This window comes from Balaenoptera borealis (genome assembly GCF_965194805.1).
Source record: "Balaenoptera borealis genome assembly, chromosome: 5".
NCBI classification, from domain to species: Eukaryota; Metazoa; Chordata; class Mammalia; order Artiodactyla; family Balaenopteridae; genus Balaenoptera; species Balaenoptera borealis.
This window is the reverse complement of record NC_138862.1, coordinates 17,061,616-17,133,704: the sequence shown is the minus strand read 5'-3', so window position 1 is coordinate 17,133,704 and position 72,089 is coordinate 17,061,616. Positions and strand designations below refer to the sequence as shown.

The 72,089-nt window shown below is 35.5% G+C and overlaps 1 long non-coding RNA gene across 1 annotated transcript; it reads right to left on the bottom strand.

The window, feature by feature from the left end:
• Positions 1–28,635: 28,635 nt before the first annotated feature.
• On the bottom strand, positions 28,636–63,212 carry LOC309628738. Its single transcript, XR_014244686.1, has 2 exons — positions 48,388–63,212; positions 28,636–48,087 (listed from the first exon to the last, which is right to left on the bottom strand). It is a non-coding gene; the product is annotated as an uncharacterized lncRNA (long non-coding RNA).
• Positions 63,213–72,089: the final 8,877 nt, after the last annotated feature.

Sequence of the window (72,089 nt, the reverse complement as noted above, 5' to 3'; positions counted from 1 at the left end):
TTCCACAAGTGCTATGTAATCATCCATAAAACCTTTCCCCAATCAGATGGATTAGAAATTCACCTCTAGGATATATTTACTTTTGTGTTAAAAATCGTTGCAACAACTCATTTATCCATAGAGGAAGAACTTTCATGCTTTGTTGAATATAAATGTAGTCAAAGTTTGTATTTATATTGGGCCTTACCATATAGGTAAAGAATTCATACTCACCACCTAATTTCCTTCTCTCAATCATCCTGTGAGGCAGTAATAGTGTGTAATATTTTTGTTTTCAAAATTAAAAAAAAACAAACAGTCTCATAGTAGTTTAATGATTTATCACAAACTATCTGGTTAAACTTTGGAGGGTCAAGAAGGAGGGAAGATTGTTGGACTGTCTTCTCTGAGATCTCTATCCTGTCCTTTAGTTTTGCTGCATTTTACAGGAAACCCCCAATCTTTTTTTTTTTTTTTTTCTTTTTCTTTTTCTGTCTTTATTTTTATTTTGGAGCCCTTGCTCTCTAGCTTCCAGGTGGGATCTGCAATGAGTGTCTGGAACCTATGACTGGGGTGCTAGAAGAATGAGAAGCCAGGATCTTTCCCCTTCTCTCTGCTCCTGTGGTGTCTCTGGTTGTAGTTGGTTCCTCCTTGTCCCCCACTCCTGACCACAGCCCATCCATTACGATTCCAGCAGCTGTGAGGCAGCCGTGATTTCTGGACTCTGGTAACACCACTTGTTCCCATTGCCCTTCTAGTCCTAGGATGATAACAGCTTCCTGCTGTTGCTAATTTCTGGGTGACCTCACTCTCAGCTCTTCTGACCATTTCCTTGTATCCATTAACCTATCATGGTTTGATTTTTTTGCCTAGATCCCAATTGTTATTTGAGAGATACCATCAATGTTTCCATGTGTAAAAGTACTAATCCCAATACTATTTTTCTGTTTCATGAAAAAATATTCTTCTATTCTTTGCTTAAAATAAGAAATAACGCGGGGGTTTCGCGGGGGCTTCGCGGGGGCTTCGCGGGGGCTTCGCGGGGGCTTCCCTGGTGGCGCAGTGGTTGAGAGTCTGCCTGCCAATGCAGGGGACACGGGTTCGAGCCCTGGGCTGGGAAGATCCCACATGCCGCAGAGCAGCTGGGCCCGTGAGCCACAATTACTGAGCCTGCGCGTCTGGAGCCCGTGTTCCGCAATGGGAGAGGCTGCGACAGTGAGAGGCCCGCGCACCACGATGAAGAGTGGCCCCCGCTCGCCGCAACTAGAGAAAGCCCTCGCACAGAAACGAAGACCCAACACAGCCAAAAATAAATTAATTAATTAATTAAAAAGGAAAAAGAAATAACTCTATTTTATTGTTCATTATGTATTATTGATGTAAACTATAGGAGCTTATTGCTCTTATATTTGAGTTCCTAAAAACATTTTCCATTGAATGCCTTTGATTAGGATAAGACAGTTAATGTAAAAAAAAAAAAAAAAAAAAAGAGCCTGTGTAGTGATTAGGATCAAAGAATTAATGTAATTCTTGCCCAGCCTTTCAGAAGCGTATGACCTCGAGCTACTTTGTCCGTGAACCTGGGTTTAGTAGAAATAAGAATTCATAGGACTTAGGATTCTTGTGAGGAATGAATGAGTTAGTATGTGGGAAGGACACAGTGTATTGCTTGATTCATAAACACTAATAAAAAGTAGCCATTTTAAAGTGCTTTTGAGAATTCAGATTAAGCACAAATTATTGTGATTTATATAATTATAGATTTAAAACTATTTATTTGGGTTGTGAGAACTTTTAAATCATTTATGTATGTGTGTGTGTGTATATCTTGTGTGTATATAGCTGTATATAATATATATGCACATATATACCATTGTATAGATCAATTTAAATATGCTTTTCTAAAATCTTTAGATTTTAAATTTCAGAAACTTAAGAAAAAATAATATTCTAGAATTTTAATGTTTTAAAAAGATATATTTCTTGATTATAACAAAATTAGTATTAAAGTGTTTGCAAAGAAGCATTTTGCAAATGCAAAATGTGTTCCTGAAGAAAATATATATATATATATTCCAGCAAAAGATTTAACTACCTTGGATCTACATAAAAGAATGCTAGGGCTTCCCTGGTGGCGCAGTGGTTGAGAGTCTGCCTGCCAATGCAGGGGACACGGGTTCGAGCCCTGGTCTGGGAAGATCCTACATGCCGCGAAGCGACTGGGCCCGTGAGCCACAATTGCTGAGCCTGCGCGTCTGGAGCCTGTGCTCCGCAACAAGAGAGGCCGCGATAGTGAGAGGCCCGCGCACCACGATAAAGAGTGGCCCCCACTTGCCGCAACTAGAGAAAGCCGTCGCACAGAAACGAAGACCCAACACAGCCATAAATAAATAAATAAATAAAATTTAAAAAAAACGAGAATGCTAAGGTCTTCAGATATGCAGAAAGTCTTTGGGAGATATAACATAAATTAGATAATTTTCTTTTTATATAACTACTTTTGGAGATGAGCTAAAGTATTGCATAATAGTCCTGATTTGGTTAACTCTGAAATCCTTATTTATTTATCTGTTCTAGTATCGTGTCTTTATGGATCCTCTTAGGAACACCTGCAGAAGAAAGAAAGGAAAAAGAAAGAAAGAAAGAAGGAAGGAAAGAAAGAAAGAGAGAGAGAGAGAGAGAGAAAGGAAGGAAGGAAGGAAGGAAGGAAGGAAGGAAGGAAGAAAGGAAGGAAGGAAGGACAGATGGAAGGAAGGAAGGAAGGAAGGAGATGGTACCTGAAGAATAGTACATTTTGTCTAAGGCTGAAGGGGAAGAAAAGTTCCAAAACAAAAAGCAGAGCAAAACAGAAGCTGGGGACAAGTCTACAGATAGAATTGAACAGAAACAAATTCTACTATTCCTACGTCAAACATAAAAGAAAGTAAAAGTCATAAAGACGAGGATCTAGTAACTATAAAAATTCATAGTAATTTCAGGAACCATTACAAAAAACAAGTTTCAAGTTCTGAATTACAAAAAATTAGCAGTCAGTTGGGACCCTAAATTAATGAAAGATTGATTTATTCCAACTACATCTGACTTCCATATTGTAGAAGTATACTCTTCTGACTCCATTCCAAATATATGCTATTCTAAAATCAGATTTCAAAATTTGGCCAAAATGGAACTCAAAAGAACATTATGTAAATATCACTTCTTGTTTCAATTCTCTTAAAAATCTCTAGGATCTGTAGCAGTAAAGTTTACATATGTGGAACATGGTTTTGAATATATATATATATTACAAACATTCACTGCAACAATAGTCATCCTTGATTTGCCCTTTTATAATGTACCCACTACGTGTATGCAGAGCTATAATGGGGCTTTGTAAATCATCCAACAAACTCCAAGCATAGGAGTCTTTCTGTGGAATTCAAGATGTTAATATTTCCTTTCTAACCAAATTAGCTCCACATGTTTTCTGCTGCAACTAATCTCCTTCCTGTGGAATGAGGCATGGGCTGACTCATTCTTTATTTTTTGAACATGACAATTTATTCCAGAGTAACCCTCGTTTCACATAGGCTCAGTCTCCTAGCCATTGCTGTGTACCCAGCATTCTTGCTGACCTTTGGAGCAAAGGTGTGGAATTATGGAAGAAAATCCTTATACCACTCGTGTACAGGCTAAGGAGACTTGGATGGTCATCTCACAAGTGGCAGATTTTAGATAGCTTGTGTGGCAGAAAAATAATTTCTTAGGTGTCTACAGAAAGTTTAGGATGGATAAAGTGTCCCCAAACATACATATCTGAGAATAAGAACAAGAATAAGAATTATATTATTGATAATGTCCTAAATGTCAGGCCTTGATCCCTATTTATAATATTGCTAATACTTACAGAGATAAAGTGGCTAATATAGCCCCATTTTGAACATGAGAAGACAGTCACACAGCTAATAATTAGTAGAGCAGAAATTCAAACCCAACTCTCACGGTTCTAAAACCAATGGCTTTGAAATGCATCCTCTCCATCATTTGCGTCTCAAAGTGGCCTCTGCAGAGGTGGAGTAGAGATCACAATGACTACTTAGATCTGTGAACTAATTAATAATACTCAGAAAGGTGAAGTGACTGTTAAGGCCTCAAGGCTTAGAGATAGAGTCTGAACCACATTCTGGCTCTAAGGATGCCCAATTCTGTGCTACTTTTCTTCCATCACTCAATTCACTTAGAGTATTTAGCTGAAGACCCATCTAACAGTGTCTCCTTAGGTAGAGGGAAGGAAAAACTGAAGGAGAAGAGAAAGGAGAGAGGTAAGAGCTGAAGCGTGAATACTTGGAGGGCAGAATCTATATGCTATTTGTTGTTGCATTCATAACACCTAGCATGGTGTCTTGAACATAGTGATATTTGGTATTTGATAATATTTAATAAATGAATAAACAAAGAATAGATAGATGATAGATGATGATAGATAGATAGAAAAAATAATATAAAAACCTTTGGTGGTTGGGGTTTGTTTTCTTTTTTTTGGTTTGTTTGCATAGTAAAAATCTCACTATATTATTATAAAGAATATCTGACTGGGTATCTGGACAGTTTGATTTAGTTCTGTCCCACCTCTCATTTCAGCTGTTATTTTAGGAAATTTTCCCCATCTCCCTGGGCTTGATTTCTCTCATGTATGTAATAAAAGGGTTAGGTTAATTAAGTTTTAAAATGTTGTCAAACTAGAGGGCACTGTCTATAGGTAACCTGTTTTTCAGAAGACGTTCCATTGTAGGACAATGATCTGGTCATAGAATTTTTTGGTCACATGAGGGTATCGATTATATTATGTGTATGATCGCAAAGGTTTCAGTAGCCTGGTGGAAGACAGCAATATGACATTCCTGGTCCTTAATGTTTGCTAAGCACCTATTTGTTCCTCTCTCATTCTTTCAGCAAGGAATTAATAAAGCATCTCTATTTGAAAGTCTTGAATTAGTAAGAAGTTCAAAACAATTATAACTGGCATTCTAAAAGGGTTACACATAAGGAACCAGAAAGAGAAAAAGGAATACCTAATGGTATTTCTTGGTAAATTGGCAAAGTTAACATTTAAAATTGAAGGGAGAGCAGAAGTTCACCGAACGGCAAGAAGAAAGATCTGCCCCTGCCAAGGAAGCATCATGACACAATGTCTTTGGGGGGGTGCCAACCTTCTTAGCACAGCAAACGCAGAGAGAATCAAGGGAGTAGCAACAGATGAAGCTGAGAGTAGGCAGAGCCCATGGCCTAAAGGGCCCAGTAAGCCAATCTAAAGTTTTCTATTATCTTTTAGGTTATAAGCAATCACTTGAAAACTTTTTGAAGAAGAGTGACATGAGTACACAGGCATACCTGGGAGACATTGCAAGTTTGGTTCCAGACCATCGCAATAAAGCAAATATTGAAATAAAGTGAGTCACCTGAATTTTTTGGTTTCCCCGTGCATACAAAGCTTATATTTACACTATTCTGTAATCTATTAAGTGTGCAATGGCATTATGTCTAATAAACAAGGTACATACCTTAATTTAAAAATACTGGTGTTAGAAAAATGGCACCAATAGCTTTGCTTGTTGCAGGGTTGCCACAAAACTTCAATTTGTAAAAAACACAATGTCTGCAAAGTAAAATAAAGTGAAACACAATAAAATGAGGCTTGCCTGTATTTACATTTTGAAAAATCCATATGGCAACCTGTGGAGTGGGGGTGACTGGATGGAAAAGAGCCCAGTTAGTGGAATGGACAAGGCAAGAGATACTGAAGATCCAAACCCAGACTGTGGCTCAGAGATGGAGTACTGCATGACACTGTGCTGCATTTTACAGGGTTCAAGTTTCTTGTCAGTTGCCATTCACAGAATAACTTGGTTTGTTTTATATTGAAAAAAATTTTATGAAACAAAATCAAATGTGAGAAAAGCCAAATATGTGAGTAAGTAACAATGAAGACAATTACACCAACACTTTAAGAAAATATTTTATATAGTACTTCCCCCCTTATCTGCAGGGATACCTTCCAAGACCCCCAGTGGATACCTGAAACCACAGACAGTACCAAACCCTATATATACTATGTTTTTTCCTATATGTTCAAACCTATGATAAAGTTTAATTTATAAATTAGGCACAATAAGAGATTAACAATAATAACCGATAATAAAATAGAACAATTATAACAATATACTGTAATAAAAGTTATGTGAATGTGGTCTCTCTTTTTCAAAATATCTTATAAATTGAATGCCTTTTCCATCTTAACTATGTACTCACCACACACTGTGGCTATAACTTTTGAAGTTTGAATTTCGACAGCAAAATTAGCACAGTTTTTTCCTCTTTATAATTTCACAGATAGAAGATTCATTCTTACCATAGAGCTTAGCAACCTTAGTACATGACTTTTTTTTTTTTTCTTTTTTTATTAAGTTGAGAAAGTTCACATTTTCACTTAAAGAAGCACTTTACGGCTTCTCTTTGGCATATCTGAATTGCCAACATCCCTACTCTTGCGCTTTGGAGCAATTATTAAGTAAAATAAGGGTTTCCTGAACACAAGCACTGTGATATCAAGACAGTAGATCTGATAACCCAGGCAACTATTTAGTGACTGAATAGCAGGATATACTGGACAAAGGGATGATTCACATCTTGGGTAGGACGGATCAGGAGAGTGCAAGATTTCATCACGCTACTCAGAATGGCATGCAGTTTAAAACATATGAATTGTTTAAATAAGGAATTTTTTATTTAGTATTTTCAGACCATGGTTGACCATGAGTAACTGAAACCGAGGAAAGCAAAACTGCAGATAAGGGGGACTACTGTACTGTCTTCTTGATGACCTGGAGTGTGTGATTGCAGATGTCTTAAACTAGAATGAAATGTTATAGAACCCTGTATTGGCAAGGTCCAGTGGAACCTATGGACAAATTCAGTGGAAATATACTTTTCTAAAACTAGGCTTTTGTGTCATCCTTTATTTGTTGGCCCTTTAAAGTACTACAGTTGACCCTTGAACAACGTGGGGGTTAGGGGCACTGACCCCCTGTACAGTCAAAAAATTTGCATATAATGTTTGACTCCGCAAAAACCTAAGTACTAATAGCTAACTGTTGATCAGAAGCCTTACCAATAACAAAACAATTGATTAATACATATTAAATGTATTATATACTGTATTTGTAAAATACAGTAAGCCAGAGAAAAGAAAATGTTATTAAGAAGATCATAAGAGAAAATAATTTATAGTACTATGCTGTATTTATTGATGCCATAAATTTTCATTGTCTGTTAACAAAGTGTAGTTCTGTCAATACCTACACCAGTAGTGTCCTACATGATACAAAACACTGTAGATTTTATATTTATTACTAACACTAGACATCGAAAATGAAAAGATGATGTGAAAAAGAAATTCATATTTATTTACCAGTGTAATAATTCATGCATTGACAACAAAGAAGCAGCAATTTGATTGGTTGTGGTAGCGTAGCATAACCAATACAGTTGCTTCACAGTATTCTAGCCTATACACTCATGAATGAATCATTATAAATTTTTTATGGCATTCAGTATTACAGTCATACTCATCATACAATATTGGAGATGTTACATTGTTTAAAAACCACTCACCTGTGATGACAAGCTAATATGCAGTTTCTCCAATTACGAGAGAGAGGCATACTGTATGGTAATGTAATTCCTTGAAAGCAAAATTATTAAATAGTAAGAAAACTAATACACTATTTTTTTTTCTTTTTTCTTTTCTTTTCTTTTTTTTTTTTTTTTGGCTGCATCGGGTCTTAGTAGCAGCATGCAGGATCTTTCATTGCGGTGTGGGATTTTCGCTGTGGCACGGGCTTCTCTCTAGTTGCGGCGTGCGGGTTTTCTCTCTTTAGTTGTGGCACGCAGGCTCCAGGGCGCGTGGGCTCTGTGGTTTGCAGCGGCATGTGGGCTCTCTCATTGAAGTTCGCGAGCTCAGTAGTTGTGGCATTTGGGCTTAGTTGCCTCGCAGCATGTGGGATCTTAGTTCCCCAACCAGGGATCAAACCCCTGTCCCCTGCATTGGAAGGCGGATTCTTTACCACTGGACCTCCAGGGAAGTCCCAATACACTATTAACTTTATTTTAAATATCACATCCCTTCTCCCTATGTAAAGATAGACTATCTACTTCAATACAAGTCTTATGCACGATGTTCTACACAATGAATACTTAAGCAATAATGATGATTATGACACAAAAAATTCTCATACAGTTCTTGCTGTACAGGTATTAGTTTTTTGCAAGAAGAAACATACATATACAAGAGATAAGTTTACCAACTTGATGGCATGGTGATTCTTTACTATTCATTAAGTGGAAGTGGATCAGCATAAAAGTCTTCATTCTCATTGTCTTCATGTTGAGTAGGCTGAGGAGGAGGAGGGAGAGCAAGGGTTGTTCTTGCTGTCTGAGGGGTGGCAGAGGTGGAAGAGGTGGAGGAGGTGGAAGGGGAGATGGGAGAGAGGCAGGCACACTCAGTGCAACTTTACAGAAATACATCGTCTGTTATGTCTGACATTTTTGCTTTATCATTTCTGTATAAGTGTTTCTATATGGTACCAATCCTTCTTCCAGTTTCAGTGCCCATATCATAGAAGGTTCCATGTTGTTAAAGAAGTCAAAAGCAGTCTTGAATAATCAGAACCGTTCTGCCTGACTGTCTGATGCCAATTTGTTTCCTGTACTGTTACTTCTACATCTTCCTCATCATCTGGCACTGGTTCAGAAGCTGTCATCTCCACTAAGTCATCTTCTGTTAATTCCTCTGGTGTGGTGTCTATTAGCTCTTGAATTGCTCCAAGATACTTATCTTGAAACACTTCACCTCTCACTTTTTTTTTTTTTTTTTTTTTTGCCATCTCCAGGATCTCTCATGATTTCTTTGATTGCCTCTGTCCTAAAACTGGTGAAGTCATGCACAACATCTGGATGTAGTTTTCTCCAGCAGAAATTTGTTGTTTCAGGCTTAATGGCTTTCAAGGCTTTTTCTGCAACAATGATGGCATCTTCAATCGTGTAATCCTTTCATACTTTCATGATTTTCTATCAGGTTTCTTTTCTACTGCAGTGACCATCCTTTCCATCGAGTACCATATGTAATGAGCCATAAAGCTCCTTATGACCCCCTGACATAGATGCTGAATTAGAGATGCTGTGTTTGGGGGCAAGTAGACAAGTTTGACGTCTTCCATGTTGAGCTCGTGGGTTTCTGGGTAGCCAAGGGCATTGTCCAATATCAAAGGAACTTTAATAGACAATCTCTTACTGGCAAAATAGTTCCTGACTTCAGGGACAAAGCATCAATGAAACCAATCCAGAAAAGGGGTTCTCTTTGTCCAAGCCTTTTTGTTGTACAACAAAAAGACTGGCAGCTGGTGTTTATTTTTCCCTTCAAGGCTAGGGGATTAGTGGCTTTATAGATAAAGGGCAGTCTTAATCATAAGTCCAACTGCATGTGTACAGTGGAGCTAGCCTCTCCTTTAAATCCTGGTGCTCACTTCTCTTCCTTATTACTAAGTGTCCTTTGTGCCATTATTTTTCCAGAATATGACACATTTGTCTGCCTTAAAAATCTGTTCAGGCAGATATTCTTTCTCCTCAATGATTTTCCTAATGGCATCTGTGAACTCATCTGCTGCTTCTTGGTCAACAGAAGCTGCTTCTCCTGTTATCTTGACATATTTTTCAAGCCAAATCTCTTTCTAAAATTATCAAACCATTCTTTGCCAGCATTTAATTCTCCAGTTTTAGATCCTTCACTTTCCTTTTGTTATAAATTGTGATATGATGACTTCACTTTTTCTCAAATCATATTAGAGTCTATAGGTATGCCTTTCTCATAGCAATCCTACGCCCAAATAAAGCTGTATTTCTGATATAAGATAAAAAAGTATTTTTCAAAAAGTACAAAGTTTTTACAACTGCTGGAGTAGCTGCAGCAACAGCTTCACAGATTTCCTTTTCTTTTTTTACAGTGGTTCTTATGCTGGATTCATTTATCTTTAAATAGTGGGCAACCTCAACTGTGGACCTCAATCTATGGCACATGTCAAGCAATTCAGCTTTTTCTTGTCATGTTGAGACTTTTCTCTGCTTCTTGGGAGCACTTCCAACATGACTAGTGGCACTTCATATGGGTCCCAGAGTGTTATTCAAGGTTTACGGTATGACACTAAACATGATGAAAAATACGCAAGAACCACAAAAGATCACTTTTTACTGAGCTATACAATTTACTGGAGAAACAAACTGTACATGTAGATACAATTAGCATCACACGATGTTTTAAGTGGATACTCACAACACCTGAGCTCACTGCAACAGCAACAGGAGTGGCTACAAAATTATTACAGTGGTACAGTAGGAACTACAGTTACTTTTATGTAGTTATGATTTAATAGTGTATCTTTACATTTGTTTACATTTCTCTTGACTGTGAATGGTGCCATGGACTATAAATATTTGTGTGTGTAAGGTTGGATAAACCATAATGTTTTATAATAGATTTGTGTATATTTTATGGTTGTAAATGATAAAATAGACTAGTACCTACATATATTTTATGCATGCATAATATACCTATTTTTTTCTTAATTTTTTCAATATTTCTAGGCTATGAAGTTCATCTGTGAGATTTTCCAAATTGTTTCAAACTTCCAAACAATTTTCCAATATATTTATTGAAATAAAATCTGTGTATAAGTGGACCCACACAATTCAAATCCATGTTGTTCAAGGGTCAACTGTACTTGTGCTTGACTTGGAAAAAAACAAATAGGTATTCAGCATATCATTACAGAAGTTTGTTTTAAAGTAAATATTTTCCAGTTAAATTTACCAAATTATAAGATAAATTTTGCTCAAAATTAGATGAAAGTTTTTTTTATCAATACTTCAAATTCAAAATTCTGTTGTTTTCCAATTTGTGCTTAAACATCATCCACTGGAGCTCACTCTCTCTCTCTCCCTCTCTCTCTCTCTCACACACACACACACTCTCTCTTTCTCTTACTCTCTCTCTTTCTTCATCAGGGCCAAGGTTTGTATTTCACTGCTTTTCAGCCCATGGATCAGGATCTCCAAAACAAGTACGTAAATCATAAATCTAGACCCTGCTTTACCTCTGATTTTCCCCACCTCCTAATACCCTTAGTGGTTATACCAGAAGCTGCCATTAGGACTCCAAAGAATCCAAGTCACTTTCCTTTTATGAGCTACCTTATGATCATCCATGTCTCATCAGAAATTTCATCAGAAATACAAGAAAGAATAATACAAAGTGAAAGAAAATGCAGGAAAACAAAATTCAAGAAATGATCACATCTATCATGAAAAAGTAGTTGTGTCAAAAAAAAACAAACAAAACAAAACACAATTCTAGTTCTCTAGTTTGCCCACAATGTGAACATTTTTGTAATATTTGTTTTGACATATTTAATTCAACTGTATATAATGGATTAGGAGGAAAATGAGTAGTTTTTTAAATACAAAGTGGCAACCATGATTTCCCTAAATAGAGAGTACATTTGAAAAAAAAAAAAAGTTCTAATACTAAAAAAAGTGCTGTGGTGTATAATTAATATGTTATGAAATTTCTCATATTCTAAAATATTTCCAGTTTTAAGAAGTTGAGACAGAGCATGATTTAAAATATGTATATTATACTTTTAAAAGGTATTTTATCAATAATTTTTTTTTTATCTAGTTAATTTTCCTCTAGTATCTTCATAGCCAAATCTCTTACCTATTTTATTCATATCTCTCTTTGACTGGGGTTAACATTTCAGATGTTTTTGATGAATTTTTCCCCAAAATATTCATATTTTTCTACAAGTTTTTCAAGTTCTATATCATCTTTTTGAATCTCTCATAAATGCCCTTCGGTCTACTTTCAAACTTTGACTAATGAGATTCACAGACTTTGAAAGACTTTCCAGTTGGTATTAAAACAAACTTAAATAAAGAGATATCCCTTCCATTATTTCTTCATATAATGACTCCAAAATTATATATTTCTCTTTTACTATCATTTTACATGGAAATGTTTAGATGATTTGGGTTTTATTTCCTGTCACAGGTAGACCTCTGATGGTATAACTGTATTTTAGCTTCTACCATCATTTGAAGTTGGTTATTTTCATCAGGCAGTATCAATGTAATAGTTTTGAAGTCAAGGTAATGGATGAGTTTACTGAAAACCCAACTCTTTCTCTCATTCTGCTAGCCAAAGTATACTTCATGATCATAAACACAGAACTTCAGACCTCAACCTGATTCTGGGAAGGCAAAATGAATGTGCCCTTGGGAGTTGGACACTCAGAGATGTGGTAAATTATCTTGTCCAAGCACTGACCCAGTGGCACTGTAGGAAAACTCCTGGAGCATATGAGTTACATGAGCTAATTTTTTTTTTTTAACATCTTTATTGGAGTATAATTGCTTTACAATGGTGTGTTAGTTTCTGCTTTATAACAAAGTGAATCAGTTATACACATACATATGTTCCTATCTCTCTTCCCTCTTGTATCTCCCTCCCTCCCACCCTCCCTATCCTACCCCTCTAGGTGGTCACAAAGCACCGAGCTGATCTCCCTGTGCTCTGCAGCTGCTTCCCACTAGCTATCTATTTTATGTTTGGTAGTGTATATGTGTCCATGCCACTCTCTCACTTTGTCTACATGAGCTAATTTGTCTCCCATGGGCTTGTCTATCAATGGCTTAGCTGTGGGCCCACTAAAGGAAAAAAGAAACTCTGTCAAAATTACACACCATTTGCACTTCTGAAACTTTGTTTTATTTCCAATAGGTGGTTATCAAAAATTATTAACAAAAGCCAGATGACTGTATTATTTACTGTTAAAGCCTGTGTTTAATTTGTATTTATAATGACATATAATACCATAATTTTCTATATTACACAGGCAACATACACATGATTAAATCTTTGGGTGAAATGTATTTTGTGTGTGAACTATCAATAATCAGCCATCTTCCATATTAGATAGAATTTTCATATAATACAGATTGTTATTAAAGAACATGGAAAAGACTTATGGAAGCCTAACCTTATTTTGAGTTTAGAAAAAAGAACATACTATGTATAACTCACTATACTTATTAGATGTCCCTGACCAGAGAGCTAGAAGAAGTCATTTTCAGATCAAGTAAAATGAATGTAACATAACATTATTTTTAAGTTTTTATTTATTTTTTGAGGAAAAGATTTATAGTGTATCTTTTTTAGGAAAGTAACCTTTGACTTAAGGTCAATAATATAGGTAAGACACTCCACCATTTATTTCATCGATTGATGTCTACATCTAGTTAAAAATAAAAACTAAATAGATTTTTATAAGGACATCTAGAAATGCTTAGGGATGGTCCAAAATTTCCAAATTTGTTTATAAGACAAGGCTTACAAGAGTGCAGGAAGTAATTACAGCAGTTTTCATTATTCATACATCTGACATTGAATTAGATACTAATCTGATCCCTGGCTTAGTTGTCCTATAATTAAGGGTTCAACTCTTATGCAATAAACTGGATTTGAAACCCTCTTTTTCCAGCTTCTTTCCATCCAAAATATATTTAATGTGTCATTTGTTCCTCATTATACCCAAGATATTCCCTGAGCAAGTTCTCTGGCTTGAGAGGAATCTTCAACATAGTCACGCTAAGGTGTTAGTGATTAGAAGACCAATGAGATATCAACTGAATGAAAAGAATTGAACCCTCAGCTATTGAGAACTATTTTAGAATTTAAAGAATTTAAAGGCAGCGGGGTTGGTGGGAGGGGGGGGTTTGGTTCCTGATGCCCTGGAATTCCTATAATCTAACGACCCATCTGTAAATAAGGATATCTTTCTCTTTGGCACGTGTTTTCCTCTCCTCTTCCTACTCCCCCAGGAAAATGTAGTATATTCTAGGACCAGTTTATTTCCTTTTGCTATGTTTTCTAGCTCTAGAGAGATTTCAAATATGAATGTTCTCTCAAAGGAACAGAAATACCATCACTTCAAAGTCATGCATGCATGCATTTGAAGATGAAATTAATAGGTAGGACTTCATCACATTGTAATTCCAGCAAAAAAGGGGGGAAATTATAGCTTATACTTATTTAGAATTCCAGGAGAAAAGGTACAGAAACAGAAAGTATGGAGACAAAGAACAATCTTTGTCTGTTCTGTTATCACTGGATAAATAGTTTCTGTGGAACATGATCTCAAATGGGACATGGTGACTTTGACCTGTTTGTGCTGTGTTCCGTGGTACCCAGAGGTGTGAACATTTGTTGCAGGGCAAATATCATAGAAGAGGGAAATAAAGCCCTGGGGGAGACACATGAGTACAACTGGCTGCAGATTACACGTCATAAGCATTCATTGAGAAAACTTTAAGTATCTGCACAAACAATAGGGCTTGGATATGGTTGTCTTGTTAACAACTAGATGAATGTTCTCCCTGAACAACATAACATTTCTTCTTTGGCTGCCAGAAACCTCAGAGCTAAATCTGTAGACCTAATTTCAGTAACTATCTAGGAAATTATGATGTTTATCCTTACACAAACTTTTCTTGATCCATTCTTTGTACTTCTAACTCTATTTTCCATGGTCCTGGATTATGTTTTTAAACTTTTAATTTATTGTTTGCAATCAAATAAATTGTTTCAATCTCTTTGTAGACTTGAAACAAAAGTATTCAAACTTATCTCAATGATTAACAAAATAAAAGCATAACAACATTCTGCTACTCCCTTGCTTTTCTGCTTCTTTAGAATGACTCCGAGAAGTTAAACTAAGAAGACTTGTTCAAATTAACAGTAAAAACCAATCCTCTATATTTCATTAGTTGGTCTTAACTATAGAGCGGTATATCCTAAAGTTGCTAAATCCAGTTGTGATTAAGACTACACAAGAGAAAGCATAGGTTAAAACTGGCTTTTATTCTCTTCTTTGAATATTCTAATCAGCCTTCCATAGTCATTCCTTCTAGAGACACTCAGCCTTTGTCCTCTCTCATATAGAAATGGCCAGTCTGAGACCAAAGATTTCCTTTTTATTATGTATAATAATATAATACAATATTTTATTATACTTTATAATACATTATATTATAGTATATGTATTTAATATAATGTATTCAATAAGTGTTTAATATAATACATTTAATACATACTTAATATAATATATATTTTTAAATATATTCTTAATAAACAGCTGGAATTCAGTTTTTTCCTCCCAGGTGTTCCTGCCTTGCCTCCTCTGGTTTTCTTCATTTCCTGACAGTGCCCCCGCCCCCCTCATCTTACTCCAAATCTTTTGTAAATAAACAACATGATGAAAGAGACAATTATTATTCATAAGGCTATTTTTTAGTTAACTATGCCTTCATGACAGTCACTGAACCAAAAATATCTCATCACCAAGACTAGCCAAGTTGCTGCCCAGAGCCAGAAAAACTGATAGTCACATGAGATAATGTTGTCTGACCAAGGATAAGTGGAACTTTCCCCCTCCCCCACTCCGGACCCTTGAGCTTTCTCAGAGGCAGTGGTGCAGGCCAGGAGCTGGCTCTGGAGTTGCACATACCTTTGTTGGAATCTCAACTCTGCCACTTCTTCAGCATGGACACTTGGACAAACTCCATAACCTCCTGGAACCTCAATTTCCTCATCTTTAAATGAGCATAATGCTTTTTAGGGTATATAGTACATGCTCAATTAAATGCTTCCTTAAAAGAAGCTCCAAATATCTGAAAATATGTTTTTGAAATGACACACTTAAAATTATGTTATCATTCATTGAAAAAAATTAACTTCTGTATGTAACATCATACCACCTGCCTGAGAAATTAAATGCATTTTTTATCCTCATATAGCAGAAGCTAACATAGACATAGGCCTATAAATAACTGATTACAGAACTTGTCATTAAATATTCTAAGGTATCTTAGAGGTCAGGGATAAATTTTGATGGTATTATAATTATTTTGGAGTCAGGAAGTGTGATGACTAATTTTATGTGTCAACTTGATTGATCACAGAGTATCCAGATTAAACATTATTTCTGGGTGTGTCTGTGAAGGTATTTCCAAAAGAGATTAGCATTTGAATGAGTGAACTCAGTAGAGTAGATTACCCTCACCAATGTGAGGAGATATCAATTAATCCACTGGGAATTAAATAGAACAAAAAATGGAGCGAAGAGGAATTTGCCTCCTTCCTTTTTTCCTACCAAACTGATTGAGCTGTGACATCTCGTCTTATCTTCTCCTGCTCTCAGACTGGGATTTATATCAATCAGCTCCCTTGATTCTCAGGCCTTCAGACTCAGATTAAATTACAACACTGGCTTTCTTGGGTCTTCAGCTTGCAGACAAAAGATCATAGGATTTCTCAGCCTCCATAGTTGCAACAGCTAATTTTTCATAATAAATCTACTATGATTGCGTTTCTCTGAAGAACCTTGACAAATACAAGAGGCTAGGAAAGCTTATCCTACATCACAGCCAAGAATCCCTCCCACAGGGTTATTAAGTAGGATATCCAAGGGTCAAAACAGGACAGGAATGACAGGAATAAAAAAGTGTCATTTTGTTGGTTGCTGTATCCTAATACAACGAATAGCCTTGGTCAAAAGATAAATTGAAGCTCCCAGCTTAGGCTTTAGGTCTAAAAGGAACATCCTAAACATTTCTTTCACCCTAAGACCTCCACAGTTTAAATCAGCAGGCATGAAACAGAAAGATACAGGAGTCCATTCATCCACCCAGACACAGAATGAGAGTCAGAGGAAGACCACCAAAATTGAAGAGGAATCCCCGACTTTGCTTACCAATTCTGCTACACAATACAAAAAAAGGAAATGACAATGAGAAATCCTGGAGCCTGAACTCCTCACTTTATAGCTATATCCAGTGATCGTACACCCAGTGTCAATGCCCACTAATAATTGTGTGCAATCAGAATCTCTGAATTTGAATAATCAGGTTAATCTCTTTCCTTGGATAGGAGATGGGCGATAAGGAGATAGAGCTGCTAAGAAATAGGCCAGCATAGGTGGAGCATGTATGGGAAAAAGTGGCTAAAAGTCTTTCCTCCAATAAGATACAATCCTGGCATAATTAATTATCATCCTGCATTATTGCATTGGAATTATAAAACGTTATCAAGGAAGGTATCTACAGAACTCAAAACATTTCATTTGAGTTTCATTACCTGGCAGTATTTTCTTCTTCAAATGAATAATTACTCAAACTAGACTAAACATTTATTATATTGATAGTTCAATGCAGACTTCAGGAAAAGTCCTAGGTGGTATCAGGAGCAGCTGGAGTACTGATGGAACTAATCTTTACTCTCACAGTGATTAAAGTCCTTCTAATATAACTGGAAAATATGTCCACAAGAAACTGTAGAAAACACGGAGTTTCAGTGCTGGAGACTGTGGGGAAAGTACCAGAAGAGGTCTTATCCAAAGCTTTGTTGAAATGAAGGCACACTGTGTCTGTGGCATTTTACTATCAGAATAAGAAATGATATTGGTGCCATTTTATTTTGGAGGCAAAGATGGTGAGAAGGAACAGATTTCAGCAGCAGAGAAACAGTAAGGAACTAGATAACTAAGAATTTGGGGGCTGGGGGAAGGGCCAGAAACCTGAAAGGAGACCAGAAAAACATGAATAAACTTTGGCCAATGGGCATATATCTGGAGAAAACCATAATTCAAAAAGATATATGCACCCCAATGTTCACTGCGGCACTATTTACAATAGCCAAGACATGGAAGCAACCTAAATGTCCATCAACAGAGGAATGGAAAAAGAAGATGTGGTATATATACACAATGGAATATTACACAGCCATAAAAAAAGAATGAAATAATGCCATTTACAGCAACATGGGTGTACCTGCAGATTATCATACTAAGTGAAGTAAGTCAGACAGAGAAAGACAAATAGATGATATCACTTATACGTGGAATCAAAAAAATGATACAATTGAATTTATTTACAAACAGAAACAGACTCACAGACTCCAAAAGCAAACTTACGTTTACCAAAGGGAAAAGATGAGGGGAAAGGGATAAATTAGGAGTTTGGGATTAACATATACACAGTACTATATATAAAATAGATAATCAACAAGGACCTACTGTATAGCACAGGGAACTCTACTCAATATTCTGTAATAACCTATATAGGAAAAGAATCTTAAAAAGAATGGATATACATTCATTATGGTTATGAATTATGGTCATGGTTATTATACATGAACCATTTTGTTGTACCCCAGACACTAACACAATATTGTAAATCAACTATATCCCAATATAAAATAAAAATTAAATTAAATAAAAAAAGAAACATGAAAAGAGACCAGAAAAACATGAATAAACTTTGACCGATGGACTCACTCCTTCAGCAGGTAGGACCAATTTTCCCCATCCATGAGATCTGAAAGCTGCTTCAGAGCACCCATGAAAGGCGCCCTGTAAGGACCAGTTGACATGCTTCCCCTCTGCCATCAGATCCCTTTGGCCCTGCCTGACCCCTAGGGCCTCCATGGCTTGTTCTGTTTTCCAGCTACGGAGAACTCAGTCATGACAAGTTCTTGTTATGCTGTTATAAATCCCTTGCCTCCACTTCTATCAGTTTATCTGTCAACAGTGCCAGAAGCCCCTCTTCCTGAGGGCTGCCTGTAGACCAGATCTTGATTGTGCCTGAGTAGTATGAGCTCCTTATCTTCTTGGATATTGATTCCTTATCAGTTATATGATTTGCAAATATTTTCTCCCATTCCGTAGGTTGCCCTTTCATTTTGTTGATTGTTTCCTTTTTGTGTAGAAATGTTGTGGTTTGATGTGGTCCCATTCATTTACTTTTGCTTTTGTTGCCATACTTTCGTTGTCAAATCCAAAAAATCATTGCCAAGACCAGTGTCAAAGAGACTGTTATTTTTATGAGAATCTATTTATTAGGTTATTGTGGCCAATACTGCTAATATCTTGCCTAATGTCCATTCTCAATTTCTTTTTTTACTCAGAATTTGGCTTTTCTGTGAGATGGCAACATACCCATTTTAAAATACTTAGCTTTGTAGAATTTGATGCCACTAGGGCAGCCATATGCCATGCATCTGGCCAGTAAGATTTAGAGGGAAGTCTTTGAGAGTGATTTCCTATAATGCTAGTGAGAAAGGCAGTCAGTTGGCAGTTACTATTTGGACTTTGCCCATTTGCCCTTTTCTCTTCCTGTGGAACATAGTCACAATGTGCTGAAGTAGAGAAGCTTGTGGGTACAGGACACACAAAGTAGGGTTGACCAGAAAACTGGACAGAGCAAAGGTATCTGACAGCATAGGACAGTTCCCTTGCTGGTCCTGGATGCCCCACCTCTGGGCTTTTATTATCTGTGAAAAATAAGTTCTTTCCAGTTCAGTTCCTGCTTATCAAGTTTCCCTTATCACATGTCAAATGTGATCTTGACAGAAAATTTTATATTGGCTTCTTTAGAATAATTCTGTCATTTAGATTTATCAGTAACATTTATATAAACTTTGAAACCAAGTCTTATTACTTGAATTCAACTTTTCAACATTTAAATTTTGCAGATATTCTATTATAATAGTCCCAATAGAATGAAGTCAAGCTGAAACAAATTATTTTAAAAGTTCAGTTTGAAAAAAAAGAAGATTGTGTGCTATTGAATATGTAATGATGACTATAAATTGTACAAAGAATTTCTGCTTTTCTGACTCAGTTTATTAACATTGGCATTAGTACCTGATGATGTTTCTTTTGGAGGATGAAGGGGATGGGAGTGGATGACATAAAACTTACTCATTGATCCAGTGATCATTGAGTGATGAGGGCAATGTTGTGAAGAGGCTGAGTGATGAGCAAAGAATTCAGTGAAGCACCGTGGAGATATGAAGAGTGTCATTTCTTAATCTTAAAACTTTCTCTTCCTAAGGGATGGTATCTGTGACTCAAAGGCTTAAAAACATAAGCCTTGTTTCCTGACAAAAGACAACTTGAAAAATGTTAGCTATCTAGCAGTAATAGTGACTTGGATGTTCTCACTGCCTTAAATGCTTTCTGGAGAGAGATATTGCCCTGTCCTATTATCCTTACCCATGAAATTCTCCATAATACTATAGACAATTAATAATAAGGATCAATATATGTGAAACTGTGTCCTAATCACATGGATTATAAAAAAAAAAGCAGTTAAATTCTGCACTGTACTAACCTAGTAAAAGTCTCAATGACGAGGAGCAGTGTGATGGTGGTGGTATGCCTCCAACTGGGTGAAATGTATTTCTGTCCTGGTCCTTAATGAGGAAGATACTCTTCCCTCAGCCAGTTTATAGCAGAAAGCCAGTGCAAAACAGTGCAGGGAATTGTGGGACCACAGATCTTCCAGATTAACAAGAAATACATTTTCTAGGGACAACCCTAGCAAAGAGAGGCTCTTGTGCTTTCCTAGACTAATAATAGCTAGTGTCAGGGTAGGGGTACAGTGAATTTCCCCTTTGCAACATAATGAATACAGACTGTGTTACTTTAAAATGAAACTGACAAATAACCGACAGAGAATGAGAAATAGTTCTGTAATTTTTAATAACTCTGATGGGAGGAAGCAACAGCTCAGTGTAGACTGATATAACCCTTGAGAAAGCAAGGCAGTCAGGGAAGCAACAGAATGATTCAGCTGAACCAGAATAGAGACCAGGCAATCTCTTAGCTATTCCATGTTTAGGGGGTTCCCAAGAAGAGATAGAAGAAATTCAAAAATACTCAACACCCCATTATACATTATTTTTGCTTTCTTATATACAATCATCAGTCATTTATTATTCTGAATTTAGTAAACGACATGTGGTTCTCATTCTGTGAAGCATGTGCAGTCATAACCAAAAAAAATCCTTCCATAGTTTTCTTCGAGTTTTATAGAAAGATCCCTTTCAGATATTGGATGGATCCTGACTAACTCAAAATCAAGATTTTGATGTGCTCAATGGGAAAAAATGAAGTAAGCAGTCATACTATCAGTGATTTCCATCAACTAATCTTATTTATCAAAGTGTGCCACTTCTTACCAAAACTCTTTCCATCCATATACTTTATTCTCATGGTCCACATAAGAATTCTGTGAAATAAGTACTATCAATATAACTTTTATTTTACAATGAAGACCCTGAGGTACAGAAACCAAATATCCTAAGGCATATAGAACTTTCTATTATAGGAATTAGAAGAGGACTAAATGTCTGTAAGACCTGATACTTTTAGCAAATTGAGATGGGAGAAAAATTTGGCCATCACTTTGATAAGAAAACCAGAACTTCTGAATCCTTGAACTATAGCCAGATTTTCTCTTGCCTTAACCAATGCCAAGGATTTGTTCCTGAAAGCAACTTTAGAAGCCACATCTTTTTGAAGAATCACAGATTTAGCTCAGTCTGTTCCACCCTGAGTAGTTCCAGTGAAAGACTAGTAAGGACATGATAGGTGAAAAGCTCTGAGACAGATAAATTGCCAAATACATTTATCACAAGTGCCTTTCCCTTGACACCTTAAGGCAGTGCAGCATACTGTTATTGTTGGAAATATGCCAAACAAATACTGAAAGAGAAGGGAATTTCCATTTTACTCTTGGTTAATGCTGAGTCCAATTAACCAAAACATCATGTCTCATGCTTTCCAGTTAACACAATTTTGCCTGTACACAAGCACATTTTTTTTTAGTTAATACTCTATTTTTTTAGAGCAGTTTAAGGTTCACAGCAAAATTGAGGGGAAGAGACAGAGAGTTCCCATATACCCCCTGCAGCCATACATGCATAGCCTCCCCATGATCAACATCCCCCATTAGAGTGTTACATTTGTTGAACGTACATTGTGGGTTTAATTGATGTACCTACATTGACACATCATAATCACCCAAAGTCCATAGTTTACATTAGGGTTTGCTCTTTGTGTCTTTGAATTTGACATTGTATAATGTCTTGTATCCAACATTATGGTATCGTACAAGCAGAGTATTTTCAGTGTCCTAAAAATCTTCTGTGCTTCACCTATCCAAGGTAATATAATAATACAATAATCACAACAATCAACACCTAAAACATTTTAATATATAATATAAAATGTAATATTTCTTGAAGTTTGAACATCACAAAGCTACTGAAGACTTACAAAACAAAAATTTATCTTAAAGTAGAAATTACTTTTTTTTCTGAAACATTTGAAAACAGCCAGTCTGATGTTTCATTACATTCAAATACTTAAATTGTATTTGTGTGTATTTTCTACAAAAAAAAGAAAAGAAGAAGGAAAAGAAAGAAGGAAGGAAGGAAAGAAGGAAGGAAGGAAGGAAGGAAAGGAAGGAAGTTCTTTTTTTATGTCCTCCTAATATAACCATAAAAATCAGAACTTTAACATGGATACATTACTACCAGTGAAACCAAGAAGGACCCTGTGGGGTTCCTGGGCACGGAAGCCTTTCCGTGTCCCCCATTTTTTGTAGGGGACAGACCCCAGTCTCCATGACTTTCCCTGAGCTCCAAAGGGTATATTCAAAAAGTTGCTAATCTGGGAAGGGTAGGGATGCAAATACAAGGGAGGGGCAGCCAAGAAACAATAGTGCAGCCTTGGGGCAGGGTCCTGGTTCCACTTCAAGTGACACACATAAAAATATCTTTAAGCTCTTTATAGAATTAAAACCCAACAATGGAAGATGTAAGCATTCTTTATACCACAGAAGACCATCTGAGATGAGATTAAAGGAACCAGAGAAGCTCATCAAAAAGATTACCTGAGACCAGATTAGAAGAGTGCAGGCCCTGCACACACCCTAATCTTATCAGCAAACCCACCCTTGAAGGCTTGCTATAAAACTCCTCATCAAATCCTCCCAGGTTGGGACACATAGTTTTTTGGGGCAGGAGCCTGCTGTGTCCCCCTTTGCCTGGCAAAGCAATAAAGCTATTCTTTTCTACTTGACCCAAAACTCTTGTCTCCAAGATTTAATTCAGCAACAATGCACAGAGGATGAGCTTTCAGCATCACCAGCTCATTCTTATAACCCAACCAAATTTTACCAATTATCTCAATAACATCCCATATAACAATAAGTCCAATTTAGAGCCACACATTTCATTTTGTTGTCACATCTCTTCATTCCCTTTAGTCTGGGACAGTTTCTCAATCTTTTGTTCACTTTCATGATCTTGAACATTTGAAGATTACAAGCATGTGCCTGTGTAGAATTTCTCTCAGTGTGGGTTTATTTGTTGTCCTCTTGTGATTAAGTTCAGATTATGCATTTCTAGCAGGCATAACACCTAAGTGATGGTGTGTTGTTCTCATTTTATTCTATAAGACTGTGCACAATTTCGGTTTGTCCCATTACTGATGTTCTATTATTTTTACCAATTGCTTAAGGTGATAACCACCAAGCCTTTCCAACATACTCTTCTCCCTTTGTCATTAGTATTTTTGGAGAAGTGAATGTCCTCCTCCACAAATTTTCTGTTTGTTTACACCTTTAATACCTCATGGTTTCCAATTTTTATTCAATCGGTTATAATTCTTTACAATTATTTTTTACTTTGATCTTTAAATTGTTTCCTTTTGGGTCAATAGTTTCAGCTGACACAAGCTTTCAAACTGCCTTCTTATTCTTTTGATGTATTCCCAACATTCCTGGTCCAAAGAGGTATTCCAAGCTCATCTAATATTTTTCCTGCCCCAGTCCTGGAATCAGTCATTTCTCTAAGGATCCTTGGTTCCTTTTAGTGGAGAATCCAAGATCTGGGTGTAGGATGTTCTCATTGCTGTTGGGGTGTTACTGCTTTAGTTCTAAGTGGACAGAGTTAGAGGAAATGTACACACACACACACACACATATACATGCATTTACATCTATATTTATTTCTGTATTCAGTTATAAATCTTGAAAACTATGAATTCATATCAATAACTAATTTTAATCCAACCTCACTGGGTTCATTCTAGTTTTCTTTCTTTCCATGAATGCAATTCCCTTTACCAATAATGAGAAAACTGGCTCTCATTATGTTTAAGTATTTACTTATTTATAAAATGTCCTGCATTTAACTATTTTCTGCCTTTACCATGATCCTATCTCCATACAGATTTACTTCTCTCCCAGCTCTGGAAGTGTGGGCTGCCTGCCAAATGGAAGTCTATTACCTCCTTGTAGAGTTGCCAGATAAAATACAGAATGCTCAGTTCAATTTAAATTTCTGACAAACAATGAATTGTTTTTTAGTATAAATATGCCCCCAAACATACCTATAACACATATACATCTATATACATACTTATACTAAAAAATGATTCATTGTTTATCTGAAGTTCAAATTTAATGGGGCATCTTGTGTTCTGGCATTAAAAGCCAGGCTTTCTTCATACTGGTCAGATTTTGTGTCCACTCCCTGGCCACTCCTGATGCCAAAAAATCAGTCTCTGTGCACCAGTGCCGGAATCGAATCTCAGAGACAGTTTTGGGTGAAATAGAAAAGAATAGTTTTATTGCTTTGCCATTTAAAGGGGGACACAGACGGCTTGTGCCTTGAAAAACTGTGTGTCCCAACCTAGGAGGATTTGGTGAGGAGTTTTATAGCAATGGTTCAAGGGTGGGGTTGTCGATAAGGATCAGGGTGTGTGCAGGCCCTGCATTCCTTTAATCTGGCCTCAGGTGGTCTCCTGATGAGCTTCTCGAAGTTATCAAACTGTGATCTTGTCTAGAATGAAGAATGTTAACATCTTCCATTTGTTGGGAGTTTTAGCTCTGTAAAGAGCTCAAAGATATAGTTATGTGTATCCCTTGAAGTGGAACCAGAACCCTGCCCCAAAAATGCATTATTGTTTCTTGACTGCTCCTCCCTTGTCTCTGCATCCCCTTCCTTCCCTGATTGGCAACTGTTTTAAAGGCTTCTGTGCCCAGGAGTCCCACAAGGTCCTGCTCAGTTTCACTCCTTCTGCATGCCCCTCCATTCCCACTTAGGACTCTGTCTCCCTGGCCAAGCTGACTCTCTGTGGGACAGTAGTTCTCATTCTGTTGCAACACTGGCCCTGAACAGGGCTCTGACACCCACACCAGGCCCATGGTGCAGGGCAGCCCCCCCATCAGATCCTCCCACCAGTCAACAATGCCACCATGCTCTGGGCCACTCCATCTCCCCCCAGTTCCCAAGATGATACCCACATTCTTCTGCTCCACCCAGTAGTCTCTAGGATCAAGTGTTCAGAGAGGGAAGAACGGGAAAAAAGAGGGGGAAAGGGGAAAAAAAAGCTCCCAAACCTTTTTGAGTTCAGATTGCAGGATTTAACACCAAGTGCTCATTTCATGATAGCAGTAGATCACCAAGAAATATGTAAGAAAAATGGAAGAAGTTCCTGATAACAGCAAGGATGAATTATAATTTATACTTTCTACCAGAGAATAAAAATTAAAAGGTGAAAAATAAATTGTTTTGGACTGTTTTTCCTAAAAGTCAAAAGTGATAACCTGCTTGGATAATGGAAAGAAAGAAACAAAGAGAAGCAGTGGGAAAGGAAGAGACCAGAGAAAACAAAAGAGAACTAAGAAAGTAAGAAAAGAAAGAAGGAAGGAAGGAAGGAAGGAAGGAAGGAAGGAAGGAAGGAAGGAAGGAAGGAAGGAAGGAAGGAAGAAAGAAAGAGAAAGAAAGAAAGAAGAAAGAAAGAAAGAAAGAAAGAAAGAAAGAAAGAAAGAAAGAAAGAAAGAAAGAAAGAAAGAAAAGAAAGGAAGGAAGAAAGGAAGAAAGAAAAAGAAGAAAGTCAATGGTAGAGAGATGAAGGGAGGAGGCTAATTATGCTAAATAGGTAAACTACATGAAATGTTTTAAAACGCTATAACTTCAAATTTTATAACTTGACTTAGAAATCTACAAAATCTGGTGACTATGGTTGATGTGGCAGATAATTTTGCCTCTCCAGTATATATTTCTTTCTTTTTCTTTCCTTCCAAACCTTGTTTAATTCAAGCCAGCAAAAACCTAAATGATAGATGACAATGTATATAATCTAGTGAGTCTCAAATGGGCCAGTTCCACACTCCTAGGGAGTGGTTAGTCTACTGTGGAGGTATTCTTGGTTTTCAAAATGACTGAGAAGAGCTAGTAACTTTTGATTATCAGGGCCAGAGACAATCTAGCAAACTGTAGAATTATCCCACCCAAAACAACAAAAGCACTTTCTTTAAGGAACACTGGTCTGAGTCTAACACTGCTGCCCCTACCCCATTTCCCCGGCCTCTCTTCTTGCTTACAGGTAGCCTTGGTAGCCAGTTCTGACCAATGAAATCCCAGTAGAAATGTATGGAGAACTTCTGGGAAAACTTTTTATTTCTCTCGAGACAGTAGCATGGAAGTGAGCATCACTTCCCACCTGTTTCATCCTTGAAAGTAGCCATCTGTATCCAAGAGAACTCTAGAGGCACTGCCCACGGAATTGATGAAGAGTTGAACTGAAGCCACACATCCCTCTGTCCAGTTATATGAGAAAATGAATCCCTATTTGTTTAAGCCACAGAAGTCATGCTTTTTTGTTACTTTCAGTACAACATATTCCTAACTGAAACTATGCTATATTTATTTCAGGAAAGTTAAATTCAAAGAAATAGCTCAAAAAAGTTGGCTTTGAGGGATCTCCTGTCAGGAAGAGATGACTACAATTTTCTTTTCCAACCCAAACTTCTGACCCACAGAGGATGGAGGTGACAAAGGGAAGATCGACATTCTATGAAATTATGTGGTAATACAATGTCAAACTTTAATGTTTTATAAAAATAATGCGATTAAATTAGATTAGTGTAAAACTCTTACAACCTTTAAAACAAAAGCTTCATAAAATGAAAATGTTGGATAGAGTGATAAAAACTGCAACACAGTGGTTTCCTTAAGTAGGAGATGTGACATAACATACGATTATGAGGATTTAATAAAATAATATAGTTTGAGGACTTTTTAAACATTAAGGAAACATACATCTTTAGTATTTTTATAATTGACAAAAGTCTGTGTTCAATACAGGATCATACTATATGTTTTGAACATTTAATTGGTTGCAATGGTATCATTTTGAAATTTTATGCAAAGTAATATTTATGCAATGTAAAACAGAAACTTGATTTAGGTTATCAAATCCCACTGTTTGTAAACCTGAGGATAAAAGATAAGAACACCCCAGTCATAAAATAGATAACTGTGAAGTAAATATTCATATTTTTCTATCTCTTTCAAAGGATACAATCATAACTGTTATCAAGCAGGTATAAATTCTTTACTGAATCATTCTTTTTTTTAATTAAAAAAATTTTTTGAAGTATAATTGGTTTACAATGTTGTGTTAGTTTCTAATGTACAGCAAAGTGAGTCAGTGGTCTATATATATACACTATATATATATATACTATATATATTATATATAAATACTCTTTTCAGATGGTATATATATATATATATATATATATATATACTCTTTTTCAGATTCTTTTCCATTATAGATTATTACAAGATATTGAGTCTATTTCCCTGTAGACCTTGTTGTTTATCTATTTTATATATGGAAGTGTGTATCTGTTAATCCCAAGCTCCTAATTTATCCCTCCCCCTACTTTCCCCTTTGTACTGAATCATTCTTTGTGAAAATATATTATGTCATTAAGTCTAGATTGCCCAATTTAATTTTCCTACTTATCAATCAATACATTAACTTTTTATTTTGTTAACCCTTTGGAAATCTTATAACGTAATTTTAATACTAATTTCAGTAATTTTGTGTTCTCCATGAATGTACATGAACGTTTCTAGCATATCATCATTACCAATAAATGTATATAATTATATAAAAAGAAAGCTGTACTGCCAAGGTAATGTGTAAAATAACATACAATATTCATGCAGTAACATAACATAAAAGAAAACTGAAAATATTTATGTGTGTTTTCTCTCTTTTTGAACTAATACTGCAGCTTACAAAAAAATATGTCATTTGGAAAGGCAAATGACAAGAAAATGTGTTGATTTACAGAGTTTGGACAAACAATGCTCTATTGAACCAAGAACCTTGAGATGGTTTTGTTTGTAGTTTTTCTAATTTAGAAGAAATACAGTATTTCATCCTGTGATAGCACCTGTGTTAGTCTGCTCAGGTTGCCAAAACAAAGTACCACAGACAGGGTGGCTTAAACAACAGGAATTTAGTTTTTTACAGTTATGGAGTCTGGAAGTCCAAGATCAAGGAGCCAGAAGAGTTTATGTCTGGTGAGGACTCTCCTTTTGGGTTCTCTCACTCTCTCCGCATGCACAAATAAGAAGCCATTACAGTGGGATTCAATAACCTAGATAAAGTTTGTATTTTACATTGCATAAAATTTACTTTGCATAAAATTTCAATATGATATCATTGCGACCAATTAAATGTTCAATACATATAGTATGATCCTGTATTGAATATAGACTTTTGGCAATTATGAAAATACTGAAAATTCATGGCTCTTTACTGTTTCAAAAGTCCTCAAAGTATATTATTTTATTAAGAGACAGGGAAAATACTATGATAAAAACTTTATTTAGAAAGGATCCTCGATAAGTTTTATAAATCACAAAAAAACTAGGAGATATTATTATAATTACACTTAACATATAAAATTTTCAGTGTCCTGCAATAGATTACAGGGAAAAGAAAATGATCAACCAATTCATATCCTAGACAATTATTAGTAAATATTTGAAAATAACTTATCTTACTCATAATAAAGATGAAAAAAATTTAAATGATATACCATTTTCATGTAAAGCTAGGAAAAATGTTAATACACAATATTTCTATAAGAATGTGTTGAAACAGTTTTCTCATGTATAATCCTGGTGGGAGAGAAATTTGATGCAATACTTTAGGAAAGCAATTTGGAAATTTATCTCAGGAGCTTTAAAAGGTGTTGACAAGGAGTCTCATGCTTGTTTCTCAACTAGGCTCTAAGATCAGTGAGTGCAGATATTGTGTCTTCCTTGTCCATTTAGCCCTGAACTCCAAACCCAATGCCTGAAATACAATAGAGAATCAATGAACGCTTGTTGAATTGAATTCAACTGATCCTGATTGTGTTCTCTAGAGACAAGCAGGGAAAATAACAAAAGGTCCTGGTAATCTCTCCTCCACAAAATGAGCCTTCAAGTACATAAAAACAGCTTTCATGATTCTCTAAGAATCTTCTTTTCCTGGCAGGTCATTGGCCCCATGTTTCCAGACTCCATGCCACTGGGACCTCATCTCCAGATGTGGTGCTGTCTGCCAGGGCCATGCATGGAACAAGACTCCACTGTGATTTTCCTAGCCTTCAGCATTGTACTACAATTAATGAAGCTTAAGATCACATTAGCTTTATGATATGATATTAGACAGAAAAACAACGTTTAAATAATGATGTGTGTATTATGATTAAGCTATTTGAATTAGGCTTGTATGTGCTCAACACCTGGAAGAGAATACAAAACAATTAAAATTGTGTAATGCTGATGGAATTACAATAATTTTTACTTACTTTTGTAGTTGCTGAAACATTATAATGAAAGTAAAAACAATTTCTTCACTTTTGGCAACTGCTTCACATTATCGATTCATATGCAGCTTGCAATCAACTAAAAATCATCTACGTTTTGCAAATAAACTGTCTTTAGTCCAGCTCTTTCCACATCCTGGATTTATATAATGGATGTTTTTAATCTAGTATGAGATTTTACACTGGAAGATTAATTGTGATATATTCAATCATATTTCAGCCTGTGGATAGCTTTTTGAATCTTGATTCTTAAAAATTAGCTCTCCTTCCCAGTTGTGGGTCACATGAAATGTTATGTCATTTACTTTTAAAAAATCACACAAAAAAAGAAAATACTAAGTTAGATAGAGCCAAGTACATATCATTAGAGCATACATTTCAGGATGATAATGTTTAAATCATCACCTCTCTGTCCTTACAGAAGTTACTTAATTTATTGTATACATTACTAGCTGTCTTAGTTTATTTGCTATAACAAATGACCACAGACTGGTTAACTTATAAACAATAGAAATTTAGGTCTTACAGTTCTGGAGGCTGGAAGTCTGAGATCAGAATGCCCAAATGGTTTAGTGAGGGGCCCTCTTGTAGGTCGCAGACTTCTGGTTGTATCTCACTTGAGGAAGGGCCAGTGGAGCGCTCTGGAGTCTCTTTTATAAGGGTACAAATCCCATTTATGAAGGCTCTGCTCTCACGACCTACTCACCTCCCAAAATCTCCACCTCCTAATACCGTCACATTGGGCAATAGAATTTTAACATATGAATTTTTGGGGAAAACAAACATGCAGATTATAGCACCTGCTTATCCATCAATGCTTCATGAGATTGTTTTTCAGATTAATTTAGCAGAAATCAGGACACTCTTATCATGGATATTGTTTTACCATTCAAGTAATACTTACAGAAATGGCGACACTGAGATGGTCCAGTTCTATTCATTTCAACAGAAAAGAATTGTACACATGTTCTGAAGTGGTTTTCTAACTTGAATTCATGTAAGAATCCCTTAAACATTGTTTTTTTTTTTTTTTTTAATGCACATTCCAGGAATCCAGAATGTACTCAGAACATTTTGATTTAGTAAATCTGGAGTAAGGCTCAGGAATCTTCATTTGTAGTAAAGACTCCTCTCTCCCTAGATTTTTCCTACATAGTTGGTCCTCTGACTGTATTTTTGAAAAACACTGGCGGTTATTTGTTGTAAAGGGAAAAATGTACTAATTTTCAACCCATAGAAATACGATGTGGGCACATAAGAAATGCAATGTCAGCAGTGCTTATTGGGAACATATTCTATACAATGAGATAAGAAAGAACAAGTAATCCAACAGGGAACATACAATTTTATATTACATAGTAAGACAACACATGAATAGAATCAATAAGATGTGACAGTAAGTATAAAAATGAAGTGATTTCCACATAAATGTTGGTTCAACAAACGTTTATTGAATGCAATCACAGAAGATAATAAGTAACAGGCAGGAACAATCAAAGTACATAAAAATCACAAATAATACTGAGTTTAAGAGTAATCAAAATTTCTGACCATCTCCTACACATGTGATTTTTATTTTTCTGCACATGTGGATATGTCAACAACTGGAATGTTCATATGTTTTTCTAAGAATTATGAACAAGTTATGTAATGGTTTGGTGGTCCAGAGACATCCTCTGTATATAGGTGGGTCTCTAAAGATCTTATGTGATGCCAGGATGCTTCTATGTGTAGGAAAAAATAAATGAATTGCACATTTCTAAAGAATGGTGGTTTTTGTTGCTGCCACTGTCCACATATTTGTTTTTATTCAATCTTATCTTCAAAATACCTTACACAATAAAGTATTTTTCATTTTATAGTACTACATGACTGTATCCCAATATTAAATTTTTCCAAAATGCAAATTTGATAGTATAACTTCTTACTATAAAGCCCTTCAGATTATCCCCATTACTCTTAGGACAAAGTCCAAATTCTGGGCTACAAGGCCATCATGGGCTGAATCCTCAAGCCACCCCTCTCAGAGATCTTCCCATCAACTATCTACAGCCTAGCCACAGTGAATTTGAGCACACGCATCAAAAACTGGTTATGTACCAAATACTGTCCTTGATGCTTTACACACCAATTCACCTTTAATCCTCCCTAAGATTGTTCAAGATAAGTCATATGTCCTTTTCTTTTCAAAAGTTGGTCATTTGAAAAGTGAGGTCATCTTTTCCAAGTCACATAATGTCATATCAATTAGAAAATGATGTTTTTATTTGATCTCAGAAAAGTCTAGATCCAAAACCTAAATTCTCCACCATTGTGCTGTGGGCCTTGCTTTCCCGTTTCTTCAGATTTTCAAATATGCCGTAGTTCTCTGTTCTTCAGGGCTTTACCAACTCTGCTTGGAAAACTACCCCCGTTCCCAGAGTCGCCTTTACAGGCTAGTCCTACCTACACTTCCTCTGAGCCAGTCTAGGCTCCATGTGTGTGTTACCATTTCACCCAGCACAATAAATCATATTGTAATTGTTAGAGTATCATAGTAGATCTTGGGTTGTATACCTTCTGTTTTTAAAACACAGCGATTAAATTATTCAAAGGCCTAAGTGGGACAAAACCAATATTAGTGTGTTCTTTTTGTTTTGTTTTGCCAAGCACTTGTACTGAATTTTCTGTTTTATGTTAACCTTTACTCTGTAGTGAAACTTTGCAGCAGTCATTAAAAACATAAATACTGGTATCAGACAACCTGGTTTGGAACTTCAGCTCATTAGTTGTGAAACTTGGGAAATTTACATAATATTTCTATGACTAAACTACTCATTGATAAACTATAGTAATGGTCATGCTTACCTCATATTACTATTGTGAGGATTGAATAAATTAATATATATGTTAAATCATCTCAGAAAAAAATAATATATAGTAAGTTCTATATATTGTTAGTTCTCATTAATTTTTTATTATATGGACATTGAAAGTCATATTTAGGCATATAAAACATTAAACAGGTCATTTACTCATTATCAAAAAATTTTAAATATAATAAAATATGTGTATTTGCCTAGATTATAGCTAAAGATAATTGTGATAGTTTCAGGTAAAGAATACTATTCTTTCAAACTTAGACTGATTGTTCCAGAAATTGTAAAAGAAAATAGCTTCGGCTAGTCTCTTAATTAAATTACATTATGTGAAAGATATAAAATGTATGAAAATAGTATACATGATCATCAAATCACAATTTGGTGGCAATACTGATTTTTCAGTGAGCATAAACTCCACTCCTCTTTAATGTCTGTGGTTGCTTTAAAAGTTGGTCTTTTAAAATCAGTGCTCAGGGAATTCCCTGGTGGTCCAGTGGTTAGGACTCCACGCTTTCACTGCCCAGGGCCTGGGTTCAGTCCCGAGCAGGGGAATTAAGATCCCTCAAGCCACGCTGCACCGCCAAAACAACAACAAAAAAATCAATGCTCAAATGATCTCCGAGGATGCTGGGCTCCAATACACACCAGAATAAGCAAAGGTTTATCGGTTTATCCTAGATGTTGTGGTAGGAGTACACTTATTCCCTACCGCATTTGAAAAGTGAAGTAGGTCTGGAGACTGAATGTGAATGAACACCAATCACTCAGTGCACTAGGGCACGGTATCATACAATCCCCAGGGCCGGATGCGCAGCCAAGAGTTGTGTGACGGCTGAAGTTTGCACAAACAATAAATAATTGACATAAACTCAATTTTAAAATGTTTGTTTGAAAGAGAAAAAAATATTTTATTACATCAGTTTTTCAAAGAACTGCCAGGTGACACTCAAAGTCCTTGCTTCACACTTGGAAGCTGAGAGTACTAAGGTGGAAGTTTCCAGAAGCCAGTGGAGAGCATCCAGACTCGTCTCACCGCTGCCTCACTACTATTTCAGAAGGCAGCAATGTAGGAATGGCAAAGAGTAGCCCTCCTTTCACTATGTTATCTTTCTCTAAAGTGGACCATATACAAAGAGGTGGGACAATACACGCACTCACTCACATACCCACCTAGTCTAGTCCCTCTGTTCCAAGTGCCTGTGAAACTGAGATTAAAGGTTTCAATCACAATTTCCACACTGGCAGCAAATGGACAGACCTGAGAGTCAGCAGACATTTAAAGGGTCCCAGCAGGAATATTGGAAGGTCATTTCTGAGGTCTCTTTTCTTCACCAATCATTGCTATTATTACATTAAGTTACTATTAATAATATTGAAACTACTTGTACTCTATTATTACATTACAATACTATTAAAGATATTGGAAAATATTCGTTTTAGTTTGACATTGTTGTAGTATCCAGAATGTCAAAAGAATTTGAAATGGAAATGTCTTCATTTGATCTTAGCTGTAACTCTCTCAGAAATATTTCTGAAAATTTCTCAGCTAATACGTATGGTTTTTTAATTAATGTTATTTGTGGTTTCGTTAAACTGATATATTTCATAATAACTTCTAATTAGAAAAGAAGTTAATTGAGGACTTGAAATTTTAACCAGAAAGAGAACATAATCCAAGAATTTCATTTAAAATTATTTAACAGTATAAATTCCAGGGATGCATAACTTGCATATTAATAGAATATACAAGTATTCATAGACAAAATTACCAATAGAGAATTAATATGCATGCTAACATTAATATTATGTTGCTATCTATTAGATGAGAATATTTTAAATATTTATGTAATACTTTTTCCCAAGGTAAAAATCATAATCAAATATATTCTGAAGAAATCTTCTATTTATTTTTTTTTAGTTTTATTTATTTATTTATTTTTAACATCTTTATTGGAGTATAATTGCTTTATAATGGTGTGTTAGTTTCTGCTTTATAACAAAGTGAATCAGCTATACATATACATATATCCCCATATCTCTTCCCTCTTGCATCTCCCTCCCACCCTCCCTATCCCACCCCTCTAGGTGGTCACAAAGCACCGAGCTGATCTCCCTGTGCTATTAAAATAAAGATTTCAACTTATTCTAGAAAGATTCCAGATTGGGTGGCGTGCATGGTATAGAGTGAAAAGGAGAAAAGAAATGGTTAAAGAGAAGAGAGCTTAGTAGTAATGAGCTAATGCTACATTGGCTTCCTTGTTAATTTCACTAACGCAAACAAGCTGCAGACATTCCGGGAAAAGAGAGAACAGAAATGATTTATATAAATTATACGTCCAAATTCTGAAGGTGCTGAATGGACAACTGGTTAGAAAAACATCTCTGTTTCTTGAGAATTATTCCTGATGCTTGTAATTTCATAGTTAAGTTTTTTTCTCCTCCTTTGCTTTTGCTCAGCCACTGAACATTAACTGTATGCAAATCTGTGTGTATGTGTATGTGTGTGTGTGTAAATATGCATACAAGTGCTGGCTATAAAATGTTGCTGAGCTCTATTTGTTCAGCTCTAGCGTAACAGGCAGAGAATAGAAAACTCAATCTGCAGCGCTCTGTCCAGGGTCACGTTTATTTCTTTCTTTCTTTGATAGACTAAAGCCTGCTCTATCTATACGAAATATATTTTCACATATAAGAAATGAAAACGGGCAAAAATGCAACAGTTATATAGGCATATTTTGCCATCAGTGATGCTAAGAAAAAATAAAAAGGAAATAATATGCCAGTGGCTAAAACATTTCTGCAACCTTGCCAAGAAAAATTTAGCAATGTGTCATGTATGTACTTGAACTGTTTGTTCTTGAGCTGGCTTTAAGAATGTAAACATGGCTAAATGTCCAAGCTTCAGGCCCTAGAGACTCTGCTCACTCTCTTTTGTAATGAAAACATGAAAAACTTTGGACAATCTTCATGTGTCCCTCCAAAAATGACACATTTTATGTTTGTCTTCAGTGATTGTATTTGAGATAGAAGATAGCTAAAAGTGGGTGGAAATTTTGAAATAATCTAGTGCAATTCTTTAAAACTTAATAAATTAAAGTGTTTCGTGTAAATTGTCAAGAATTCATCTTCTCCATATAACATGATTTTATGTATAGAAGCCATCAAGTATCACTAAATTTAATGATGTATCAATTAAAACTAAAGTTTATAACAGGTAAATTATAAGATGAATACAATAGATCTCTAACTATAAACATATTAACTATTGCAAGATTCAGAATTTTATTGCTTATTAGAACAAATAATAAGAGAGAAAATCTATTTGTGGCTTATTCTCATGAATATAGAGTCTAAGAAAGTTCAGATACCAGTCATTTGTACATATTAATGAAAGGAGAAATATAAATAATTTACATCAGCTTCCTCCCCAGCCTTATCTCCTACTTCCTTCCTTCTCACATAATCCATGAGGACCATACTGAATAACTAGCCTGAATATTTCATACCTCCTTATAATTTCAGTTCCTTCCTTTTTTTTAAGCACTTTATTTTATTTTTTTAAATTTTTATTTTATATTGGGCTATAGTTGATTTACAGTGTTGTATTAGTTTCAGGTGTACAGCAAAGTGATTCAGTTATACATATACATATATCTATCTATTCTTTTTCAAATTATTTTCCCATTTAGGTTATTACAGAATATTGAGCAGAGTTTCCTGTGCTGTATAGTAGGTTCTTGTTGGTTATCTATTTTATACATAGTAGCATGTACATGTCAATCCCATACTCCCAATTTATCCCGCCCCCCAGCCTTTCCCCTTTGGTAACCATAAGTTTGTTTTCTAAGTCTGTGAGTCTGTTTCCTTTCATCTCTGCTTGTAATCTTTTTTTTTTCTCTTGCCTATTTATCTATTTTTCAGGGGTCCTCATACAACTGAGCCCATAAAATAGACAAGAAGGTCACTTATCAACCGAAGTGATTGATCTTAATCACCAAGGTGAAATTGAATTCCTGCTAAACAGTTGGAACAAGGAGGACTATTCGTGAAACCCAGGGGGTTGACTGGAGTGCTTCTTGGTACATTCTTTCCCAAGAATCCTGGTCAATGGAAATTGTAGCAACATAATAAAAACAGGACCACCACGGACCCAGATTAGGCAGGATCATCTCATCAGGTAAAGACTTCCATACAGCTGAGATCCTGTCAGATGTAAAAAAAAAAAAAAAAACAAAACACAAAACAAAAAAAACATGGACCAAATAGTAAAGAAAGGAAGCTAGAATTACCTAGAATCGGCCCTCATGACTGCATCAGAAATGAGGACTACAGAAATAAAATGTTTTTCACCTTCCCTTCTCCCTCACTTTCCTGCTGTATAGGAGCATACAGGTGATATCTTCTGTTTAAGTTTCAGGTGCGCAGATCACTAAGTTGCCATCATCATAGCTAATAGAAATGTGGGTGGTCCCTGGGTTGGGTACATAACATTTCATCTGGACAAATATAAGAGTTAATGCAAAAGGGTGAGCCCTGCTGTATAATTCCCATTTGTTTGTCCAGACCCACTCTTCATCGTTTTCTACCCTTTGTGACCTAGGAACCTGACCTACATAAAAGACATAAACAAGCTCTCTTCACCTTCTAGCTACCAGTTGGGTTTAGTTCAAGGGAATTACCAACAGATCAGAGGAGAGGGGAAGAGGAGTGAGATGAATTTATTTCCCCATTTCCTTTGGTGGATTGACTATCCCTCTATCAAAGACCACAACTCCTACAAGACAACCTTTTCATTAGTTATTCTTCTGAGTTCTAATAACCACTCTTTCCCCTTGCCACTTTAGTGTCCCTTAAGGCTTGGGGAATACACCTACCCCCCTAACCTTTTCTAGTCCCAGGGCATTACTCCACCTTAAATTGGTTTCCTTGGACTTTGTCCAAACTGTTGGAAGTAACCCCCTCTCTATTAAACTTTCTTTGATTACCATCTCTTTCTGTCAAAAAAATGGACTGATTGTAGTTGTCAACATTCTGAAATTATGTCTACAGCCAAATTATATTTAAAAAATAATCCATTTTCTAATACAGTATGCTGAATAATCTTTTTCCAATGTACTATTGAAATGAGAGTAAAGGATATTACAAATAAGTAAATAAACCCCTAAGTATGCTAAAAGTGGAAAAGGCATCTGCCTTGAGCTAACAAGAAATGTTAATAAAATTTTAGAAGACAGTAAGGAGATAGGGTTGTAGAGAAGTGTAATCCATATCAAAGAAGTCACATCTTAATATATGCATGGGTGAAGGTTACAAGCTGTTGGAGCTCTTATGGAGTGGTGAAAAAATAAAACTAAGTGGCTCTAACTCTGGAGTTATGAATTACAGAAAGCAGCAGAGAGCTCTACGTGGCCTTGACAGAATTTCAGCAAAGACCCATTTACAGAACCTCTGTGTCATTCAGCTGTCACCCCCTCCCCAGTATGTGTGGAGCAGCTGACTGTAGTTTTTTATCTTCCCGGCTGAAGATCTCACCTTCCATCTGAGCAGAAGATCCTCTTGGATGGTCCACAAAGGCAGTCACTGTGGTTGAAAGGAGAGGCAGAAAGCATCAGGGGATGGCTCTAGATCCGTTCAATGAAGCTGGGTGTCGGGGAGAGGGAAGGAGAAGCAGTTCTACCCATAACAAAATAAATCAGCATACTCCACCCCCAAAGTCAAGTCCTTCACCCTATAGTCATTGTCAGCATGCCTGCTCTCAAGAGCAAATTTAACCTAAAGAGAGGCTTGCCTGGCAACTGGACTGGCTCACAGTCAGCGTTCTGTCCACACAAGAGGAGCCTTTAGGGCAACAGATCTATGAATCTGCAGAGCAAACTCAGCTGGCAAAGAGATTCATCAGCTTAGCAGCTAACTTGTCAGTATTAGTGAGTGATACACTGAGATTCACCAGTTATAAAATCTAAACAGAGAAAACCAGCGATCACAGGAGAAATGGCAAAATAAGAACAATAAAAATAATTTTTAAAAAAATCCATGTTAGTAACCTCAGAGAGATCTGGGAGATGTTGCCTGCCTAAAATAAGAACAAGCTGCCATAAAAAAGAACAATAAATGAGGAAGAATTTTTGGAAATTAAAAGTATGATTGCCAATATTAATGGAAACAAATCAATAAGAATACCTAATAAAATGGGCAATCCTGGATTAACAATCTGGAAGATAAAGACAAGGATATCTTTCAGAATATAAAATTTGAAACACTAAGAAATGGAAAGTATTAAAAAAACTAAATGCCAATCAGTTATATCCAGAATGTTAAAGATCACTGGAGGACCAGAAAGAAAGAGGAGAGGCAGTTGATGGGTACAAATAGCCACAGAGATAATACAAAACAAATCTCTAAGAAAAAGACTCAAATTGAAGAACTCCACAATTACAAGAAAAATGAAAAGAGGTACAAACTGTAAGAGAGAACTGTGAAATTTCAGAATTCCAAGCACAAAAAGAAAATCATAAAATTTCTTCCAGTGGGGGAAAAAAAAAATAAACTGCAGAGGAAAGAGTATTAGATGGGCATCAGACTTCCTATTACACCATGATATGCCAGAAAAAAGCATTAAATATCTCAAAAAATGTACTTAATTAGAATTCTGTATATAGGAAATTTTTCAACCAAATATGAAAGGAATTAAAAAAAAACAAAAAACATTTTAGGCTGCAAGGTCCTAGTGTCCATGAGTCTCTTCTGAAAAAAAAACAAAAAAAAAATATTTTTTTAATTTAAATTTAAAATCCAGAAAAACAAAATAGGAAGCAAGAAAGAAGTCATGGATCTGAGAGAATGAGCCAAACTGAAGAGTGATATGAAAGGAAATCACAGAATGATTTAAACAGGAAGTAATATGTAAAATTTTACTTTACCAAAATTTTCTTCAGGAAGAAAATGACTCATTACCCAAACTGTATGATTAAGAATAGCCTGTTGGTTTTCAAAAATTAAAGGTATGTATCCCTTTTACTCAATAGCAACAAAGTCAAATGAAAAGTCCAAGAAAAAAAAAAAAGTTGCGCAAGAATGGCATGGTCCAAATATGAACATTTGTTTTAGGCAACTGATTGAGTGAAAGAAACAAATCCATTTGAAGTTGAACTGCAATATACTGAGCACAAATAATGAGCCCAAAGCTACATTCGAATTTTTCCTATATGTTAAATAAGGTAGTTCTTTTAAAAGTCTTGAAGTAAGCATTACAATCATATAATAAATGTATATTTAATGAAAATAACTCTTGAAGCATTTAAATTCCTTGCTTAAGATCTCCCAGAAAATAGTGAGGAGAGAAGAAGATTCTACCCAGAAGCAAAATGAACTAATTGTGGAATGGTAAGATTCCTGACTCTAAATGTAAATATAATTGGATACTTGTTTGTCAAGATATTGAAAAGATCGCTTATTCCAGTGGAAAGCTGGAATAGAAAATGAATATATTTTCTCATTCAGATATCCAACAAATATTTATCAAGCAAATATTATGGGTTAGGCAACATATTCAGAATACAAAGAAAAATAAAATGTCTCAGTTTTCAAGAGGCATACAGTTTAGAAGATTATTAATCAAAGATACAGGCATGCTGGTAATCAACTGCTTTATCACTGAGATCCCTTCTCTGCCCATTACTGCTTCAGAGATTTTTGGACTTTGATCATAGTAAGCCCACATCAGCCTTCCAAACTAAAAATTTTATAAACAAATGAAATAATATTTTTTGGATCCTTGAGCATTAATCAACATGGTCAAGAGTATTAAAGTTTCCAGTGCTTTATAATGCTTCTATAATGCTTCTAGATCTTTCTTATTTCATAAAACACTTGAGAAAAGGGACACTTGAAAGAAACAATGGGCCCACAGGAATGAAGAAATTCAGAAGGATAAGAAGCTGGAAAGGGAAAGATGTCTTTGCAAATCACATGCTCAGTTATGATCTTTCAGACGGAGAAGAAATTGAAAACCATCATTTGTCATGATTCTCACAGACTCAACCTTAACCAACCAAGAGGATTTCACTGTGTAATCTTAGAGAAAAATGGAAGTCCTTGGTTCTATAATACATTATTGAGACATTTAAAACTTAATGGATATTGTATGATTCATCCTTGTCCAGTAATACTAGTCAGTGTAAAAAATGACATAGATATTATTGTAAAGGCATTAATTCCCAGAAGTGACATGCTTGCCAATAGGAACTCTTCCAGTTAATTACTTTCTTTGAATCGTGGGATTTAAGGGATTCAATAAGCGTGAACAGGAAAAACATGTTAAGTCGGTAAAATATTAACCACCGTGTTAGACCAGGAACGACAATTTTAAACAATGTTTTATGCCCCATTAACCTGTTACATTTTCTATCAACACAGGCTTAGTAACCAGTTGAAAACCTTGATCACATTCTGAAAATTCAGATTATAAATACTCAAGATATAATCTTTTGTACCAGTGGGCAACATATAATCCTTTAAAAAGAATAAATGCAACAAAGAAGAAAGTCCACTTAAATGGAGCATTTATAATTTAATTTTTTTCAGAAGCCGTTTTCTTATTTCAGTTGGTAGTTACTTCTGTTTCATCTTACTGTGAAATTTCTCCTTTCGTGATTTAATTGCCTTACGTGAATGACTATAACAAAAGTTGAATAATCACAGTCTTTAGAAAATTAGTGTAGCAACATATATATGTTCCCCTAACTTACAAAGGAATTTTCTGTGAAACACCAGTGTGCTTGTTTAACTAAAACATGTAAAAATAGTGGCTCACTAAGTAGCAAATAAGAAAAATTTAATATTCCCTGAACCAAATACTTCATAAGGATCACCCCCATTTAAATCTATAAGCCAGATTTTGCTATTATTCTCATGTTGGCAATGAGGAGTCTAAGGCTTAGGAGACCCTTTGACTTGCCAGGGTCAAGAGATGGAACCAGAAGGTCATCCATCAGGCAGGCAGATTCCAGAAACCTGAGCTTTTAAACGCTGTACAGTACTGAAATAGGTTCCCATCCCCCACCAAACAATGATAACAGTGATGTAACAAAATTGTCTGCATATGATAATCATGTTTTGCTAACACACACACACACACACACACACAGATAAATGACTAAAAGGCTATGCACCCAAATTGTAATCATTATTATAACTGGATGATGAAATTATAAGTGACCCATTTTATTTTGTTCTTTATGCTTTTCTATGCATTTCCAACTTTCTACAATATTTACTTTTTCTAACAAGGATTTTATTAACTGGCTCAGATATGTTGAAATCATTGTCAATATTTCCTTACAATATTAATAATAATTTGATATAATCTAATGATGATAGCAATATATTATTACAACAATAAACAAAATGACTTTTTATTTGATCTAGTAAGCCTACATTTAATGATGATTTTTGGAGATATGAGGGTTACTAAGAAATATTCCTGTTGAAAACATTTTCCCTTGCTCTAGGAAACAAGTATTATTCAACTACAACTTCAGCTACTGTTTAATTAGGCTTCAAACCAGTATTCCTGAACAGTATCTAGTTGTCTTGATATTTAAGTAAGATAAATTATTTAGGCTACTGCCTAGCAGAATAAACATGTTAACCATCAGCTAAGTATAGCTGTACACATCTGAAAAGAAATATCAAAAATTTTACGTATTTATTCTTATAAAATGGCATGTTTACTTTCTTCTTATTTTTTAATTCCACAAAAGCTCTTTTAATGGAACTCTCCTTAACCAATTTGCTTCTGTCTCTATTTCTCCTGTAAAACATCCTGTGATAGGTGGCTTGCACATTGCCACCCTTGCCACTTGAGTTTTAGCTTCCAAGTCAATCATGGTTTTCTTAAACCTGCTTATTCTATTCATGCCTGTTATTTTAATTATGTACATTAATTAATTTATCCATGAACAGATTAAGTATAATTATTAAAGAGTCATTTTACTGAAAACAATTGAATAATTAGAGAAAACTAGATTAAAATGAGTTTCTAAAAGAATTGCTGTTGCTTTCAGTGTAGATAAGACAAGTATAAAACCTTGGAGAAAAAATTAAAACCTATGAGGATTCTACACTTAAATTGCATGGCAATATTCCTAAATTCTTATTCTACTTTGTAAAAATGTCAGACAATTTCTTCTATGAACATGAATGTCTATTATAATGAAGAAAACATATTTTAAATATGTATTAAGACTGTGACCTAAAATAATGGTATTATACTAAAATACTTGATACCTTAAATTTATCTACAAAAATATTTTAAAATATGTGTGTAATGGGTTCCCTTTAGCCTATTTTTGGAAGCAACATGCTCATTTTAAAGCACTAATTTTGGATTATATCACAAAAATAAATATTAACACCTTATGACATGTAAATAAATAGTGAATTACAGTTCATAAGGGTATAGAATTATTACAATGTGATGAAATATCAACTCAATCTAAAGAACACAATTTAAAATTACCAAATATAAGACTGGTTTATTTATGCAATATCAATTATTTCTGTAACTTTCATAAATTTGATTTCATGTTTTACTCACTTCCAAAATGTCATGAGTTTTACAACTCAATAAACAATGAAAATAATTTCCAATGCATTTATTGTTATAAATATAACTTTAAGAATTCATAAAATTTCATAAAATCATAAAAATATCATAAAATATTATGCAAGGAGTCCTTGTGAACCCACTCATCAAAGAAGCTTTCTCAAACTAGCATGTTGTGTTAAATTTAAATAAATGCCAACCATTCAAATTTAAGAGATATAAAATCCAGTCCACATGAGTTCAATATATTAGAGATAGTTTTAAGGAAAATTACTTTTAATTCAATATGATTTTAATCACTTTAAAACAGTAAAAACCTTCAAAAACCATTAAGCTATATCCATATTGAAATAGCTTTCCTCCTTTAATGACATTTTTAACACCTAATATACTCAATACAGATTGGCATGTACCCTGATTGGTTGCCATATCAAATTCTAAACAGACTCAATTCAGAAGTAATCTCTAGGTTTTCAATCATTTTGTGTTTGGGAGTGCCTTTTAACTGAAATGGTTATCACACATCTTTGTGGTCTCAAAAGTTATTTTTATGTGATTCAATCTATGTTCTTCCATAAGCAGTGTATTCCTTAGTGAAAATTAGTGCAACAGTAAATATTACCCAGGACAAAAACCAAGTAACATACCTGTTTTCCCCACATTCCCAATCCACCCTCCCTCAAAAATAGTTATATTCCGTGTGATGGGGGAAAACATCACAGGTAGGTTAGTAACATATAAGAACTCCTGTTATGAGTAGTGAAATAGGCATAAATACCTTTCCCTGTTCTATTTCAAATGTATATTGGAAGATTAGAATGAGAAGAAAATCCATGAAAAAGTTTTGGGAAAAAAAGCAATACATAGTCCACAAATAGTTAAGAAAGGAATGATCAAAACAAAAGAGCATGTCTGTACAAATGCTGGAGGAAAGTGCTAAGTAAGAAAGATCTGTGGTGCATATGGTAGCCTGCTTTCACACCATAAATCTCAAAGTTCTTCATATAGAGTATGTGTGCTCCGAGATGCCAAAGAGTGCATTAAGATATCTTGGCTCTAATTGGGGCCTCTGTAAATCTCAGCACGTTTATCATGTTGCTCTGGCGCCACACTACTTAAAACCACAGCAAAGGATTTATCTCCTTTTGTTTGTGTTTGGGCCCAAAGCTTCCTCCAAAATGTCTCCCCAAGTTTCAAGTTGCTCTCTCTTTTAATTGTCTTAATCAACATAGGTGGCTTTTTGGTTCCTCTCACAAAAATTAATTGAAATGAAATTAATGAATGATTTATGAAATGTGAAGGCAGTTTATTGATGATCCTATCATTAAAGAGTTATTTAGGTCAAAAGACAATGAACAGAATGAAATTTTCCCTGAAGAAAGCATTCAAAATGAGCTACTTTTTAAAGAAAATTCAATATTTTATTAGAAGCAGGACAAAATAAATAAGTGAAGATACGGTGATCAGGGCCAAAAAAAAACCCAAAAAATACATGTGTATTTGCCAATTTTATAGGAGAGTCACCAAACAAATCAAGTGATGAGGGATCTGCACAAAAGACCGTCTATACAACTTATGCCAAATTCAGTAGGTTATTGCTTTGGTTATAAGATAACTCTTCATGGTGGTAAAACCTGTTTCCTTTGGGTATTTAAATAATTGCTGAGGCCATTAAGATAAAAAATAATCAATATGAATCACCATTATATATTAACTCATTTAACAGATGCAATGCAATTTTTCATCTTCTTACTGGGTTCCAGACTGCTCTAAGAGTCCAACTTATAAAGAATGTGTATGGTTCCTTCTGAATACAAGATTAAAGGTGAATAACAAAAGGAAAATCTCTCTTTATTATCTATGATTGCATCTTGTTCTTCTCATAGGAATAATTAGAAGTAAACATTAAGGGATGTATCAATTCCCTTGACAGTTTCTGAGTAAATTTTCAAGCACATTGAAATCTTTCTCAAGGCTTATTCTTTATTCAGTAAAGTAAATACCATAAGTTATTAAAGGAAAGCAAAATAATTTTCAAAATTTTATTTTATTTGTGAGGAAACTCATACATGTGCAACAATGATATCAAAATCATCTATGATAGGGTATAAGTAAGAAAGGAATAATGCGGTACAGTCTATAAGTGTTCTAGAAATTCAAAGAATAAAAAGAATGCTGGTGAGATGCAGAAGCAACATCGCATCCTACATTTCCATGCAGATGGGCAGTTAAATTACACGGAGGCTTATATGAATCAAATTCAACAATGAAGAAACAGGAAAGAGGGAAATGTGTTTATTTATAAACTGACGTACTGAATACCATCACATTGTCAGTTTAGCAGCCCATGCACGCATCTCAGTTCTAAATTTTTTTTCATAAGAGACATCACAAGCTGTTTTTACAGTGCTTGACAAAGGGTAGACAATAAGTATTTATTGAATAAAATGACTTTTTATAATTAAGTGTCTTTGCATGAATACTTTCACTGGGGCAAACTGAGCTCCATAGACAGTCTCCATAGAAAACCCAGCTTTTTATCAATTAATCTGCCATAGTACTGGCCTAATCATACTACAAACCCTCTCACGTGTGGTATCTTCTTCCTCTTGCCAAGGAATAATCTGATCACTATTATTGAGAACAGCCTCTTCCATTGTGTGTTTCAGTTCTGGTTTGTCAGACAAAACACAGGGCACCTTGTTAACTTTGGATTTCATATAAACAATGAGTAATTTTTCAGGATAAGTATGTCTCATGCAATACTTGGGATACCATGCAATACTTGGGACGTATTTATACTAAAACAATATACTTTGCTAATCAAAATTCAAAGTTAACTGGGCATCCTGTATTTTTATTAGCTAAATCTGGTAACCATATTCGGGTTGCTATTCAGGCCATGTCCCTAAACTTTGTTGAACTTGACAAAACCCATGAAACATTTACTGGCTTTTGATCTGATGAAGAAAGCCTGGCAAGTGGAGTACTGTCCCTGGTTCCACTCTTTTCACTCACTGTAAACATGCTTTAAATACGTTAATATTTTTACGATATTAACGTTAAGTTAATTTTTTAAAGAAAAGAGGTTTTCCATAATGTCGTCTTATCTTTTGCTGTCAAATCATCTCAGTGTGTATTAGAAATGGCAAATGAATGACATCTTAAATTTCTTAGAGAGACATAAACTATATTTTTAATTGCATGCTCAAACTGAGAAGAAGAAAGATATGGAAACTCCATGTGTGAGAAAGAAGAGAGATGGGGGAGGGGTGGAGCCCAGTTAAATTTGTCAGAGGAATAATTAAATATACTCAGTACATAGTGATATTTTTCAAAACTTCGGAACATTCTTGAGCATAGCTAACTGAGACACAATTCACTGATGACCGGTTTTTCTGTCCCACTGCATGAGTTATTCTTGAATGAGTACAGCCAGAAAACGATTATTCACATGCTATCAGCAGAGTTGTATCCCACATAATAGTAATTAACAGGGTCCTTTTTATCTCCCAATCTGCAAGCATTTCTAATGCATCTCTGAAGTTTTTATGCAAAGTAAACCTCCAGTGTTATGTAATGTGTGTGTGTCATTTTTCTATTTTGAAATTCATTTTTGACCTTCCCTAGCACATACTATTCTAAATCCATTGCCTCTGCTCTTCAAATATAATGCAAATGCTCGGAACGATATTCTGCACTTTGCATATTTGTGCTGTATGATGAGTCATTACTATGATTTTGACTTTGCCCACGATGGGCTGTGCTTTGCATTTTCCCGGAAGAGAAGATAGTAGGAAAAAGGAAAAAAACAAAAAAGCTTTAAGTTACCCCCCTTTGCCTCCCATGCTTGTTCCCTTCTTATTATGAACGCGCCACCGCATAATCATTTTCTGGAGTGCTTTCGTTTAGCAGAGTATCGTGCTGTGGACACCCTGACATATTCCAGGGCGCATTTTGTGTCTCCCTTGCCTCTTCGCTTTGGCACGCTCTGCAGATGTGCCTCTGGTGGTTACTGCATGACTAATTTTCAAGTCTACATTTGGTCTTGAACTGTGAAAAACAAGGGCATAGTTTTAACAAGGATGACTTTGAATAGTAATAACAAGATGAAAATTTCATTTATCTATTAAGGTATATCATGCCCAGAGCCTATAATCTCTTAGATGTGCTAGCCAAAAGGCATGTTAAAATGTTTAAAAATCCCAGGCAAGTCAAATAAATGCTAAACCCTTCCTTCAATGGACCTAAACTGGTGACTGGGGTATGCCTTCCTCAGTGTTCATCCTCACGGCTCCCAGGAATAAACTCAATGATATCTGCAATATAATAAATCCTATGGTTATAATATTAGCATACAGTATGTCTACATTTGTTCTTTTACTCAACAAATATTTACTAACTACAAGGCCCATTTGTAAATGCTCCTATCAGTGAACAAAACAGACAATAATTTCTGCTTTTAGGAAGTTTAAGTTCACAGATGTGTAATGAACCCAGGAGAGCTGGCTAACTTCATTACTAGCCTGTCAGCCCCTGCAGGCTGAATCTTTTTATCTCCTTTGCCAAAAATAGGGCCTGAAACAAAAGAAAGTTTCTATGTACATTTGTTGAATTTATTTGAATGTCAAGAAATAATAGGGACTTCCCTGGTGGTCCAGTGGTTAAAACTCCACGCTCCCAATACAGGGGGTCCGGGTTCAATCCCTGTTCAGGGAACTAGATCCTGCATGCCGCAACTAAGAGCCCGCATGCTGCAACTTACAGCCGGCGCAACCAAATTAAAAAAAAAAAAAAAAAAAAAAAAGAATATCATAATGCAAATACAAGTCTCAGCCTATTTTTACCTTCTTTCCACGTGTATCTTGTTGCCTTTGTCAGTTAAATACAAAGATTTAAGATATTAGCAATATCCTCCGAGTCTCACACATCTTGTCTATAAAAAGTTGATCACAAAAATACCTTCGGGGCTTCCCTGGTGGCACGGTGGTTGAGAATCTGCCTGCCAATGCAGTGGACGCGGGTTCGAGCTCTGGTCTGGGAGGATCCCGCATGCCGCGGAGCGGCTGGGCCCGTGAGCCACAACTGCTGAGCCTGCGCGTCTGGAGCCTGTGCCCCGCAGCGGGAGGGGCCGCGATAGTGAAAGGCCCGCGCACCGCGATGAAGAGTGGCCCCCACTTGCCACAACTGGAGAAGGCCCTCGCCCAGAAACGAAGACCCAACACAGCCATAACTTAATTAAAAAAAAAAAACCAAAAAAACCTTCTGTCAAAGGCTTTAAATATTATTGTTCATATTCCTGATGACTCACCTCATCCCTCAATTGATATACACAAGAGGGCTTTCATTCTCTGGGAATATTAGACAACAAAATACACACGTATCAGAAGGAGACAAAAAGGGGCGAGGTATCAGTGCCGTTAAACACAATTAACACAATTAAAGTACTTCTTTGATGTAAGACAAAAGCTTGCCTTTCATGTAGTATGATAACAGCAGAATTAACTTGGTAGCAATCACCATTTCTGGAAACACAACTCAGAGCAAATACATAAAAGAATGTATCATCTTTTATAAGAGAGGCCAGCACAATTTTAGTCCTAGGATAAATATGAGAAATGACAACTGAAATGATAAAATGAGCGTGGTAACCTCTTCATACTGGAGAGAGTGAATATTTTCATGAGCTTAAACCTGTTTTCGGTCCCCAAAGCAGAATTCATCTAAATGAAAACCATTGTAATGGCTGCTTCCATATAACAAGTGTAATATGTCCTGGCAGGTAGCCTATAGTAACAGTGGTTGCCTGATCTAGTTACTGAGAATTTTAACATATGCTTTCGCCAGCCCTGCTATGTAGGGGCAAGTCTCTTAAACAAAGACATTGTTGTTTTAGTATTATCATTCTTGGATTATTGTATCTTAATATGATATAAGCTGGTCTTAAAATGTAATAGGCTTTTACAAAATATTGAATTGAGGTTTGGGGAGTTTCGAAGAGAACAAAGGTCCAAGGAGTTTATAATGGTAGAGACAACATCCTTTAGGGACTAAAGAGCTAATGTTTACAAAAAAGAAGGATTTGTTAGTAAAATCAGAATAAAGAAAATAGAATAGAATGTGTAACTGAAACTGTGCATTTCAGCAAATGCACTAATTTATAATATAATGTGTCTATTCAGAATGACCACTTCTGAAGAGTAGGTCTTCATTAAAATTATATCTATATGTAAGAAAGCAATTTTGATGCATTCATTAAATTGGGATACTGCCTGTATATACAGAACTTTTATTAGCAATGCAAGTAATGTGAAGATATAAAAAGAAACATGCACTTTCAAAAATACAGGAAGAGAAGGAGAGCTTTGTCAATAACAGTATGAGGAAGGAAGCTGATCCAAACTTCAGAGGCTTTGAAACTGCATAGGAATTAGCCTTTTCAGGTTGGTAGTTTCATTGCTCACTTACTAGACAGCCTTGAGAGCTTAATAATTAACCACAGAGTCTATTTATAGAATTTTCAAAACATGGCCATTCCTGAGAGCTCTGGGCCGTTTATCCTACTGCTCTGAGAGTTGACAAGTTGCAGAATTCCCGTGTGAAGAGACACTAACCTCAAGGTCCAAATTCCCCAAGTTGAAGTGAAGCTACACTGGCATGAGAAAGTGATAAAAGAGCAGCCTGGGCATTTTATCTTCCCCAGATCCTCCAAAACCTCCTTTTGAAGGCTTTTTTACCTAGGTGCAATTCCAACCCCCTTCCATTAACACTATGGCTCAATTATCTCAACAGCTTCTAATAGGGTTAAGTGAATTTACCTCAGTGTTCTAAAAGGAAACCAGACTCTTAAAGTTGCTAATATACACTTACTAACTCATGACCAGGTCACACATCAGCTCCCTTATAAATTTTACTGGGATTCTTCGCTTTACGCACAACCCCTCCGCACTCTGAACGTGTTTTCGTTGTGTAATAATGAACATCTGTGACAGCATCTTTGCCAAAATAAATAAAATTAAGCAGATGATTCTGTGGGGTTACGCTAAACAATTTTTTAAACAGGTTCAGATTTCTTTCTAAGGGAGTACAAAATGTCTCCATGTGCTGGTTCTTGTTTATTATTGTGTGTGAAAGAGAGAGAGAAATGCAAAGCTAAGTAAGAGAGAAAGGTCATAATTGTAGAGTCATCAAAAGCTAGTTAACACAGTTGTATATTTTTTAATTAAGAATGTTTTCAAGACAAACCAGGGGCCCTGCTTTCTCGTTAAAAGAGTTTCAATAGATATTGTCTAAAGTGTTATTATATCTGTCACTAAGATGAAAGCCAGCCTGTTTTTGGCGTAAAACCCGCTGGAAGTGTTTTGCTTCTCATTGTTATCAGTTTTGCTCCTGGCTACAGTAAAATCCTGTTATGCCCTCACAGTGCTTCTTTTCTGGATTTACATGTGCAAAACAAACTGAACAAACACACCAAGAAAGGGCAACAAAAGGCCAACTCTTTCCATTGCATCACAGATGTGAGACAATCAAGGTAGACATGTTAACTAATTCATGATGGTTAAGAACTGTTTTGTCTGATCATAGTTACACAAAGTTTCTTTGGTTCCTTTATTCAAGATACATCTTTTCTTTCCTTCTTCACTTTCAAACTGTCCATGTCCTTTGGCTTTAGATGTGTTACTGATTAGCAGCATGTAGTTAGAATTTTACTACCTTATCTAGTCTGTAAAGCATTGCCTTTAATCGGATCATTTGTTCCATTTACCTTTAATGTAATTACTGATTTATTTATACTTAAGTCTCCCATCTTAATTGGTGTTTACTCTGTCTCCTGCCTGTTCTATGTTGATTTTTCTCTCCTCCCATCCTTTCCTTTGTGTTATTCTTGTTACTTTTATTTTTTCCTCTTCTTTCAGATCCCTTCTCCATTTCTGATTTATAGATTATTGTTGTCGTTTGCTTTAACTCAATCTTTTTTAACAAGACATTATTTATTATTGTTTTATAAATGAATATTTATTTAAATCAGTTGTTCTCAATAGAGGCTATTTGTCCCCCAGGGAGCATTTGACAGTGTCTAGTGACAGTTACTGATTGTCATAACGGAGGCATTGGGGGAGGTAAGAGGTACTACTGGCTGGCATCTAGTGGGTAGAGAATAAGAATAGTGCCAAACATAATGAACTTGGCAGCTCCTCCCAACAAAGAATGTCCAGCTCAAAATGTCAGTAGTGCTGGTGTTGAGAAAACCTGACTCAGATTTACCCACATTTACCATTTTCTTTGCATTTTTCTTGCTTCTCAAACTCTGCATCCGAGCTCACTGTCCTACCTGAAGTGATTTTCCTCTACCTGAAGTAAGGGTCTACTCTTAACAAATTCTCAGTTTTTGTTTTTCTCTCTTTTTCCCTTTCTCTGTTTTTATTTACTCTTTATTCTTTTTTTTAATGACCATTTTTTAATTGAAGTATAGTTCATTTACAATGTTGTGTTAGTTTCAGGTGGATAACAAAGTGATTCAGTTATATATATATATATATTTTTTCTTTTCTTTTTCAGATTCTTTTCCATTATAGGCTATTACAAGATACTGAATACAGTTCCCTGTGCTATACAGTATGTCCTTGTTGTTTATTTTACATATAGCAATGTGTATATGTTAATTCCAAATGCCTAATTTATCTCTTCTCCCTTACCCCACTTTCCCTTTTGTTTTCTATGGCTGTGAATCTATTTCTGTTTTGTAAATAAGTTTATTTGTATCATTGTTTTAGATTCCACATATAAGTGATATCACATATTTGTCTTTGAGTTACCTCACTTCTTTTTTTATATTTATTTTTATTTTTATTTATTTTTGGCTGCATTGGGTCTTCGTTGCTGTGTGCAGGCTTTCTCTAGTTGCGGCAAGCGGGGGCTACTCTTTGTTGTGGTGAGTGGGCTTCTCATTGCGGTGGCTTCTCTTGTTGCAGAGCACAGGCTCTAGGCACGTGGGCTTCTGTAGCTGTGGCTCACGGGCTCTAGAGCGCAGGCTCAGTAGTTGTGGTGCACGAGCTTAGTTGCTCCATGGCATGAGGGATCTTCCCGGACCAGGGCTCGAACCCATGTCCCCTACATTGGCAGGCGGATTCTTAACCACTGCGCCACCAGGGAAACCCTTGAGTTACCTCACTTAATACGATAATCTTTAGGTCTACCCATGTTTACTCCTTATTCCTGAAATTTATTTTGCAAAGTCTGGAATTCTAGAATGAAAGTTTTCTTTCAGTTATACTGTGGCTGTTGAAAAATCAGCTGACAACCTAATCGGCTCTCATTTGAAAGAAACCTGCCATTTCATCTCTGGCTGTTTTGAAGAACTCCCTTCTAGTGTTTAATGTCGTGCTGTGCCACCATGTTGTATTTCAGTGTGGATTTCTTATTATTTATCCTCCTGGGAGTTCACTGGGATTTTGAATCTGTGGATGGTATATGTCATCACTTCTGGGAAATTCTCAACTGTAACACCTCAAAATTTTGCACCTATTCCATTTCCTTTCCACTCTTCTTCTTGAACTACAATTAAACATATGTTGGAACTTACTGACCACCACCATATCTCTTAACCTCTTTTCCATACTTTCCATCTTTTTGGCTCCATGTGAACCATTTTGGGTTTTTTTTTACTTAGATCCTAGATTACTAATTATCTCTTCAATTGCACTATTCTGATGTTGTCCACTGCCGGTATATTTGAAACCTGAGTGGGTCTGTTTCTGCTGCTTCTTTTCTTTTCTTTTCTTTTTCTGTTATGACTTGTCATCATGCTTTATTTTCTTGTGTACTGGTGTTTTTAGAAGGATACACTCATTAAAAAAAAAATCATGGGACTCTTTAAGGATTAGATGAAGTTGGTCTCCTCAAGAGGATTTGGCTCTGCTTCTGGGGACACTGTCAGTCTGAAAATTTTTCAATTCAAATTTATAGTTTGAGGATATTGGAAACACTCAATCCCAGAGTGGGATAAAAAATTCACAGATACTATTTTTTCACCTCTCTTTATCCTCTATACTTAATTTAGAATCAAGGGAGACTTCTCTAAAATCCACAAGAAATGGAGGTTTGGTAGGAATTTACTTCAGGTCACCATAACTCTGAGTGTGTAAACCTTTACAGACCCAGCTTAATTATGGGAAGGCTGTTAATACATTTCCTACCTTGGTGGGCCTAGGACCTTGACTTTGTCCCCCTCTCTGTTCAAGACCACCAAATATGTAGCCCAAATCTGCTACCCTTGGACGAAAACTTGATTTATTCCTATGTGTGTCCTTCTCTCATATCTGAATTCCTGCTTTCTCTATAATTATGGCTCAGTAGTTCCTCAATGACTCATCAGCTATCAATACTTTTAAAAACACATTTTAAAAATACTTTTTTCTCTGCATTGTTAATGGCTTTTGCAAAATGATGGACACAAATAACTATCCAATATTAAAGTAATTTTTCAAAACATGATATTTTATGTATAATATTCAGCTAATATCTAAAGGTTGTCTGTGATTAATAATTTCTAGTATTCTTGACATAAATTCATTGTTTGATGTACTAAGATGTTAGGAGTCTAACGGATGATTTTTTTTTATGACTTGGAGTTATTATGACAGTTAAATGACAAAATGAGGAAATTGCTATCCACATGAATATATTATTACTGTGTCATCACAGCTAAAATTTTAATTTCTCACTTGAGAAATGTTAATTTCAGTTAGATTGTGATGTAATAATAACAGCTATTATAGAGTTGGTGCTTGCCATGTGCCAAGCATGTGCATTATCTCATTTAATCATCACGCCTTGGGAAGCAGATGATTTTAGAGAAGAAAATAAAGTGGGAGAATAGACAGGTTAAGCAACTTGCCTAAGGTCAGTTAGTCAGTAAGTGATAAAGACAGGATTAGCCTCCAAGATTCTGACTCTTGACCCCATGCTCTTAAGTGTATGAAATGATTTTATTTCCACGTGTTGGCTTCTACAGAAGCAATTTTATTAACTAATGGGAAACTGGTAGACCATGCAGCCAATGACAATAACTTTTCATATTCCTGAAAAGCCTAATAAATATAAATTCATTTTTTCATTTTGTCCTGGAAGAGTACTTTGGGATGGAAAAAGATCACTCTCTTCAAAATTTAATTGTAAGTCTCCAAAGTCTTTATTTATTATATCCATAGTCAGAAAAGTATGTAGTAAGATCTCTAAAGTAGTAAAAAGTTAAATCTTACAGTTTTAATAATATAAATTATTGCTTATCTAGATTTGTGTCTTATGATTGATTGGCAGAGTTTTGTGTTTTATTTAAGATTGTGGTTTATATGAAAACATTCATGACTTCAAAACCATTGTTTTGCAGAGGAACTCTTATCAAGCAGAACTAAACCTCTCCACATAGAGAAATTTTTGAGTCATTAGTTCAATAAATGACAGTTATACAAGGGAAGTATGGATGAATTGTTATTAATCCTAGCCAGGGGGAAAAAAAAGTGTGTAGTAGTTGTAACAATGGTTTTATTTCTCATATATATATATATATATATATATATATATATATATATATATGGCAATCCCTAGAGGTTTCAAATTGATTAAAAATCATGTGCATGTGTAATAAGAACTGAATTTTTCTTCAAGAATTTGGCATCTATTAAAAAACTTTAGTGCTTTAAAGGATAAGAAAAGTGTAGAGGAAATAGGAAAGTTCAATCAAATTTTCCAAACCTTTTCCCAAATCCTCAGATACCAAGGTATTTGAATTAGTTCCTTCCATTTGGCTGGTAAGTGATTTGGACCTGTTTTGAAATCAACTGTTGTCAACAGACTCATTAATTTCCTAAGAATTGGTCAATAGTTTACTTTTCTTTTTTAAAACACATTAATAATGTTGAATGAAAGAAGTTGGATTGAAGTTGTGTTAATTAAATTAATTACTATTTGTTTTCCTTGAAACTTTACCAGTGGAAATAATCCAGAAAGGGGTAGTCAGTCACTCTATTCCCAGTAGAAATAAATTTAAATATGAATTTTAAACTTTCCTTTTTTGACAACACTCTACCACAGTAGCATCAAAATCTCTGATGCATATATTTGTTTTGCTTTTAGTTATGAAACTTTCTCTTTTAACTTCATCAGTTTCTAGACAGTACATTAATTTTAAAATCAAAACAAACACTGAAGCAAGCAAGACTAGGAATATGAAATCCAGTTTTGTTAAATATTTTAACATAGAGTCATGTTTCATTCTAGAAAATATAATATACAATATTATTGCTTTTCTAGAGAAAAATAAAGCCACAAAGCTGATACATATACTTTGAAAGACCAACAACATCGTTCAATAATTCAAATGATCTCAAAAAGATGGTTTGTGTTGACAGCTTTCTAATATTAAGAACATCTAGGTTTGTTGTTGTTTTCGGGGTTTTTTTGTTTGTTTGTTTCTTTTTTTTTTTTTTTTTTTTAAAGTTACCAGAAGATTTAGGTCCATTCCCAATGGAGACTTCATTATTTGACGGCAATTGGAAAAGGGATTACTAATGAGTTTCTATTAGATCTGTTGAAATGTCATTGCTGTAGTTTTATGGAGGCAACAGATAATATATAATATCCACGATGTTAAATTTAAAATTAAGAAGAATATCATATGGCTGTACCAATATGGTTTTAGTTGTAAGACCCCATGGAACAGGTGAGCTGTACCATATCTGAACCTCTAGGACTCTGATTCTGTAGAATCAGGGTTGGCATATGAGCATCTTTGGCTTTTTCCCTTATATTCACAACCTCATATTTACCTAACATGTTATGAAAAGGAAGATGCAGAAGTATAAATCTTAGGAAAATCACCCACAGAAAGAAATTTTTTTTTTATTCCATGGCTGGAGCAGCTGGTCCAAACTATCCCCTCTCCTCTTTTCAATTGACTTCTCCCTGTTTCTGCTAAGAATCATTTGAGACTTTCTATCATTCTCACATTGACAAATAACCTCAGTATCTTTCACAGCCATCTTTGATAACCTTCTCTCAGCTTTAAATTCAGTCTCTGTCTTTTCAACCCATCACATTTGTAGCTGTAAATCAAACACATTTCTATAACACTGCATAATGAAAGATGAATGAAGATCAATAGTGATTGAAATATTAAATCTCCCAGTTCAAAAAAAGATTAAAATGTCAAGCAAAGTTGTTTTAAGGCAGAGAGAGACACAGGTGAAAGTTCTCTTTTAAACTTTCTGGATTTAATGTACTGGCAGGATAAATAGGAAACCACTAGACATTCAGAATGTAAAGTAATCCAAAAGATGGTTAAGGAATAAAAATATGAAATTTTGAATTTATAAAACACGATCAATTACCTTCATTCATGGGCACAGAATGCTGATAATCTTCGTTATTTCATAAAGGACAAATCTCAAAATTCTAACAAAGAGGTACTTATTAAATGCTTGCTTAAGCATTACTTCCTTCATCTAGTTCTTTCAGTATTCTAAGTTGTTACTTACACCAGAGACATACCTACACCTGAAGAAGCTCCTTCACTGATTGCTTCTGTCTCACCTTTATCAAGAGACTCTACAGGGTTAGTGTACTTGTTTAAGTGACAAGAGCTCACTACATTATCAAGGCTTTCTGTACAAAGCCAAGAATGGGAAACTGATTTTAGACTGTAGTATTTTTTCAGAAACATGAACCCTTATAAAACTGGACATATTGCCTTTTTCATCAGGAATTCTATAACCAAGTTTAAACCTGCTTTTACCTAGGAAGATGATGACTAATAAAAAGATACAGGGTTTAGGGAACTTTGGAGACCTTCCCAAAAGTAGTTTTGGTGAAATTAGAGGAGTCAGAGAGATTTAACTATTGAAAGAGCAAATACAAAATAAATTTTGAGAAGGTTCATGCTAAAAAAAGACAAGAGGGAAAAAGGAGAGATAGAAAGAATATAGTAGGACTGATAGTACACTAGCACATACTTACATTTTTAGAAGTAACAAAGAGGAAGTCAATGGAAAGACACAAATTGAAAATGCAAGAAAAGAATGTTGTGACTTTTGAGGAGAGTTAACAAATAATATCTCTTTCCCCATCTGCATTCAGAATCAATTGTGGCAATGACATAGGAATCGCAGAGATGAAAGTCAAAATGATGCATTACCTTTATTATTGATAATGCTTAGTGGAAAATATAAATTTAGATCTGAGAGGGGTGTAGCCTTGCTGACACAACTGTTCAACCACAAGTCTTACCCCCAAAGACAAGTCCCATAGGGTAGAACAGAGAGCAGAGCATCTGTTGAATGAGCTGTAACCCCCAGTAAAAGGAGCTCGTCTAGCATCACAGTTCCTTTTCTCATTTCCCCAGCTGAATATCTCACTCCTCTTTTGAAGAAATGAGGAAGAGGAAGGATGTGAAAAAAGACCATATGGAAATAAGAGGACTGATAACTAAGTGACCCCTGTGTCAAGAAAAAGTAGAGAAAAAGAATAAGCATGAGGGAGACAGACAGTCTAGTTGATTTTGTATACAATTCTAAAATAAACTAGTCCTAGGGATAAAGTTATGGGGTATTGTTACTAGCTTTTTTTCCTACTTCTTAAAGAACATTTTACTTTTTTCTAGGCCCATCATTTGCTTTGAAAAATAAATAATTTCCTCAGATTGTTAGATATTATTGCAAATGAGTATAATGAGCAAAAATGATGAATCTGTGTCTTGTATTATGTAGATGGAATGACTGATATCTTTATGAAAGGTTGATGTCAATATACCTGATTTGTTATTAATTAACAGTTTAGCTATAGACTAAATGTGAAAACTTAGAAAATGATAGCCAGCAAGATGTCAAGAGGAATAAAGAACATGCTTACCTGACTATGATTTCAAATAAATAAAGTTACATTTAATTCCTAATAAATTTGAAAATGTAGAGCAATGTGAGAAAGATGCTATTACCTCCAGTCAAGTGTAATAGGAGCACCAAAGTAGGGAATTGATGATAAAATTAATCAGCTGTGTAAAGGAAGCCAATACAAGTTTTCAAAGCAGACAATGCATTATTTGATCTCTATTTACATATGCCATGGAAGTATGATAAAACCTAAAGCATACTCTGTTGTTTGTTTATAGGATCTTTACAGAGCACACTCATAAGGTTAGTAAAAGTAAAACCATCTAGAAATACAATCTGTCTTTCTGCATCATCATGGGGCTGACCCTTTTTGATACTTATAACTGATGAGATTTTCATTGCATGATAAACAGGAAATAGAAGCAGAAATCCTTCTGATAGTTCAAAAACAGATTTTCTTTTTTAAAAATTTGATTTGGGCTGTATATTGAATGAGTCAAGAAATAGTAGATGCTTGAAAGAAAGAGGGGTTCCTGGTCTGTATTAGTTTCTGAGGTTGTTCTACTTATGCATTCTAAAACTGCAATTCAGATTTATAATAACACCTTGATCACGTATATAATACAAAATAGACTTAAGTAATTGATAGTGTGTTTATTCCAGTACAATAGTGGAGAGGAAAACTGACTGGGAGCAGACACATAGGAGCCTTCTAGGGTGCTTGAAAAGTTCTAGACCTTGATCTGGGTGGTTTAAGGTTGGTCAAAGTTCTTGACATTGATTACATGGGTATACACAAATATAAAAATTAACCAAGCAGTTCAATAGTGCCTGTAAATGTACGTAAGTCATATCTCAATTAATAAAAACTGTTATGAAGTACTATAGAACATATCATCTTCAAAGGCATTCTGAGAAAGACATAATCATTGAATTTAGGTATAAGTTCAAATCCACAGTTTGAATTCACTAACATCTTCAGTGAAAGGCAATAGGTAGTAATGATGTCTCCTAATGTTATATTTAACCATTATATATAGCAGTTCTTAAGACAGCTCAAGCTTTAAACATGAAATTGTAAGAAGATTTACTCTCTCATACTTTATAAGAAATGCACTAAGGAAAGCTCACACTAACAATTCACTGAAATTAAATATAAAGCTGTAAACACACTTTTTTATGAATTATTTTCTAGACATCCACTGACTTGCTGACATATATGAATCTACAGTTACACTTGATATAACTGTAAGATAAGAACTGATTTTAGGTTTATTTTAGAATTTGGGTATGAGGAAAGCAATGTAAACATTACAATTAAGTAAAATGTAGGATAAATATATTTTATTAAGTATATTCTCATTCCAGATCCTGAGAGACATGAAAAATATATTGTAAATGAAAAGGTATCCTCTTTCTTATTTATTTATTTATTTATTTAGTTAGTTAGTTAGTTAGTTAGTTAGTATGTGATATGTATTTATATTGGACAGATACGTAAAACACCTATCTTTTATTGAAGAATTTAATTGAGGACTTCGTATTTGCCAAGACATACACGAGGCACCTGGATACAACAAGATGGAAATTATACCCTGAAGAATTCATAGTGGAAAGACAGATACAGAAACAGATCATTATAATACAATAATACAGTGTTAACATTCTATCAGAGTTATATACTTATAAAGAACCCTATACCAGAGTCTATAAAACACAGTTCCAGCCCAAGTAACTTAACAATGGTTCTGGCTGCAAAAGTGAAATTCATATCAACTTTGAAAACAAAATTCAATGTTAATTTCTATAAAATTTGTAATTCATGGTAACTAAAGTTTAAATATTTTATATTTTATTTGGGTATAATCATTCATTGCAGAGTCTCTATGTTTTTGTTTTGTTTCGTTTGCGTGATACAGAACTATCCAAATGAAAGACATAAGAAAGTTCATGTGTTTTTGTTTTCTAATCTCAAAGTTCCCAAATAATTGCCTGATAATGATTTCAGCCTCAAAGGGCCTCTTTGCAGAATGCCAGTGGGCATGACGATGACCCACAGTTGTGTGAGGACGTTATAGCTCTTGGACACTCACTTACAGACACAAACCAGATACTTCAGCATCTGCTTTGCTTCATGCTGATCACTCACTTTTTAGGTTAGATAACATCCATAGAAACAATAAACAGATCATATATTACACGGTAATTATCCTTCCTTAGAGATAACAAAAAAGAAATCCATTATTTCACTCATTCCAGAAGGTTTGAAATTCAAAGATAAGCAATATTTGTCAAACTAAGAAATAAATTAAAACATACATTTTGAAAATTCACTTATGAAATCTGGGAAATATTTGCATACAACAATTTTCATGAAATTGTTTTTGCTTGTAACACATTATTAAAAAAGTCTAAGGTCAGCAGAGATCAGTAATATATTTTTTTAAATGTATTAGACTATCCCCCAGACAGACGGTGGAAAAATTCAGAGTACACACCTCACTAGAAGTGGCTCTAATGGGTAATGATATTGAGTCCTGTGATTCCAATATGATATTTTATCTCAAATAGCGATTTTTATAATGAAACTGTTTTTAAAATCCCACCTATTAATAATCTATTTGCCAAAAATAATATTTTAAGAAGAAAGATGTCCTGAATCATATAACTCTAATAGCAAAGATTTGAGGTTTTTGCAGTCTGTCCATTTGGAGACTCTTTTGAGATAACCACACTGATCTGGCACCTTGTTTTATATTGTTTTCCTTTTCATTGTCTCTAACTTCAAATGTGTCTTGGACCTTGATCATAAATCACACAATGAAGGGCAATGTTTATAACTATGTTGCTCCTTTTTTTCTTTTCTTAAGATGTCTTCAATTTTCTCTCCCTTACCACTTTTTAGGGGCATTTATACCCAAAATCATACAGGTACAGTGACAAAATTCTGTAACAAAAATGTTAGATAGCAAGTTCACTTGTGTGTGACAATTTTGAGGGCAACAAATATGATTTATTCAACTTCTAGTCTCCCAGCCTAATAGATTTAATAGGACTTAATAGCTTTCTTGACTATAATTATAGACTAATTAATAGGACATAATTAATAATAGGACATAATTAGTTTTATGACCATAACCATAATTAGGAGTTCATGATTCCCTGGAAGGAACACATTCGTAAACATATGATAGTGTTCTCCCACATTAGAAGAATAAGTAAAAACAATCCTTACATATTCCCCTCATTCTTCTCCAGTTACAACTCTATAGCTCTAACTTTCCCTTTTACAGTCAAATTTCTGGAAGATTTGTATATAATTTCTGCATGGAGTGTGGTGCCTTGATTTTCCTCCTCTTTGGACACTTTTTATCAGTTTCTTTTGAAAGCATCCTATCTTCCTGATTATTTAACTCATGACCCATATACAAATCCTCTTCCCTTTGCACTCTATATGCTCCCTCTTGTCAAAAGTCAAAATTTTCAATAACCTTGATAGATAACTTATAAATTGATAGCTCCAGCTCTATCCATTCAGCCACCTACATACAAACTACTCACAAACACATAAACAAACTTGATCTCATAAGTTTATTTATCTTTCAGTGTTCCAGTGTTATCTAGGTCACCATCACTCATCTAGTAATCAAAACAGAAAACTAAGAGTTATCCTGTTTAATATATAAAAGGGCAAATCGGTAGCATAAGGTTCCTGTGAAGGTGGATGGGAATAGGATTACAAGGATAAGGTAAAACTGGCCTTAAGTAAGAGATATAGGAAATGCCTCTATTATAGCAAGAGTCATGTTCAGTATCAGAAACATGAGAAAGTCTTCTCTTAATTGCTTTTATTTTCATTAGAAATTACGACATGGAGTCAACTACTAAAAACAGAGAAAAAGAGTTTGATTGAAATTTTGAGAGACCAGAAAAACTTGGAATGGCCAAGCAATTTCAAGGGTCCCTTTGAGTATGCTGATGATTAATTTATAATAGAACAAACTTGTGTTTTCAAAACTAGGGCTCAGTTGTTTAGTTATAGTGGTGGGGAGGGGGAAAGGGGACAGGTGTAGGTTCACAATCACTTATTCAAGATTCTAAAATCCAAAATTTCATGAAAATCATATCTTTTTTCAAATTCTTTTGGCTGAAAACCAGTGAACTGATATGAAGTCACTTGTCGTCTATATTTGTCCAAACTAGTGTGAATATAATACACTTTGCTATATCACTTTATTATATTAGATTGGGAGGTACTACCATAGATCCTGTTAGAAGAGTTACATATTTTTTTAACTGAATTTTGAATTATGTTTAGACTCAATGGATTTTGATAAGAGATGGTAGATTTAGCATAAACATCCATTTAGGTTTGGAATAGGTACAAAAACCTTAATTTTTTATGTTTTGTCAACCCGAATTCAAGAATGATGCCATGTATGTGATGAAAATTAAAAATTAAATTAATACTTTCAAGATGGCGGAGGAGTAAGACATGGAGATCACCTTCCTCCCCACAAATACATCAAAAATACACCCACAGGTGGAACAACTCCTACAGACCACCTACTGAATGCTGGCAGAAGACCTCAGACTTCCCAAAAGGCAAGAAACTCCCCACATACCTGGGTAGGGCAAAAGAAAAAAGAAAAACAGACACAAAAGAATAGGGAAGGAACCTGCACTTCTGGGATGGAGCTGTGAAGGAGAAAAGGTTCCCACATGCTAGGAAGCCCCTTCACTGGTGGAGATAGGGGGTGGGTGGGGGGATCCTTTGGCACCACAGAAGAAAGCAGAACAACAGGGGTGCAGAGGGCAGAGTGGAGAGATTCCCGCACAGAGGATCGGTGCCAACCAGCATTCACCAGCCTGAGAGGCTTGTCTGCTCACACGCCAGGGCAGGCGGGGGCTGGGAACTGAGGCTCGGGCTTTGGAGGTCAGATTCCAGGGAGAGGACTGTGGTTGGCTGCATGAAGAAAGCCTGAAGGGGGCTAGTGTGCCACAGCTAGCCGGGAGGGAGTACGGGAAAAAGTCTGGACCTGCATAAGAGGCAAGAGACCATTGTTTTGGAGTGCACGAGGAGAGGGGATTCAGAGCACAGTCTAAACAAGCTCCAGAGACAGGAGTGAGCCATGGGTATCAGCACGGACACCAGAGACGGACATGAAACACTAAGGCTGCTGCTGCAGTCACCAAGAAACCTGTGTGCAAGCACAGGTCACTATCCACACCTCCCCTCCCAGGAGCTTGTGCAGCCCACCACTGCCAGGGTCCCATGATCCTGGGACAAATTCCCCAGGAGAACACACGGTGCACCTCAGGCTGTTGCAATGTCACACTGGCCTCTGCTGTCGCAGGCTTGCCCCTCATGCCATACCTTTCACTCCTCCCGGCCTGAGTGATCCAGAGCCCCCTAATCAGCTGCTCCTTTAATCCCATCCTGTCTGGGCAGGGAACAGACGACCTCAGGTGACCTACACGCAGAGGCAGGGACAAATCCAAATCTGAACACCAGGAGCTGTGAGAACAAAGAAGAGAAAGGGAAATTTCTCCCAGCAGCCTCAGGAACAGTGGATTAAATCTTCACAATCAACTTGATGTATGCTGCATCTCTGGAATAACTGGATAGAAAACGAATCATCCATAATTTGAGGAGGTGGACTTTGGGAGCAACTGTAGACTTGGGGTTTGCTTTCTGCATCTAATTTGTGTCTGGTTTTATGTTTAGCTTAGTTTAGTATTTAGAGCTTATTATCATTGGTAGATTTGTTTAATGATTTGGTTTGGTTGCTCTTTTCCTTTTTCCTTTATATTTATAAAATTTTTTCTTTCCTTTTTCTCTTGTTGTGAGTGTGTATGTGTATGTTTCTTTGTGTGATTTTTGTCTGTATAGCTTTGCTTTTACCATTTCTCCTAGGGTTCTGTCTGTCCATTGTTGTTTCTGTTTTATTTTTTATTTTTTCTATAGTATTTAGTGCTTGTCACCATTGGTGTATTTGTTTTTTGATTTGATTGCTCTCTTCTTTCTTTCTTTTTTTTTTAAGTAATTTCTTATTATTTTAATTTTTTTATTTTTAATAATATTTTTTATTTTTTTATTTTAATACATTTATTTTATTCTTTCTTTCTTTCTTTCCTTACTTTTCTCCATTTTCTTCTGAGCCATGTGGCTGACAGGGTCTTGGTGCTCCAGCTGGTTGTCAGACCTGAGCCTCTGAGGTGGAAGAGCAGAGTTCAGGACATTGGTCCACCAGAGAAACTCCCGCCCCACATAATATCAAATGGCAAAAGCTATCACCAAAATCTCCATCTCAATGCTAAGACCCAGTTCCTCTCAATGATCCTCAAGCTAGAGTGCTGGACACCCTATATCAAACAACTAGAAAGACAGGAACACAACCCCACCCACTAGCAGAGATGCTGCCTAAATCATAATAAGTTCACAGACACCCCAAAACACACCACCAGATGCGGTCCTGCCCACCAGAAAGGCAAGATCTAGCCTCATCCACGGGAACACAGGCACCAATCCTGTCCACCAGGAAACCTACACAACCCACTGAACCAATCTTACCCACTGAGAGCAGACACCAAACACAATGGGAACTATGGACCTGCAGCCTGCCAAAAGGAGACCCCAAATGCAGTAAGATAAGCAAAATGAGAAGACAGAGAAATACAGAGCAGATGAAGGAGCAAGGTACCAGACCAAATAAATGAAGAGGAAATAGGTAGTCAGTCTACTTGAAAAAGAATTCAGAGGAATGATAGTAAAGATGATCCAAAATCTAGGAAATAGAATGGAGAAAATAAAAGAAACATTTAACAAGGATCTAGAGGAACTAAAGAGCAAATAAAAATGATGAACAACACAATAAATGAAATTAAAAATTCTCTAGAAGGAATCAATAGAAGAATGAATGAGGCAGAAGAACAGAGGAGTGACCTGGAAGAAAAAATAGTGGAAATAACTATGCAGAGCAGAATAAAGACAAAAGAATGAAAAGAATTGAGGACAGTCTCAGAGACCTCTGGGACAACATTAAACACACCAACATTCGAATTATAGGGGTCCCAGAAGAAGAAGAGAAAAAGAAAGGGACTGAGAAAATATTTGAAGAGATTATAGTTGAAAACATCCCTAATATGGGAAAGGAAATAGTCAAGTCCAGGAAACACAGAGAGTCTCATACAGGATAATTACAAGGAGAAACACACCAAGACACATATTAATTGAACTATCAAAAATTAAATACAAAGAAAAAATATTAAAAGCAGCAAGGGAAAAGCAGCAAATAACATGCAAGGGAATCCCCATAAGGTTAAGAGCTGATCTTTCAGCAGAAACTCTGCAAGCCAGAAGGGAGGGGCAAGACATATTTAAAGTGATGAAAGGGAAAAACCTACAACCAAGATTACTCTACCTAACAAGGATCTCATTCAGATTTGACAGAGAAATTAAAACCTTCACAAACAAGCAAAAGCTAGGAGAATTCAGCACCACCAAACCAGCTTTACAACAAATGCTAAAGGAACTTCTCTAAGCAGGAAACACAAGAGAAGGAAAAGACTTACATTAACAAACCCAAAACAATTAAGAAAATGGTAATAGGAACATACATATTGATAACTACCTTAAATGTAAATGGATTAAATACTCCAACCAAAAGACGTAGACTGGCTGAATCGATACAAAAACAAGACCTGTATATATGCTGTCTACAAGGGACCCACTTCAGACCTAGGGACACATACAGACTGAAAGTGAGGGGATGGAAAAAGATACTCCATGCAAATGGAAATCAAAAGAAAGCTGGAGTAGTAATTCTCATATCAGACAAAAAAGACATTAAAATAAAGACTATTATAAGACAAAAAGAAGGACTCTACTTAATGATCAAGGGATCAATCCAAGAAGAAGATATAACAATTGCAAAGATTTTTGCAGCCAACATAGCATCTCAATACATAAGCCAAAAGCTAACAGCCATAAAGGGGAAATCGACAGTAACACAATAATAGTAGGGGACTTTCACACCCCACTTTCACCAATGGACATATCATCCAAAATGAAAATAAATAAGGAAACACAAGCTTTAAATGATACTTTAAACAAGATGGACTTAATGGATATTTATAGGACATTCCATCCAAAAACAGCAGAGTACACTTTCTTCACAAGTGCTCATGGAACATTCTCCAAGATAGATCATATCTTGGGTTGCAAACTATCCCTTGGTAAATTTAAGAGAACTGAAATCGCATCAGTTATCTTTTCTGACGACAGTGAGACTAGATATCAACTAGAGAAAAAAAATCTGTAAGAAAAAGAAACACGTGGAGGCTAAACAATACACTACTAAATAACCAAGAGCTCACTGAAGAAATCAAAGAGGAAATCAAAAAATACCTAGAAAAAAATGACAATGAAAACACGATGACCCAAAACCTATGGGATCAGCAAAAGCAGTTCTAAGAGGGAAGTTTATAGCAATAAAATCCTACCTCAAGAAACAAGAAACATCTCAAATAAACAATCTAACCTTACACCTAAAGCAATTAGAGAAAGAAGAAGAAAAAACCCACAAAGTTAGCAGAAGGAAAGGAGTCATAAAGCTCAGATCAGAAATAAATGAAAAAGAAATGAAGTAAACAATAGCAAAGATCTATAAAACTAAAAGCTTATTCTTTGAGAAGATAAACAAAATTGATAAACCATTAGCCAGACTCATCAAGAAAAAAACGGAGAAGACTCAATATCAATAGAATTAGAAATGAAACAGAAGTAACAACTAACACTGCAGAAATACAGAGAATCATGAGAGATTACCACAAGCAACTATATGCCAATAAAATGGACAACTTGGAAGAAATGGACAAATACTTAGAAAAGCACAATATTCCAAAACTGAACCAGGAAGAGCTAGAAAATATAAACAGACCAATCACAAGCACTGAAACTGAAACTGTGATTAAAAATCTTCCAACAAACAAAAGCCCAGGACCAGACAGCTTCAAAGGCGATTTCTCTGAAACATTTAGAGAAGAGCTAACGCCTATTCTTCTCAAACTCTTCCAAGATATAGCAGAGGGAGGAACACTCCCAAACTCATTCTACAAGGCCACCATCATCCTGATACCAAAACCAGAAAAAGCTGTCACAAAAAAAGAAAACTACAGGCCAATATCACTGATGAACATAGATGCAAAAATCCTCAATAAAATACTAGCAAACAGAGTCCAACAGCACATTAAAAGGTCATACACCATGATCAATTGGGGTTTATCCCAGGAATGCAAACAGTCTTCAATATACCCAAATCAAACATTGTGATACACCATATTAACAAATTGAAGGATAAAAACCATATGATCATCTCAATAGATGCAGAAAAAGCTTTTGACAAAATTCAATACCCAGTTATGATAAAAACCCTCTGGAAAGTGGGCATAGAGAAAACCAACCTCAACATCATAAAGGCCATATATGACAAACTCACAGCAAGCATCACTCTCAATGGTGAAAAATTGAAACCATTTCCACTAAGATCAGGAACAAGAAAAGGTTGCCTACTCTCACCACTATTGTTCAACATAGTTTGGAAGTTTTAGCCACAGGAATCAGAGAAGAAAAAGAAATTAATGAATCTAAATCAGAAAAGAAGAAGAAAAGCTGTCACTCTTTGCAGATGACATGATACTATACATAGAGAATCCTAAAGAGGCTAGCAGAAAACTACTAGAGCTAATCAATGAATTTGGTAAAGTAGCAGGATACAAAATTAATGCACAGAAATATCTTGCATTCCTATACACTAATGATGAAAACTCTGAAAGAGAAATTAAGGAAACACTCCCATTTACATTGCAACAAAAACAATAAAATACCTAGGAATAAACCTACCTAAGCAGACAAAAGACCTGTATGCAGAAAACTATAAGACACTGATGAAAGAATTTAAAGATGATACAAACAGATGGAGAGACATACCATGTTCTTGAATTGGAAGAATCAACATTCCAAAAATGACTATACTACCCAAAGCAATCTACAGATTCAATGCGATCTCTATCAAACTACCAATGGCATTTTTCACAGAACTACAGCAAAAATTTTCACAGTTTGTATGGAAACACAACAGACCTCGAATAGCCAAAGCAATCCTGAGAAAGAAAAACAGAGCTGGAGGAATCAGGGTCCCTGACTTCAGACTATACTACAAAGCAACAGTAATCAAGACAGTTTGGTACTGGCATAAAAACAGAAACATTGATCAATGGAACAGGATAGAAAGCCCAGAGATAAACCCACGCACATATGGTCACCTTACTTTTGATAAAGTAGGCAAGAATATACAATGGAGAAAAGACAACCTCTTCAATAAGTGGTGCTGGGACAACTGGACAGCTACATGTAAAAGAATGAAATTAGAACACTCTCTAACACCATACACAAAAATAAACTCAAAATGGATTAAAGACCTAAATGTAAGGCCAGACATAATAAAACTCTTAGAGGAAAACATAGGCAGAACATTCTATGACATACATCACAGCAAGATCTTTTTTCACCCACATCCTAGAGAAATGGAAATAAAAACAAAAATAAACAAATGGAACCTAATGAAACTTAAAAGCTTTTGCACAGAAAAGGAAATGATAAACAAGACAAAAATACAACCCTCAGAATGGGAGAAAATATTTGCAAATGAAGCAACTGACGAAGGATTACTCTCCAAAGTATACAAGTAGCTCTTGCAGCTCAATATGAAAAAAACAAAAACCCAATCCAAAAATGGGCAGAAGACCTAAATAGACATTTCTTCAAAGAAGACATACAGATTGCCAACCAATACATGAAAGGATGCTCAACATCACTAATCTTCAGAGAAATGCAAATCAAAACTACAGTGATGTATCACCTCATACCAGTCAGAATGGCCATCAACAAAAATTCTACAAACACTAAATGCTGGAGAGGGTTTGGAGAAAAAGGAACCCTCTTGCACTGTTCGTGGGAATGTAAATTGATACAGCCAGTATGGAGAACAATATGGAGGTTCCTTAAAATCTAAAAATAGAACTACCATATGACCCAGCAATCCCACTACTGGGCATATACCCTGAGAAAACCATATTTCAAAAAGAGTCATGTACCACATTATTCATTGCAGCTCTGTTTACAATAGCCAGGACATGGAAGCAACCTAAGTGTCCATTGACAGATGAATGGATAAAGAAGATGTGGTCCATGTATAGAATGGAATATTACTCAGCCATACGAAGAAATGAAATTGAGTTATTTGTAGTGAGGTGGATGGCCGTATAGACTGTCATACAGAGTGAAGTAAGCCAGAAAGAGAAAAACAAATACTGTATGCTAACACACATATATGGAATCTAAAAAAAAAAATTGTTCTGTAGAACCTAGGGGCAGGACAGGAATAAAGACCCAGACGTAGAGAATGGACTTGAGGATATGGGAAGAGGGAAGGGTAAGCTGGAACGAAGTGGGAGAGTGACATGTACATATATACACTACCAAATGTAAAATAGATAGCTAGTGGGAAGCAGCCGCATAGCACAGGGAAATCACCTCGGTGCTTTGTGTCCACCTAGGGGTGTGGGATAGGGAGGGTGGGAGGTAGACGCAAGAGGGAGGACATATGGGGGTATATGTATATGTATAGCTGATTCACTTTGTTATACAGCAGAAACAACGACACCATTGTAAAGCAATTATACTCCAATAAAGATGTTAAAAAAATATTAAGTTGTGCATGTAAGTTCTATCTACTGTTAATTTTATGAGAAAATCAAACAACCTTCTGATACATCCCAGAATGAAATGTGACAAAAACTTCGGTATGAAAATTTTTCAAGTATCAATTTGTCTCAGCAAAATTAAATGATGCAATGCGGCTCTGAAATTCTCTTTTTTTTTCTTATTTTGAACGGATTCATACTATGGGAGCATATTGTCTTTCATCACTTAAGTATTTATCTCATGTTTTGATTACTATTCCTGTATGAATTACCAGTGGCTTAATATAGAAACATACTTTATTTTCTCTCCAGCTCTTTCTAGTCAGGAGGAAGGGTTCACCTGGTTGGTTCTGGTTTGGAGTCTCTTATGATATTCAGTCAGCTGGAGTCTGGTTATAAGCCTCTTTCCATGTAGTTACAGGCTTCCTCCTTCTCCATATGGTCTCATTGCATGGAATGTTTGGACTTCCTCACAGCATAGCGGCTCAAGGCTCTTGCACAAACGTTCCAACAAGCAAAGTGAGAGTAATCTTTTATGAACTGGTTTAGAAGTCACAAAGCATCACATTTTATTTGTTATAAGTAAGTCATAAACCTGAGTTGTTACTAAGGGGAAGGGGATAATACTCACGGAGATACTCTGTAAAACTTAATTCCTGTTACACATCCTGTTTTATATTTATATGGGTCCTAATATCCTCCATGTAGCTAAATCCAGGATCACTATTTAGAGTCATGTTACTTCATAGTTCAGCAATTTTTGATACAGATGTCAACTCCCTCCCTATGGAAGCATTTTATCCTTTGGCTTTCATGACACCACACTTCTCTTTTTCTGTGCATTTCTTCCTTCTTTGTCAACTTTTCCATTTCTAGAGGATTTTACATGTTGGAGTTTTTCATTCAAACCCAGTCCTGCTTCTCTTCTCACCCTAGGCATTTAATTTCCTGTGGCTGCTGTAACAAATTACCACTAACTTGGTAGTTTAAAATAAGAAATTTGTTCTCTCACAGTTCTGGAAACCAGAAGTCTGCAATCAATATGTTAATGCCACGTCCTCAGGTTAACCCTTCTTAAATTATAAGACTAAGTTTATTATTTCTCCATTTTAGACTTTCATTTCATTCTATACGTCTTTACATCACAGATGCAATTGTGATCATTATTGCCATACTTAATCAAATTGAAATCTATTCCTTTTAAGACACATTATTTAGAAAAAAAATGCCAATTAAACTATGGCATTTCCATTCTTATCACTTGGAATTTTGATTTTATACTTATTAAAAGACCTCTTTAGCCATATGTACACCTATATTTTTATAATATTCCCCCCTCTTTTGCAAAAGCAGAAAAGAACAAAGACATTGATTAAAGTATTTATAAAACATCTTTATATTCACTCAGAGCCCAACTAATTTGAAATACTTTTCAAGTCAGAATGGTTGGTGTCTATATTACCCACACAATAACTTTTTCTGTGTCATCAGGAATGTTGATGGTGTAGTGTTTCTTAAAAAAGTGTTTCACTCTTGCCTGTTCCTGGATGCTGTCACCCATTCTGGAATTTTTAATGTCTTTGCATAGTCAATTAATTATAACTACTACATCACAATTACTGGAAGGTCATCAGTGATCGTAAGATGCCTTGCAATTTCAGAGATATTAAAACAGAAGAAAGAGCAATATATGTTTTAGAATCAAGGAGTTTGTTAAATATTTAGATAAGTACTTGTTTAATGCCTATTCCAAGTGCTAGATTTCCAAGTGCTAGACCTGCATAAAGGCAGGTCTCATATGCTTGGAATCCTCATTTCATTCCAATAGTTAGGGCTTTGGGTCAACGTTTCTCATCAGCAATATTACAGTAATCTGTATTGGGTAGCCGCTTTTCCAAAGCAAGCTCTTGCTGTAGAGTTTCTGATTATATACCTGCTTGGCCACTAGGTACAAAAAAACAGCTAACACCTCCAAGGGCTTACTGAGAGGTAGAGACCATCAAAGGGAAACTTCTTTCAGTAGGTCAAGGAGCTGCCTGAGTCTGTCAATGCACATAGCTGTCAACTGAAAAAAAAAAAAGCACAACCTAATAGTTGAGAATTATGTTTTATTTAGCAGACTTCCTGAGGACTTAATCCTGGAAGACAACCTCTCAGATAACTCTGAGGGACTGCTCCAAAGAGGTATGGAAGGAGCCAGAATATATAGAAGTTTTTGCAAAAACAAACAAACCCAAGTAGCCAGAACATCAAAATATTACTGTTAATTAAAGAAAACCAGACATCTCAAGTTAATGAATTTAGCGCTTGTCT